General features: G+C 45.8%; 1 long non-coding RNA gene across 1 annotated transcript; it reads right to left on the bottom strand.

The window, feature by feature from the left end:
* Positions 1-25,505: 25,505 nt before the first annotated feature.
* On the bottom strand, positions 25,506-59,822 carry LOC126537966 (uncharacterized). Its single transcript, XR_011893659.1, has 3 exons — positions 59,658-59,822; positions 41,754-41,873; positions 25,506-25,698 (listed from the first exon to the last, which is right to left on the bottom strand). It is a non-coding gene; the product is annotated as an uncharacterized lncRNA (long non-coding RNA).
* Between the last annotated feature and the right edge of the window lie 12,267 nt (positions 59,823-72,089).

Here is a 72,089-nt window from a genome sequence, read left to right as displayed (position 1 = left end):
AAATGCAGATGTTCGTCTTCGTCTTCGTTTGAGCCATATGTCCGATAAGCACCTGTTGTACCGCAACAATGATATCCCGCTATTATTTCTTCCAACTCAGAAGCTTTCTGGTTGAGGCAGAACCAAATGTAGATAGAAGCAGTCATACTCGCAATCCGTGTTTTATAATTTCGCAATAGTGCGGTGCATTATACTTTCCAACACCCTTGCTGATTGGCCTAAAAAACTCAAATAGCGACTCTTGTTCATGAACAACGTAATAATACTTCATTCAAATAACATAATAACATTCAAAAGTAAGATCAGTGCACCATAGACATGGTTGTCATCTTTTGGCACTGGTACAAGGTTGCCCATGCTCTTTTCAATGCCAGTGGTCCGTGAGCTACGGGCGCGGGTTTTGTGCCACCTCCTTCGAGAGATGGCGCCACGCTGCATGACCAGGCCGGCAACGTCCCAAGCAATCTCCAACCAATCTGCTCTGCCGGTAGTCACTTTATGCTTAGATCTAGTCTGTATTACGTGAGCCAGCATTCCTTTAAACGTCCTTTGTTTTACCCACACCCTCTCTTTTTATCTCTTAGATACAATTCCATCTACCTACCCTTCGTACTGTTGTGCAGCTTATGCAGTTATTTTGCAGCGACTTCAGGGATAATGGCAGCAGCCGATAGGGTATTCCTGGCACTCGCAGAGAGCTCCAGAAGGCATTGTGGCGACGAATGAAAGGGTTTAAACAAGTTCATCTCATCGCCTTTCTTCTATGCCACGCTGCTACCACGTGAATACGTTGCAAATCAGACCCCCCCCCCCCGACAAAGCGTGCCAGACCGCAGAAGCAGCCGCAATCGAAAGGTGGCAAAGGAAGCTTCCCTTTATTAAGTAAGCATGGAAACAGGAGCCAATGACACGCATGCGCCTGCAGGAATGCTGTATGCATGTGCAAATTTGCGCTAGCAGTTTGTTAGACGCGATAGAAGCTATTCAGGGCCATTCAATCCTTCTCATGACACTATGACCGTGAAGCTCCTTCTCAAGCAGCCCAGACGCGCAATTACGGTTTCACTGGGCGTGGCCCATTATAAAGTGAGTAATTGCGCATAAGGAGGAGCGGCGGAAGCTAGACTGCGCCATGGTGGCGCCAACTCGACAGCCGTCACGAAAAACTTGGAGCATGGCGAAGTGGCGTTTTTTGGCCATCTCTTATGTTGTACCTTCGTGTACCAGCATGAAGCCGTCATAGGTTGCAAGTGAGCTTCACAAAAAAACTTTTGAAGTGAAAAACTGGCGCGAATGGGAAGAGATGTATCGCGACCAGGGTTCGCTTGTTTGTGTGGGTGCTCATCTCGACAGGGGGTTCTACAGAGATTTTCAAAGGTATCTGGGGGCACTTTTGCCCCACCCAATGTTTGGGCGAAATAGTAAGCATGCACTGCTGATCTGGGAGTGAGACGAGCGCGGCTACCGGTTACCTACGGGTAAGGCAGAACAAAATAGGCACCGGGTACCCATTCGATAAAAAATTTTGCAGAAGCTAGCTGTCCATATAGGAGTAAGCATTTGCCAATTTCTCATCTCCACGCAGCCTGGTGTCATTATCAATTTTACCAAACTCGATCCGACAAGTACAATTCTTATCAGACGTTGTCAACCTTATCGCACATGATCGTTTCCTTATCAACCCTTATCGGAATTGATGAAACTCTTAACACCTCTCGGTCGTTATCTAGCTTATCGCAGTTCATCCGGTCCTTATCAATTCTTATCTGTCTGCAACTATCTTATCGAACATGATGCGACCCTCATCAACCCTTATCGGCTGTTATTAAACTTATCGGAATTGCTCACACATAATAAGCGCTTGCCGCACTTTTGCGTGTTCGGCATCCGTGTGAAATCATTATCAACCGTGATGAAAGATATATAACTTCACATCGCTCCTTATCCTCCTAATAAGCTAATTGACTGCTTATATGTATGTCGCGCGACGCGAAGCGCATGACTACTCCTGACGGATCGGTGACATTTCTGTCGTTAGGGGGCGCCCCAATGAAAGCTGTATTACGCGACCAGTGAAATGCATCATGGATGTGGCGCGTTTGGCACATTATTTTCGCAAAACCGCAATTTTCGCGATGTCTACAAAGCTCCAAGTCGAATCTACATTATGTCTTTGCCATGAACTTTATTCTAGGATTGCTAGATATTTCAACAAAGCCTTCGTAGGAACTGTTCTCGTTTGACATTTGCTTTGTACCGCCGGTACAACGCATTCATGTGGTTAACATATATTCACGTTCTGCAAGAATGGGTGTTTAGCCCAGTGGGTATGACACTCGGCTCCTGAGCGTGAGGTCGTAGGCTCAAAACTCGCCACTGCCTACGTTTCTTTTCTTTTTAAAATACTCCTTTCGAATTTATTCCGTTATCCTGGATGAAGTGCATCGTGTTACGTGAAGAACAGACCAACGGACAGGTTTGCTGGGTGATTCGTCTTAGAATGCTTACGCATTACAATTATGCTGAAACTCCACCAGAGTCATCTAGGCAAACATTGGGCCATTTGCTCATGTCCGTGCACACCACGCGACATATGCTGTTTACCGCGATTGAAGAAGCAGTAGACGGTTATAAAACGCGTGCTTTAATAACGCGACAGCCTAAAGGGCCTGGGTCGCAGAATATCCTGTGAGCGAAATATGCCGTATGTATTTTGATATATGTATGTACATGCGGTATCTGCGGACTATATTGCCACACCATTACATCGCTAAAGTTGATCATGCCTTGGCTTACATCGGAATATTGAGAATGACAGCCAACAAAGAAGTGTCACGAAACAAAACATCAACAGCACATGCCTTTTATGCTAAATTTTCTCAGGCTGAAATAATAATAGTGGCAAACGAGAACAGAAACCTGAAAATGATGTAAATATTTTGTCCCGGCTGTGCACTATCTCCGACATTGTCCCGCGCAAGAGGTTCCACTTCTACTAGGAAGCTCGCCTTCGTTCATTGTCTTCTCCGCCAACGTTTTTCAGCACATGAAGGTTACATCAGCTGCAGTTGCCGGGAAACGTGAGAATCTATCAGGGATCTTCGAATGATATCGCGTTTCACTCACAAAGGTGAAGCTTCAGCGTTCTCCAAATTTTAACGCGATAGCGTTAAGGACCCCATGTCGCAGAATATAAGGCGTTGGCGTCCCATTTCCCTAGTCCGGTGTTCAGCGTCAACCGCCTTTCTCGCGACAGTTATTCCGAACCACCCATACCCAACCACTCCTATATCACCGAAGTTGCTCATGCCTTAAACTACATTCTTTATAAAGTTAGTCCTCAACATTTTGATAATGACAGCCCACAAACCAATGTCATGAAAAAGGACAAAACACTGACAGCGCATACCTTTTGCACTAGGTCTTCTCAGACTGAAATATTAAAAGTGCGAACTTGGTTAAAACACGTGTGCGCGCTAGTTGGTTAAAATTCATGACATAGTGTATAAGCGTGACTTAACGAGGACGTAGAAAGAGACAGCGCTTCACTTTCAACTTGAAAGTGAAGCGTTGCAAGTGAAATGCTGTTGCTGTGTATCGGTTTATTTCTACGTCCTCGTTCAGTCGCGCTTATACACTGTATCGTGGAAAAGTGCGAAACAATAAGAGGAGATGGGCCAACGCAAGAGGTCGCGTTTCTACCCGAAAGCTTTCCTTCGTGCACAGTGTTCGTCGCTAGCGTTTCCCGGTAGACATTACGGTTACTTAAGCTGCAATTGCCGGGAAGCGTGAAAAGCAGCCAGGGATCATTGAATGCTATCGCGTTGCACTCTTTAAGGCCAAGCATAAGCGTCCTCCAAATTTTTGGTTTCTAATCTATTTTGGCTCTTGATCCGACCAGCATAAACGCTTATCCGCCCTTATGGGTTGTTACGAACCTAGTTGGAGGCAATCGAACCATTAGTGGTTATTACAACCTTATCGGCTTCCATCCGGCCCTTATCAACCCTTATCGGTCGTTATCAAACTTACGAGAATTTGTCCGACCCTCATCAATTCTAATCTGTTCTTACAACTTTATTGAACGTGACCCAACCCTTATCAATTGTTATCAACTTTATCCGAGTCGATGCCACCCATATCAACCCTTATCGAATGATACCAACCTTATCAGAACCTATGCGACCCTTATCAACCCTCATATGTCCTTATTACCTTTATCGGGTATGATCCAGCCCTTATGAACCCTTATTCGGGTAACCTTATGAGAAATGGTCCGACCCTCATGAACGCTTTTGGTCTTTATGGTCTCGTATTGGTCCTAGAGCAAACAACAGCATTTGAAGTTGTCCAAGTGATCGAGATCGCCATACAGCTTTAATCAGGCCTTCCCTAAGTCTTGCGCGAACTCTCCGTGGCGCCGTGTTGACAATTGGAGAAAATTAGTTATGGGAAAGGTTATGATGGCAAATGTTTCTTGGCAAATATTACATTAACGAAAATAGCTATATTTGCTCATTTTATCATTTATGCAGACAGTTACTAATTTCATGTGTAAAACAGCGATGCACAACCGGTTTAGGTGTTGTTCGAGTACAAAGCGTGCAGGGTGCTTGCTTATTTTATCGAAGAATGACAGGCAACGCACACTTCTTACTTATTGTAAATAAGGGAACGAGTTATACCCGACGCATATGCCGATATCGATGTCTGCACGTTATTCTCTGTGTTTTGCGAGGTGCGCGCACGTTCTAAAGGTTTGTTGAGAAATTAAGTTGTGAAAACGAATTTAAGTTTACAGAAGATTGGGCCTTTCACATCGCTGGAATGTAGGGAAAAGTTCAGAGTGTGTGCTTTTATTGCAAGCAAAGAAGGCGTCATTGAAGCGCTCGGAAGGACCAGCTTCGTCTTCAATTGGTCTGTGAGTCTGCAAGGCCGCTCAAGTCCACGGTCTCTTTTTGTTTTGTTTTGTGACGAAAACGATGAGGTAAGCGTGTATGAGGCCAAATTAAGGTAGCTGATAACAATAGTATCCGCTACAACGCCTTGTGTAAAATAAACTCTGTGCTGCTTGTTACGAACATTAGACCACCATGGAGGGCCATAATTCTTTATTCAAACCAACAAATCTTTTTTTAATTCTTTCCAGATATATAGCCAGTGCTCACTTTATTTTTTACAGCGGAGGTGGGGGAAAGTATTCTATTCGGTGGTGTCATTTCATGTTTCCTTTATTGATGTCGCAATATTGATTGAAATTATAGATCGTTTAATGAAATCAATAGAGTTAGCCTCAGGCATGTGCCAATACTTATGCGCATGACTAAGACTGCAAATCATGTTTAACCCTGTTGCCTATAGGTTTATAATGTTTTTATAGATGTGAAATAAATATTCTGAAAGTAATAACAAATGCTTATGATTTCTTAACCATGCAGCAGTTCTTGGGGAGTGCAAATACAAAGGAGGAACATGCACATATACGTGCAGCAAGACTGTGCATCCTTATGGAAGATGCAGCAAGGGTTACATATGCTGCCTACCAATCTAGTAACGAGTCTGCAACAAGAACTTGTCGGGCACTGGTGTTGTTCTCTTTTTTTTTTTTTTGGTAACGGCTTGTTCTATCAGACCTGACAATAAAAGTAAAATAAAATGCTATACATTTCCCAGTAATGGTACATTATGCTTCTCAATAATTCGCATTTTAAGAATTATTCCAATTAAGGAGAAAATAGCGACAATAAATCCATAAATGACTAAGCTATATACGTCCCATTTTTTGTTGGCCATAATACGGGACCCGAAAGGCAGGCTTCTCTTCCATTAACAGAGTAGTGCGTCAATTATCGCACGCCCGCACGCGCACACACGCACGCACGCACGCAGGCGCGCGCGCACGCGCACACGCACACACGCACAAACAGTCACAGACGAATACACGCACTCACGTATTATACGTAACTCAGTCGTAAATACCTACACGACGCACTGTAACTGTTAAATTTAATTAAAATTGGGAATGTGATATCTTTGAGCACAGACACGCTAGAAAAATTATTCCAACTCATACTGTGTAAAAACTGGACTGCCTCTGGCTTTTCGATGCAATCAAACACACTTACTGCAGTCAACAAAAAATTAATTCTTGAATTTTAGATAATTGTGCTGCTGAGAACGATAATTATCATCTCACTTTGTGACCCTCTGGCCATATAACCTATCTGCACAGGTGGTCTTCGCACGCTTTCCAGTACCTAACTTTAAGAAAACCAGAAAAATTAATTTTGAACGCCTGGTATAGAGCCTAATTCGCACTACACGTACTGCACTGTTTCGCTCTTTCTAAAATGATAACACGCATGGGCAAGTAATCAACCCAGGTGAACTGTGGAATTTCTGATTTATTGGTTTCGAACGTAATTCATGACGCCTGAGCACGTTCATAAGCACTCTAAATGCAGAAAAATCATGCCAAGGAATATATAGTTTTGAATCGTCTCGCGCATGAATTGGACAACCCAACCTGCGGTCTTGGCGCGCCCTTAACTCTAGGAGATATAATACGGACTAAGGTCGATTGTCGTGTTTGCCTAATGGTTGTGAGCTGCGCCTGTTCTTAGTTAATCCATGTGTTTATGAGGAGTACATTACTCTCAGTGCGAAACTCGAGCGGCGTTAAATTGGACAATATAATGATTTCGCATTCACAACTCATAAGAAGTGCTTAGGTGTCCTCGGATTTTTTCCGCTTGCCATTCCTTCCTTCAATTAATTGCGACAGGCAGTCTGCACTATGATAATATAATAAGTTGAATTTTGAAATATATAGTAAAGTACGTTATTGTTAACTTAAACATAAAACCGCGGTTCTCAAAAATAGGTATGTTTTAAATTCATAATCTGCTTAAATTCAATACAGTCAACCTGCCCACAGCGTCACCACGATTATAGCCGAGTGAAACCGGACTCATACTGCACTTGGCGAGCACAATACTTGTCCGTGTTCACTTTAAATCAACACATGGATGAAGTACGGGGTCACATGGATGGCAAAAGATTGCAGCGCTGACGTCGAAGGAAATGCGAGAATTAGAGAACTTGTTCGTGTTAACATTATTTTACTCATCACTCATAAAAGTTCACGCAGAAAGAAAGCGTTTGAGAAGCTGGGCTATTTTTAATGCGCCAGAATTACGAAATATAATTATTTAAAATACGTTTTATAATGCACTGTTTCAAGAATACTCCGTCTTGCGCATTACGATATATACAACGAGCGCAAAAACAAATGCACTCTACTTTGTAAAATATAGGTTCCTGTCCGTCTGAGCTCAACACAAACCGAAAGCGATGGCCGCTGGCTGAGACTTCTTTGAGACGTGTGCCTATAATTGGGCCAACCACTCACAGTAACTTATAGGCACTTTCCGGCACAAACTGTGCAGACAGCAGGCATAATGACGACCATAAGCGTGCATTTACTTACGTTTAGCGCCGTTTTCACCACTGCAGTGCGCCAGCAAGACTGCAAGCACTTCTGTTGCTAAACTGGCATGCTACCTTTCTTTAGAAGTAGAGGGTGAATGAGAAAGGTAGTGGGAGCATGTGCTCAAATTAAAAATATTACGTATCGAGCGTACTGTTCAATGGTGATCGCCGTTTACTTCCTAAAGAGAGTGAAACCTAACTAAAAGCCGGAGATGTTAATCATTGTGGCGTGTAATGATTTTACGCCTGGGCGAACGTGACCGAAATAATTGGAATTGAACTCTAGAATACAGGCAAATAAACCGGATCGTGTATAGTCAAGCTGTAAAAAGTTTGAGTATGTATGGACAATAGTTCTGTTGAATACCTTTTAGAGGGATGTCAAAAAATCTGGCAGCACCAAGTCATCCCGTCTTAATGAGACCAGCATAAGTTAGGCTGGTAATAAATATGAACGAAAACAGTATTACTTCTGTCCTATGTAGAGCTGCCAACGAGCACTGGGAGCAGCTCTATTGAAAGCATGTCAGCGTATCACTGAGAAAACTGTCCCTGCTTCCTGCAATGTCGCGTGTGGCTTTTTTTTAAACATATCCTTAGACTTATCAATTCGTGCGTGAAACTCAATAAAAGTGAATAGGAATAAAAATTCTGCTTGTAGCGAGCTAGTGTTGTCCAAACAAAGGCAAATTAGTAAATGATGTTGACAAGTAAGAAGTCCTATGTCGTTGCATGACAGTTATAATACACATATCTACTTGTAAATATGCACCAACGTTGGATCTCTTTAAAATGGCATATCTCATAATGACACCGCGGAATGTATCCTGGCCCGTCGCGGAGTGGGGGATTAGAGAGAGAGAAGGGAAGACGGAAAGGCAGGGAGGCTAACCAGACTGAGTTGAGTAGCTCAGCGGATACGAGACCACGCTGTGAGCTTTCGACCTTCATTGCGTCAGAAAATGCCAACACGGGTTGAACTTTGGCACATGCTGATGGGCCACCTGGAAATTCTATGAAGACCGTGACAGGACGACGACTCCATGACGACGATGGTATAACTATAATCGAATAATGAAGCTGGAATAACAGTCATAGACTAGTGTTGACGCATCACAACGACGCTATGAAAATGAATGCACGCTGAAAATGACGAAGGCCACTCAATGAAGAGACGCCACAACAATAATGGCAAAGTCACGCATGAATGACATCATGATTAGGACAGAATCGAAAGGAATGACGTAGAGGAGCTAGGGAGGTGGTATGACGCCGATGGCATGACCAAAATGGGAGTGGCATTTTTAAGATGGTGCCGATATTGCGATGACAGCATAGCAATAACGGCATGATGACAATGCAATGACGTAGAAGATGACCTTATTGAGAGATCTGCGCATTGCGCGTAGAAGCAGCAGTGCTATAAATAAGCGCTCTCTAAAGCAAATCAACCTTTGTTTGTGGCGACAGACAAAGAATACTTTGTGCTAAGGCTATTTCTCTGTAAATAATGTGGGGGTGCAATAATAAGCAACGAATATTTGGCCACACTCATCTAAGGATGAATGGCGACGGTGATGTGCTTGAAATGGAATGAAGATAGCGACACAATGTGTTGCCACTGTCGAAATGAATAATGTATGAGGCATGTAATGCAGCAGGCTCCCTGTTTCGTGTTTCCCTAACAACACTTGGTGCCACCTGGCACCGTCGCCGCGAAGCCTGCACGCCTCCTTCGTAATGCATGGAGCATTGGTGCGTGCGAACGCTTAGAAATGCGTTATGCAGCAACCAGGCTCATCTCTCCGGGCTTCTAGCTGTACACACTGCGCAGTCTTGTGGCCCTGTCGATGTCCGTACACCTGTCCAGCGGTCTCAGCCTTTGTGCCTCCTAGAAGAATTTCGTTTATCTTTCGGTGTGGGGCAGTCTTCACTGGGCCGGACACCGGCTGTTGCACATCGCATCGATACTGGCCCGCCACCATCATTGCAGCAATATGCGTACCGTGTATCTCATACAGAACGTTGTGTAATCAGCGAACAAGTCAATGAAATATGCTTCGCCGCGAGGTGATACGACCTTGCTACAGTCCATAGACATCCCCTGTCGTCCTAGGTATGAACAAAGATGGTTCTGTGCGGTATTGTGTGACATCCCCTGTCGTCCTAGTTATGAAGAAAGGTGGTTATGTGCGGTTACCACCGCGGCCTGAAAAAGATCACTCGCAAGGACGCCTACCCTCTCCCGCGCGTAGACTACGCGATTGACAGACTACAAGGCGCAGAATTCTTTTCATCTGTAGATTTGCGCCCAGGGTATTGGCAAGTACTCATGGCCAACGCCGATAAGCCGAATACAGCTTTTCTCACACCCGACGGCTTATACGAATTTAACGTAATGCCTTTCTGACTTTGTAATGCGCCCGAAACGTCTGAGCGTATGATGGACAAAGTTATGTGTGGATTGAAGATGCATGCGGGCTTGTGCTATCTTGACGACATTGTTGTTTTTGCTCCTGACTCACCACGCACCTTCAATAGATCCAGTCTGTTTTAAAGTGTTTAACAAACGCGGGGATACAACTAAACCTCTAGAAGTGCCGATTTTCTGCTCACCAGTTCACAATTCCAGGTTACCTCGTATCAAAGGATGGAATTCTCTCCGATCCAGCCAAATTTTGGGCCGTCAATGAATTCCGTAAGGCAACGCCAGCCAAATTATTGCGCAGTTCAATCAGTCTTTGTTCCTAGTTCCGACGCTTCATTCGCAATTTTACCATCAACATATAGTCCCTGACGAGCTACTTGAAGCAATGGGCCCCTCACCTCCTGGTCCTCCGAGTGCGACGAGGCCTTCACGAAGCTCCGTCGTTCGCCAATTTTTCACCATTACGACCCTACATCGCTTACCGAGGTGCACATAAGTGCAGGTGATGTTAGCCTCGGTACTGTGCTTGTCCAGCGCAAACAAGAGTTTCTTGAATAGGTCATGGCTCATGCACGTCGTACGCTTACGAAAGCTGAGACCAATTACAGTGTCACAGAAAAAAACAATGATTGGCCATCGTCTGGGCTCTCACCAATTTAATGCGTTATTTGAACGGCTGTTTATTGAATGTAGCCACAAACAGCCGTGCAGTATGTTGGCTGCCGTCCTTGACAGATCCATCAAAGCCGTCTTGCCCGATGGGCACTTCGCCTGCAGGACTACGATATCCGCGTGCTCTATTGCGGCGGCCGCCAGCACTCTGACGCCGACCACTTCTCGCGCTCTCCCTTGCCGGACGACAATGGCCGCTGCTCCGTATCCCAGCTTGCCGATTCTTCAATCGACCTTCTAGCCACCTCTTCCGAACAACATAAGAACCACTGGATCGCCTCGCTTATAAACTTGCTCCTTGATCCATTGGCACAACCAACCACTCGCGCCTTGTGCCGTCGAGCCCACCATTTAGCCGTTCAGGACGACCTACTCCACCGATGCGGTATAACAGCCTATGGCCGCCAGTGGTTGCTAGTAGTAACCGGCAGTCTGCGTTCTGAATTGTGCGCGTCATTGCACTCTGACCCCCAGTGTGCACATTCGGGAGTATTCAGAACTTACCAGAGGATTTGACAGCGGTGCTACTGGCGCGGTATTTACAGCTACGTGCCGAAGTTTGCTCGCTCGTGTGCCGATTGTCAACGTCGAAAATCTTCACCACGCCTCTCGCCAGCCGGTCTGCAACCGTTACCTTGCCCTACCCGGCCGTTCGGGCGCGTCAGTATTAATTTGTATGGGCCACTTCCCCTTACATCTGCTGGTAACCGCTGGGCCATCGTGGCCAGCGATACGCCGCGATACGCATCGCGACACACCGAAACTGCCGCTCTCCCTGCAGCTTCAGCGTGCGATGTTGCCTCCTTTCTGCTTCATTGATTCATACTGCGTCATAGTCCACCACACGCGTTGCTACGCGATTCCGGACGTGTCTTCCTGTCGAAAGTCGTCGAAGCCACCCCCAAAGTGTGCCGGGTTGTGCACCGCACAAATACTTGTTACCATCCGCAGACGAATGGCCTCACAGAACGTTTTAGCCGTAGGCTTGGTGCCATGCTGGCAATGTACGTAACCTCCGACCACACAAATTGGTATGCCATTCGGCCCTTCGCAACCTACACCCAGAATACTGCCATTCAGAACACCACTGGCTTTTCACCATTTTCCTTATTTTATGGTCCGCACCAACCGCACACAATCGACAAAATTTTGCGACTACAAGCACTCATTCAGATAGCGTGCACAGTTTTCCTCGCAAAAATATGGAAGTTCGCATAACAAAAATACTAAATTCTGACTGTTTCCTGCAAAACAGTGGGGCCACTGTATTATTACAGTGAAATGTCCGTAAAAGTTAGAACGGGGAGCATTTCCGCATATTAATGACAGCTTTTTCCGTACTTTTGAAATGCGACATACTTCGCGTATTTTTACCTGCAATTCCTCTGTATAATGACGGAAATCCTCCGTATAGTGCCGGAAATTTTTTACAGTGTAGCGGTAGAAATTAGCAAGAAAAGGTTTGAGGAAGAAAGAGAGGATTAGGAAAATTTGTACAAAAATGCTAGAAAAAAAAGTATGTATGCCCGATTAGATCAATCTGGCTAGGTGACCATGTCAGCACCTCGTTTCAATGGAGATACCAATAAATAATCATCATCATTAGCATCGTATCCTGCTACTTGTCTTTCGATGTGACATCTGCGCGGCGTATCATCAATATGTACAAAATTTACGTACATTGCAGTTGCATTTTATTCCACCAAGCGTCCCGACATATCACACTTGCATATAAAGCAGTAAAAAGTAGATAGAGAAGTCTTGAGGAAGAAAAAGCAGATTACGAAGATATATGAGAATTGGGATAATGGAAAGCATGTATCGCACACCTGATTAAATCAAGCATGCTAGGGCAGTTTGTCAGCGCCTCGTTTAAAAGGGTATGCCAGTAATTATCATCATCATTACAATCGTATACGCTACTTGTCTCGCGATGTGAGACGCATGCCGCGTAGCGTTAATACGTGCGCACTTTGTATTGCAGTTGCATTATATTACACCAGATGGCACGCCATGTACCAGTTGCGTAGGAAGCTGCATAAGTTGGAAGTTTTCGGAAAGAAAAAGAAGATTAAGAAGGTGTTTACAGAAATGCTGGAACAAAATTCATATATAGCATATTTGATGTAACCAAACGAGCTAGGTAAATGTTTTTCACCTTTTCGTTTCAAAGGAACCCAATGAATCATCGTCATCGTCAGCAACAGCAACGTCGTTTCGTGCCATTTGTCACGCGATGTGACATCCACGCTGCGTATCGCCGATACGTTCAAATTTATATCACAGTTGCGTTGTATTCCACCAAGTGTCTCGACACGTAACACTTGTATGTAGTAGTTGCATGCTGCATGTAGCTGCAGCTGGTTAACTCAAGCAGCCTACGCCACTATTTGTCACCGCCCCGTTTCACAGCGAATGCCAATCACTCATCATCATCAACAACAACAACAACAGCACCGTCTCGTGCCACGGGTCAAGGGGCAGGTGCGCCGCATAGTCTGGATAGCTGCGTTTACTCATGGGTACACGTTATGGCGTCTCCTCCCAAGGAACGAAACGCTGTTGAAAAAGTGAATCGTAGAGCTACGCGTGCGGCTGCAACTAGGCAACGTGGGCATTGGCAACCGCTGTGCAGCATGAGCCACAGCTCACCGTCGCTTCCGGGCGGACACTTCAGATCGTTCTCCTGAAAACGCCACGAACAGGTTTCATCGCGACGACCCTCTAATAAAAGCTGCGGAAAATGGAGCTCCTATTCAGCCGCTCCTCCAGCTCACGCTGCAAGTGTGCTGCGTGTGCCATGCAGTCCTGTGACTTTCTTTGAAAACGCGCTGTGCATAGGCCGCTCACCAAGCTGGAACTTGTTTTCCGCTCATAGGCAAATGTGAACGTCTTCATCAAGGTGTCGTAAGTGGTCAGAAACTGATATCAAGCATTAAAGTGGGGAACAGACCGAAAGAAGGCTACCAGTTTAAAAGACTGACTAAATGATGACACTGCTGCTCGTCACAATATCATAAAATTCGGTAAAAATGCGTACTTGGACAAACTCGCTGGAGTTGAGCTAATGCCAAGTTATGCACAGCGTTTTCAAAGCGTTGCTGTCTGGAATGACGGCGAGTGACCACCGCACTTAGTACGGCTCGGGGGTCTTGAGGCGCTATAATTCAAAGCTATTCGAAACAGTTTTTTTTTTTTCATGTCTTCGATCAGCCTCCCACGATTCTTCAAACATTTCTGCGGCCACCCCAACTTGCCAGCCTCTCATGCGACGTCGTAAAAGCCGTGAGCATCCTCATCGGCTGTGACTTACTATGCACGACTGGACGGAAGAAAAGGAAAATACATATTTCTAATTCTACGCTTTTTACGCCGTTCGGCGTCCGCCATTGGTCGAATGTTCTCAGGCTGCGCCCACTTCTCCTGCCTGTAATGTGGCACCGCAAAACAGCTAAAGCTCACCACGCCGAATCAACGTGTATGCAGTAACAGCGCTATTATTGTGTCGAACAAATGAGAACTTATTTCCAGAACAATCGATGATTGCCCTGTTCCGGCAGGCATAGAAGATCGCTGCCCGCCGATGTAAATGTAAATATAAATGTAAATATAAATTGCCCTGCTCCGGTAGCTACTCGGAGCTACCGGAAAGAATGAATTTATTTGCTTACTGAGGACGAGGACTTACGGAGCCGCCATCTGTCGGAAGCACCTCCCTTGCGTAGTTTGAGGGACAACGCGGCGCGCTCCTAGTAGGTTTGGCTTACGGCGCTCAATAAAAACACAACGCAGCAGCCCTCCTGGACATTTCTGTAAGTACTCTCAAAACGAGGGAAGTTTTTTACTGTCGAAATAATGATCTTGGGCAAACTGAAAGCACAGAGTATTTTACAGACGCTATCTCTCCACCGAATACGTACAGTGAACGCCACTGTGCATGTACGCCGCGCTGGAGTCTCCCGAACCGGCTTCTTGCGTGAAAGCTAGGCAAACGCTGAGAGCAAACTTTGTGAAATATGTTCCTATAGTGGGCTGTCTCTGTAACGAAATGAAGCAGTAGATAATGAACCCTGAATGCAGCGATCGCACGGGTTCGCAATGACTGACTGCACGTCTGCATGCATATTCAAGCACAGCGTTTCGCTTTCGCGGCGTGCGCGTTTTCGCACCGGACCGTCAGCTTTGGGCCACAGAATATGAGTGTTTGACAGTACACAAGCAACCATTGTGACGCTGACCCTATCAGAACTGTTCAAAAGTAAAGTGATTAAAGAGACTTCAACGCCTACGGCGACTGTGATGTGCCGTCGCGACGATTCAATCTTTTTCTTTTTCTTCTAAATTCTTGGACGTTTCTATAATATTTCTCAAGTTGTGTCGCACTGTATGCGTATCGGTCTTCTCAGCGTGCGCTTCTCCGCTGCTTCTTTTTCGCAATCCACTTTTTTAAGTGCTTCTTAACGCTCCCTTTCCATTCCAGTGAACTTGCCAGTATCTGGCATCAAGTTCATAGACCAAACCGTACTGACATAGCCGGGCAGTGTGCGCGAGCGCGGGACACAGTGAGTGTTTTCTGCTATTCACCGAACACCGCAGTCCCGGCGCCGTAGCAAACTCTTCCTCGCTACTTGCTCCATACCCGAGTTGTAGCCGATAGCTGTCTGCCGGTTCTAAGTTTCGCGAGCCAAGCTTCACGCAGGTTCTTGTCCTGCGGCTACTTGTGAATAAGGCTGACACCGGGCTCCTTTGGGTACGTGCGGCACTGCGGCATCGAGCAGTAACCTACCATGCTTCACGCCTCCAAATGCAGCCACTACCTATTATAGTGCTTTGAGCTGTCAAGCAGAGGCCCAAGGCTGGAAAGCCTCAGCACTTAATCAGAACCACAGCGGAGGTGGGACTTTAAACTATCGTTTTCAGGTCGCTTCGGCGCTTCTGAAGCAGCCGACGCGGCCGCTATGTCCACGTAATCCCTCGCGGCACGACACACCGACAGTGGCGCCAGCTTTTCCAGTGGCGGAGCTCGCCCCCAATGATAAAAAAGGTGGCGTTGCAGTATATCGTTCTCGATCCTTTGTGACACTTATACGTCATCGCTATGCGAACTCTTCTTCGCTGAGGGTCCGTCCTAGCGGCATTCCCCTGTGAAAATGGCCTTGACCTTTATGTTTCCTGTATGTTTCCTTCTTGTGCCCTATGTGACCTTTAAGTTTCCTTGTCCTTTATGTGAACTTCAGGAAACATCCTTCATGTGTACTCCATCTTTACTCTTCCTTTCGTACGACTCGAGGAAGCAAACTTAATCATTCCTGTAGGACGTGTTATTTGTGTTTACGGCAGGATGTTACCAGTGAGTTCACTCTATGTTTCCTGGCTGTGCACTTCCTCAAGTGCACATCTAGGTAACATAGAGTGCACACAGTGATTATCAGTTAACATGGGCTACAGATAGTTCATCTACCCGTAAGACGTATTAATTACTAGTGTTTCCAGGTAAAAAGAATGAGGGTGGGGCGGGCTCGGCGTTTTCTGACCTCGGTTTTGTTATAGCTTTCTTCTATTATACTCTACGAAAATGATACACTAAGGTTCGCTCAATAACAATTGCAGAACCTGCGGTCGCTACGAGAAATCTCGTGTGATTTCTCTGTCGACATTAGAAGGGGTAGAAGTACAGCAGCGCGGATTCTGTAAATGCTTGCTTGGGGGCGCAACTGAATAATTTAGAACTGTCAGTTGGCTGAGTAGTGAACGTTTTATACGGATCATGGCCGTATTTGTTTGTTTGCGCGTACATGCAAGCAGTACAGTTATCTCACTTCAGCTGAAGCTCTAGCCGCCGTAGCAGACGAGCCATCACCACGTGTGTCGTCTTTATTCCTTAGGCTACGAGGATATATGGTTCGACCGATTCAAAATGAGGTCACATATTCTCTAAAACACGACACTTGGTACCATAACGAGCGTGTACATGGGCGGTGATCACGAATTTCTGCTCGGCGGGTCTAGTAGCAGCTCGTGTAGGCGGTTCACCATTACAAGCAGACGGAGCTTAAATACCTGCATATGCTTTATAAAAAATAATACAGCACACCCAGGCACTTTGAACTCAATAAATGGTGTTTAAATACCGGCCTTCCCTCCAGCTACGACTTCCTCTACGTAACAAAATTTAATCTCGAAGGCCGTGCTTTTACACACTGCGTTCTCCACAGGCAAACGAATATTTCGGATGCTACATTCACTGGATAACCGCAGTGCAGCGCTGTCGCAGCTTGACGTGTGTTTTCAGACATTACAGCAGCCTATGACAACGTAGACCACAGCATTTTGTGGGATATTTTATTTTTATTTTTGTAGTCATACTGTAGGCCCGGAGGCTGTTAGAGGGGTGGGGTACAGAATATAAAATGAAAATTACATAACTTACATTACACAATGCACGCAAATTATACATCAAATACTGTCTTTTTTAGCATACATTCATAAACACCGGGAAACTAGTAACAGCACAAATATGCATTTCCGTAGCTTACCTGTGTAATGTATATCGATGTGTCGTGGGCAGCGCGAGTGACCACGCCACTGCTGTGCTCGACAATTGAGTAGATATTCGCTTGTGTGAGAATATTCTTTTCATAGATACAGTTTAATTTGAAGACCATCTTCGCGAGAACCTGTCTGCATTGTTTGTCGTCTTGGATGTACTTGCGTAGTTGTATTTCATGTTGGCCGGGAAATATAGGGCGATATTGCAACACCCAAGTTTCTTTCTTATTCGAGACATATATATAAATCAGACATTGGCTTTTATTATTATTTGCATCTGCAGAGCACGAAGTCAGCTCTTGCGATCACAGTTTAAGATTGTGGGTTGCAGCACTGCGTAATAAGGTGTGCTATATTGAAGCGATGCTTTCCATTCGATGTTTGCCACTATTACACGCACCGTTCACGTGCGGCTGTTACAGTTAAGGCGGGCGGAGTGTCAGTCAGACTACTGAGGAGAAGGAATAGAAGTTTTGTGCCTGACTGCATGGGCAGATGACAACAGCACTGTCTGTTTTAAACAAGTTAGTGTTAGGCTTCAGTGTTGCCCTGATGCTTTGTTTTTCACTACTTTTCGACTTTTGAAAGTTTCTTAGTGGTGTGCATGCGGGCAAACTGTTCTTGCCTATACAAACCTTACTGCATAAGTGAAAAGTTTGGCCTTTGCTTGCTTTTATTTCAGGTGCCCTGCAAGCTCTCACCGAGCACCACATTTCAAGCGAGCAGACGTGGTATATCGAACTAACAAGCAGATGGTCCATTAAAGTACTTGTGGTTCCAGAGAAACCTTTGCAAAGTGCATTTGTGAGAAAACCATATGTAGAGCAACAGCAATGCTGCAGTGAGAAAGGTACAAGCGGTACTGCAAGAGCTATATTGTACTAAAATTATTATTATAGAACAATCTTGCGTGAATTTCTGTCCAGGCAGAGTTCCAGTCAGCATGCTGCCTATTTAGGAAACAGCTATCTTATAATAAAAACCAGTGCAAAACGTCAAAGCTCACAAAATGTGCATAAATATGTATTCACAGGGAACTCTTCATCTATACATGTCTACGTAAGATACAGGGTTTTATCAATAGGGCCTCATAAATGTGAGAAACATGAAGGAGGTATGAAAGCAGTGGCCAAATTTCAGTATGTAGGAAACATAAAGCACGGTAGCATAAAGCATACATAAAGGACGGAAAAATGCAGCAAACATAAATCGAATGGCCAAATTTCAACATGTAGGAAACCTAAAGGATGTTTCCTCGCTTGACGTCAAGGAAACATACAGTAAACATAAAGGACATGCTCATTTTCACAAGGGTTCCTGACCTTCCGATGTATGCCGCCGCGATTTTTGACCAGCCACCGAGAGCTAAGCGTGGGGAAGCGAGCCAATCGCAGAAGCCGGCACTGCATTCATCATTCTCCTATTCGCAACTTTCACAGACGGTGGCGTAGACGTGCGGCGGCGGCCAGAAACAATCGAAAGATAATACTCGCCGCTGGCTGCCACCCGTTCGTGTCGCGTATTAGCGTTGCCTACGCTTTTCCTTCACTTTTGGTAGACATTTTAACGCGTTCAGAGCTCCCGTGGTATCCTGTAGGACACTTAACATGCTCAGAATTAGCAAACGTAGAAGTAACCGCATTTGCTGCGTGCCGCAATGCAAAAGTTATTCGGTAGGTGATGTGAGCCTTCGCTTATTCCCACCGACTGCGTCCATGAAGAAATCAATCAACCAATTATTCAAATCTTTATTTCCACAGACAGTTGGGTGTCCGTTAGGCGAAAAGTGGTAATAACACCACTTGAAGATATTAACGGCCCACTTATATGACAGCGTGAAAAAATTATTATTAGACTGCGGATCAGCAAAGCTGTCACAGAAGCGATGAAGGTTTGCAGTGCGCACTTCATGTCGGAGGACATTTTTTTTTAATACGACATGTGAGTGACGATCCCGAGCACTTGAAATCGCCAATAGACGCACCTCCATAAAGACGCAGGCATATCACTATATTATGTGCAGGGAAAGAAATATTACACAATTTTAACTCAAATGTGTTGTAGGATGATTCATGCTGGCATTTTTGTCACTCATGCCATTGCGGCTACATTGGTGCGCAAACGTTCTACATAAAGCCTTGTACCTGCTTCAAATTTTTTTTTGTTTTCAAACAAATCATAAGAAGCCAAGAAACACTGACACCAAGGACAACGTAGGGGAAATTACTTGCGCTTAATAAATGAATTGAAAGAAACGATAAATTAATGGAACTGAAACTTGATTAAAGAAAACACCTTGCCGCAGGTGGGGAACGATCCCACAACCTTCGCATTTCGCGTGCGACGCTCTACTAATCGACCTACCGCGGCGCCGTTTCCCCGTCCACTTTCTTGAGTATTTATGTTTCCTTGTAGAACCCTGGGAGTGTTAGCCAGCGCCACCACTCACAGACCTTCGCGGCGGAGGTGGACCATCCTTTGGGCCGCAGGCGTCACGAGGGAAAGTAATTCCCCCTTCTCGTTGGTTCTCGAACACACTGCTTATGTGTTCGAGCTCAGCAACGCCGGCTTGACATTCTACATTTTCAAACAGAGAGAGGAGTTTCTCATTTGTGCATTGAAGCAAAGTCACACAGGCGTAAAGGAACCTGGAGCTCCTGCTTGTGGTCGCCTGCCACTTCACTTAGATGCGCGACTGCAACGTCTGCATAGGCGCGCATCACTGCACTCCTAAGGCAACAAATCGTACTCCAACGAACGTTAAACTACTGTGCAGTGTTCGCGTAGCAAACCCTCGGCTGATTTATCTGTATTTGACAGTTTATTTTATAATTGTACCTGGGAGACTGAGGCGGGCATAGCCGCGGACCAGTAAATAGCGGCTATGTATCGTTTGATCTGTCTACGAAATGCGCGGTTGGACTGACGCAGGCTGTAAAACTACCGCAAGACTGTAGCTAGCACAGAACGCATAAAGCGCAATAAATAAATTACAAGGGTGAACGGTTATGGTATTAGCTCGCAAAAGCGCTCAGATATGGGTTTTTGTTTATTTCTTGTGTTCAACATCCAGCTTTGTTAACAGAGGCAGGGATATATACAAGAAAGTTTCGCTCACAAAATGCTGCTTGAAGGCTGCTTTTCACGCCGTCGATGTAAAGAACTTGGGTAGCGCAACACCAGGAGAGAGAGAGAGAGAAGAAACTTTATTAATGAACGGTCCGGCAGTGTTGTTATGGTGGTCTCAGGTGGCGGCTCCAAGTCCTTGGACTCGGGCGGCATCATCGGCTTGCCGGACGGCCCAGAGCTGGTCTGCCAACTCTTAACTTTTGAGAGCCGCCTCCGAGTGGCGGCGACGCCGATGGAGTAGGTCCCCGGCGGCCACCGCATCCGTGGCGGCGTCAGGAACAAGCGAGCTCGAGGCTTCCCCTACTTTGGTAACAGCCGCTATTACGGACGCGTCGCGAACGGAGGTGGTCCCATTACCGTGGTTGCCGGCACATTCCCAGAACATGTGTCGCAGCGTCACCCTCTGTCCGCAAGCTTTACACGCATCTGTTCTATATAAACCCGGGTAGCAGTGATATAGGACCGCGGGGCTAGGGTAGGTGTGTGTCTGGAGCAAGCGTAAAGTTACGGCCTCATTCCTGTTTAACTTATCGTGTGGTGGCGTGAATGTGCGTCTTTGGAGTCTGTAGCGTTAGCTGAGGTCTCTGAACGTGGTCAGGCGATCGCCCCACGCCCATTGTGGTTCTTGTTGCCGCATTTCTGGTGTAGTGTCCCGATCCGGCAGATCCGATGCCCCGTTCTTGGGGGCGGGGGCGGCGCCCACCTAATCTGCGGCGGCCCGGCGTGTGAGACCTCGAGCCGTGGCGCGGGCCGCCTCGTTGTCCGCGAGCAGGACATCGGTGTTTTCCGGGGTCCAGAGGAGGAAGACGGTAAAATTTTGGGGTTGCGAGAGCGATGACGATTCCCCGTCGTCACAAATTTGGAGTATGCGGACGGTTTCCCGCGAGACGCGACCGCTCGCGAAACCACGGATTGCCGCCTGCGAGTCGCTGATCACGATCGCAGCGCTCGGCACCGCGGCCAGTGCTAGGGTTATTCGGGCTTCTTCGGCCGCCTCAGTGTGTCCCGTGGTCACCGTGGCGCTCGCGAGGCACTTACCCGTGCTGTCTACAACCGCGATCGGGTGTGCGCTTCTCTCTCCTTCATATCGCGCAGCGTCTACGTACACCGCCTCGCCGCTATGGCCAAACTTCTTCTGGAGGTCTCTTGATCGTTTGTTGCTTCTCGCGGCGTGGTGCGTCAGGTGCATGTTTTTGGGAAGCGGCGGGATGATCAGGCGGTCGCGGACCGAGGGCGGAACCGCCATCTTTCCTCCATGCTGAGTGTGGTACGCGATGCCGAGTGACTCGAGGATGCGTTGACCTGTCTTTGAATGAGATAATCGTTCATATTGCGCAATGTCGTGCGCCTCGATTAACTCGTGAAGTAAGTTGTGAAGCCCGAGCTCTAGAAACTTGTCGGTGCTCGCGTTGAGTGGAACGCCGACCGCCCTCTTGAAAGCCTTTCGTATCATGCATTCCACCTTGTTTTTTTCGCACCCTATCCACTTCAGGTAGGGGACATCATACGTTATGCGGCTTATCGCGTACGCCTCTACGAAACGGATGGCGCAGTTTTAACGCATATCATTGCGTCTATTCGTGATGCGACGCAAGAGTCGGATCGTGTCGTCGACCGAACGACGAGGTGTAACTCCAGGATTCTAATTTTGTCTACGTGCGGTACGGGAGTGCCATCTGCCAATATAATACGTATTTTGGAGTATTTCCGTTCTTCGTCGCGCAGGGTTTTACGACCTCTCCTTGTGGGTTCGTAGATTAACAGTTCGGACTTGGTAGCCGAGCATTCGAGGCCCGTTCCACGCAAGCAATTCTGGACCGCATCTACTCCTGCCCGTAGCGTTCGCTCATCGTGACCGTCACATCCTCCCCCGGGAACCCAGAGGGTGATGTCATCCGCGTATAGACTGTGATGCAATCCTTCTACTTCTGTTAATTTCTCGGGTACACCGAGTAGAACTAAATTAAGGAGTAATGGTGATATAACGGATCCTCGCGGCGTGCCGGACAGACCCGTCTCACATTCCGGCGATTCCTGGTCGCCAACGACGATGCATGCGCGCCTGCACGTGAGGAAATTTCTAACGTAACTTTACGTTCTTTCGCCTAGTCCTAACGTTCTAATTGTTTTTTTAAGATTGCTTCGTGTTTAATGTCGTCAAAGGCCTTTTTAATATCTAGGCCGAGAATTGCCTTAGTGGAGCTGGTAGTGTCGTCTACGATCTGGTGTTTAAGCTGAGGAAATACGTTCTGTGAGGAGAGGTTACGCCGGAATCCTAGCACGGTGTGCGGGAACGCGTCACGGTCTTCGAGAAAGTCGGTCACGTGGGTGAGAACTGCGTGTTCCATGACTTTGCCGACGCAAGACGGAAGCGAAATCGGTCTGAGATTATCGACCGCAACTTTCTTGCCGGGTTTTGGAATCATGATAATGCGGGCCCGTTTCCACGCTTCGGGAAGGGAGCCCCCTGGCCAGCACTCGTTGACGTAGGTCGCGAGGCGGCAGATTGACTCGTCGTCTCGGTTGCGGAGAGTCTTGTTCGTAACCCGGTCCGTGCCGGGCGCGGTCGGGTGTTTAGTTCGAACGGGACAACCCTAATTTCTGCTTCGCTAAATTCCGCGTCCAGTTTCTCGTTTGCGACGCCGTCGTATTCGGCATGTTGGATGCTTTCGGCCTTCTTAAAATAACGGTGACGTATTGCGTCGAGAAGTTATCACCTTTGTAATCTCTTACTAGTCTACGAGTCTTGTGGTCTTGAGAGGCCCTAGTCTCCTCCGGATCTAATAAGTGTTGAAAGAGGCGCCAAGCGCTCGCCCCGGCCATCTGCCTCTCGAGGCCGTTGCACGTGTCTTCCCACTGTGCCCTGGATACCTAGAGTGCGTGTTCTTCGACGTCTCGGTCTAATTGTGCTATGCGTTTGCGCAATTTTTTTTCAAGCCGTCGAAGTAACAACTTGCAGAGAGCACCACACCGTATAAAAGTTCATAGTACGAAGCGGTCGAATTACTAGAATAGCAAAGAGAAAGCATGGTCCTTTATAACATGGTCGCGGTAAAACTGAAACCACAGCTGGTGTGGGTTTCCTTCGAACCTGCGAAGTTTGTATGCAAAAACCTTCAACAGACACGGACGTCGACGTGCACGCTTTTATGCCGCAGCACACAGGATGACCAGTGTTTAGGACTTGCTCGCCTTCAAGCAAGCACAGAATCCTGCGTTCTGCTTGCCCAATGCTAGTCATTACGCAGGCTAACGACAGCGGGCGTGTAAACTGAAGAGACATTTTAACATGACGACGCGAAACAACATGTCACTGAGCAAGACGATCGCTGCACTGCACCGACTGCTGTAGTTCTTAATCGCTCGAACAGCTATGTTGGATTTCCGGTGGCACCCCCTATAGGCCGTGAAATTTGCGAATCTACTTACATTGGGGTAGCTCGGCCTAACCGAAACGCTCTCCACATGTCCGTGTTATTCGCCTCTTGCCTGCCAATTATATAAGAACTTGTCAAAATAGGCGATGCTATTCATTATGAAAGGAAACAAAAGTGACCTCCTAAATACGAGTAGAGCGTTTTATTAGGCTCTTCAAAAAATACTGATGGTCACAACCAGATGCTTGCGTTGGCGTTTACTTAAATTTGACGTCAGCAGGTTGGAAGAAAACCACATTGGAATAGTTTTGCGGTACAGAACCATTGTTTTGATTTAAGCTGTGGGACTTTTAGTGCCACAAGCACAATCTTATTGTCCGACACGCCATTTTACTGCGCTTCCGATTATATTGGCCGCCTGGGATTTTTTGACTGCGCCTAAATGCTCGTTTACATAACACGAGCATTGTCGCGTTTCACCCTTATGTAAATGCGGCCGGCGCGACCGGGATTGAACCCGCGACCTTGAACTCCATTGGTATTAAAATTTGAAACTCCCTTCACGTCGAAATTAAACTTGTTCGCAAATTTAAGTTCTCTTGTGAACCACATATCTTAAATCAGTCATGTACAAACTAAACTTGCATTCAGAATACTAAGTCTACGTCATTCGTACCCTATTTTTAGCACGGTAATACTTGTATACTGAGAAGCCTCGTGGTTTCGAATGTGTATGGCACCTTGTAGTTTCTTTGTATGGTTGACATTGTCTTGTTAGTCATTTCTATCATTCCTTTTCACGCATATATCACTACATGTATTTGCAGAGATCACGAATTATATTAATTGGGGTTTATATTTTCCATGTTTAAAAAAGTTACGCTGTTATGTTTATGCACACCTATGTCGTACCTCTACACTACACCTTGGTTACAAGCCTATCTACATAAATTCGCGCATTAGGCTGGATTGGTAACTGGCCGTTTTAGGCCAGTAGTCCAAATATTTCTGTAAATATTTATCCTGTGTTGTTCGACAATAAATTCCAATTTTAATTTGAAATTCAAAGAATACTTACGCTGTTTCAGGTTCGTCATCGGTAATCGTCACCGCCCTCTTGTACACTATAGCTTTCTTCGGCGCGCTGCACGCACTACTTTCCTGTCTGGAACGCTACGCCATGCCCACCAGCGTATGCGTTCGCGCCGCTAAACTACCAGGTACACAGTATGAAAGGATCTATCTACCGATGGATACTGTTACTGCTTGGTATGTTTCACTTTTCTTCATTTAGGTTTTATTTTACTTAGCTCATTGACTGAAATTCCCGAATATTGATATTGCAGTAGTGAAGAAAGATGGACCATTACTCAGCACTGATTACATTCTCTTTCTCCAACAACTTTCCTCTCCGTAGGAACACGTATAGGCAAGGAAACCCTGCACGTTAGGAAAATTACAACACGAAGTATCACCTCCGCATATAATACAACACTGTTAAGCGAAAGTCGTAGTCGGCACCTTACTGTTAATCCGTTGTACGCTGCCTAGTTGTGGCACCTCGAGTCGCACTTTTTAAACGAAGCGACACCATGCTGTAGATTTCTATGAATAAAGGAAAGCGAAAGACGGCGAGTTATTAGTAATTATCCCTAGTAAAAGGCATCCGAACTGAATCGTGAACAACCAAACCGGGAAGCAGAGCACATAGTCATGCACACAGACAGACAATGAGGTAGTTTAATGATAGTAGCAAAAGAAATTGTGTGCGAACATCTTTTTTTTTCAAATATACATCGGTTTTAAATACGGTGTCATATGTATGATCTCCAGGTTGCGCAGAAAAGTTAGGGCTCATATCAAAGGCAAGGTTCACATTTAGTTATATTGAAAATATAGGCAACACAAAAAGCGCGAATCAAAAGTCGGCGCGGTAGAGCTGTCATGGTAAGCAGCACTTCTTCCCCCGGGAACACCTCCCGTATTCGTTCACATCTCCATCACAATTCGCCTTGCAGGTCCCTCCCTTGTAGTAGCACTTGCTCAGTTTGTCTGTGTTTGGAAGAAATAAAGAAACAATTGACCGAAGCTCACGACACCATTGGGTAGGCAGTACTTCTACGACATCATAGCCAAATAAAAGCAATATAGTTGTTCTTCTACACATATTTGTTTCATGGACACAGTTATGGCAGTGATGGGGATTATTTGGAAATAATAAGGATTATTAATAAAGAAATGAAGCAGTAAACTCGTGGGGACTGACTGTGACGATGGACAAACACATGAACATAAGACGGAATTCCGCCATCTTGCGATAACGGCAAAATGGCAGCCGTATTCTGTAAAGTCATATAACTTTTTTTGATAAACAGTACCACATCGTCACGAATGATCCATGAAGTAATAAATAATCTGTTGGAATAACTATAGCCAATGGCTTCTTGCACAAAGTGAATAATTGCTTTCTGCTATGAGATACAGGGCAACATTTCTTGCAGAAACATTTCAGTCGATCAAAAACTCCTTTAACATGTCTTTGTTGCTAGACGGAATCGTATATCTACATGACAACTTCGTCTGAATATACAGGTGTCCCAACTAAGATTTAAGTATATGCAAGTGCCACGCAGCTGAACAGGACCAAGGTAATGTTTGTCTTCGCTAGGATATACTCAGATTATTTCTGCATTCCACCTAGTCACATATTTAGTCTTAATAAATAATCAACTTCTCAAATAATATACTTAGCACAAATGTGTCAACGAGAAAATTGCAAAGCAACATAAAAAAAAATGCTGGCTCTCCGGTAATCGGGAGTCGATGTAAGCATGAAATGGTAACCCGCAAATCAAATTGATCAGATATTATACTAGCCACTATATTAAAATGGGTGTAGTGCATTTTCTCAATGCACACCCCACCACACCGCACCACACCATAGTGTGCACTGGTCAGTGTAGGCGCTTCCGAGCTAGAAAAAGAAAACCGGTTGAATGCACGACAGGCAGCGACAGGCAGCGAAAGACGCCAGGGAAGCAGAGGGAACTGCCCAGCTGCAAAACGAAATGAGCCTGAAGGAGGCGCCATGCAGCGTGGCACCGTCTCTCCAGACGACGCATAAACAACGTCGCGGAACTTACGGACCGCTGGCCTTCCAAAAAGCACAAGGCAACTCTGTCTCAGCGCCAAACTATGAGAGTGAAGGTTATGGTGCGCTGTATCTGCCTTTTGAACGTCGCTATTGAAAATGACACATAAAACATCAGTGTACTAGACATTAATGCTTGACTGATATTGTGAACAGACATTAGGAAGAATTTGGAAGCAATATATTTTTGTAATTTGTTTAGCAAGTGACTAGCGTATGCAATGCGGTCCTGTACAAAGGGTTCGGGGTCAGAGACCCCCTGTTCTTAAGTTTTGAGTGATTGCCCAGATGATCTCGCTTTTTTTTTCTCGCAACTCGTCCAGATGTTCTCGTCTGAGTGCCTGGATAACGGCTCCAGCTTTTGGCTCAAGGCCACTTGAAGGTCGCCGACAACGGGAGCCAAAAGCATTTCATGCTTAAAATTTTCGATACAGCTTTCCGTTGCTCAGTGCGTGCTAGATAAAAGCGTTTTTCCATGCGTGAAAGAAGCCCGCGAATAGAGGCAAAGTGCCTCGAGCGGCCAGTTCCGAGGTTAAAATGATGACGACGGACCGCTACGGCATCCCGATGGCGGCATGACAACAAATGCATGATGACCATCGTATGACAGCGGCATGATGTATGATTAGAAAGGCGTGCTGATGACTTTATCATGAATCCTGCTTGACAATGGCATGATGACGACGGCAGAACGAGAACTGGACGCTGAAGCTGGAGTGACGGTGATGGCACGACCACGAAGGTAAGACAAAACAGAATGAATCGGCACTGACGATGGAGGCACGACCAAGACGATATGCCAACGACGGGATGACAAAGTATACAAGGCATCGCTTATGTGAGGAGGACGCGATCACAGCCATGACATGACAGCGGCAGCATTATCCCGATTTAATGACGGTAACATGATTATGATAGAATTACCAGCAAGAAATGACGTGATGGTTTGACTAAAGTGGTATGACGACGTTGGAGTGAGGACGATATGATGCCAGCATTAAAGTGATAACCACTGTGAAAGGGCAGCGTGATGGCAATGGCTAGATGAAAAAGGCATAAAGACGATAGTATGACGATGAAGGCATGACGAGAGTCGGATGTCGAAGTTACCATACTGTCACGAGCCTTCAGAATATTTTTGGCGTTTTAGTAAACCGCAGAGCAGAGGGCTGTTGAAAAGTGCGTCCGTCGGGGTTGGCTCGCGTGCAGGCAAGGTGTGCGATCTTCTTTGTTCTTTTGGGCTCGGCCCACTGTTGCCCTCGACCCACTACCTACATGCGGCATTATCCCCACTTCCGAACAATAGCATCGTCTGGATGCTGCAAAATAGACTTCAGCAATAAAAACAAAACAAACAAAGGAAAACAATAACAGAATGCAGGCAAAGCGAAAATATGAAAAAAAAATTGCTTGGCTAACTCAGTTATGCCTGGGTGTGCGTAGCGAGAGGTACGGTTAATCTTATTGTTTAGCTTGGTACTCGCTACGGTTACATCTTTATCGTTCAGCTTCGTACGTCTGAGTGTTTAGGTTTGGTTGTTACTTCTCGTTGAGTTATGGGTACATTAAAGACTAGATATTTTTAGAGTGTAAGGCATTTATTTTCAATGTCTTCATCTTGTTGTTTCACAATTGGCACAAAGACTTGCTCCTAAGGGCGGTGAAGCAGCAAGCAGCCGCCTGAATGGCTCCGACACAGTACTTTGAGGCCAAGGTTTGTCTCTGGTAAACCAGGTGGATAGTGGTTCCCCATTGTGTAGTCTGCATGTTAGAGCCACTGACCAGATCCAGGTTGAACTTATCTTTCAGTGGAACGTTAGGCGAGTCTGGGGTCCGGTTAAAGTCTCCTGCCCCGACAAACAGTTCCTCGGCAATTCCACGCTTGGCCATACAGGTGGCCACTACTTCAATGGTTTCCTGGATGGTGTTGCTTGGTGATACGCACAGCGCTTCAACGGCCAGACAGGTTTCTACCAGCCGGACGGCACATGCTTCACCGTTGGCAACTGCCACGGTAGGCAACGGAGTGGCGGCAATTCCTTCTTTAACGCAGACGCAGACTCCGGCATTCTCGTTAGCTTCGAGACGAGTGGCGTGAGTCACCATGCTAAAGCCAGGAATTGTGACGGTTGGAGATCCCAATGCATGCAACGCCGACTCCTCCTCTATTGTTGGAACACGGTTTCAGCGGCGCCTGCTCTGACATCATCCCAGATGGCGCGCTGACCGGCGCTGCCAGCTGCGACGGTTGCTAGGCAACGGCCCAGCTCGCGGTGTGGCCACAGCGAAACGGCGAGAATACGGTCAATGTAGCTCTCGCTACAAAATAAACGTGCCGCTGGCACAGTCAATGAACAGAGGCAAGCTCACGAATATAAATGAAAAAACAGAAACAAAGAAGGGTGAATGAGAGAAAGAAAATCATGAACACGCAGTGTACGGCTTCATGCGCAAAGCATGAACTATATCCGAGCTCGGTTGTCTTAGTGTCCAGGTCCGTGTCTGCAATGCTGTGTCCGCGACCACTTCGTAGTTGACGTCACTGACGCAGCGTAGTACTTTATACGGACCAAAATGCCGGCTCAGTAACTTTCCACAGAGGCCACGGCGGCGAATAGGGGCGCTCACCCAAAGTTGGTCTCTGGGGTTGTAGGACACGATCCTGTGGTGGCGGTGTTATACGCGAAGGTCACGTAAGGCTAGATCCGATCTCATGTTTTGTGTTGGACGTCGATGTACATGGAAATCATGTCTGCCATCATCTTATTGAGTCGCTCCGTGAGTCCATTGGTCTGTGGGCGATACGTGGTCGTTGGTGGATGCCTGGTGTTGCCTAATTCAAAAACTTCATCCATAAGCTGGATGGTGAGCGCTATCACTCACTGTTTATAATAGCTGTGTTTTCCAGTACTCACCTACGGCGCAGAAACTTGGAGGCTTACGAAAAGGGTTCTGCTTAAATTGAGGACGATGCAACGAGCTATGGAAAGAAAAATGATGGGTGTAACGTTAAGGGATAAGAAAAGAGCAGATTGGGTGAGGGAACAAACGCGAGTTAGTGACATCTTAGTTGAAATCAAGAAAAATAAGTGGGCATGGGCAGGACATGTAATGAGGAGGGAAGATAACCGATGGTCAATAAGGGTTACGGACTGGATTCCAAGGGAAGGGAAACGTAGCAGGGGGCGGCAGAAAGTTAGGTGGGCGGATGAGATTAAGAAGTTTGCAGGGACGACATGGCCACAAGTAGTACATGACAGCGGTTGTTGGAGAAGTATGGGAGAGGCCTTTGCCCTGCAGTGGGCGTAACCAGGCTGATGATGATGATGATGATGATGATGAATGAGTGCTGTCACTTTGTTATGACAGTGGAGAGAGAGAGAGAGAAAAACTTTATTGATGCTATCAAGGGGTTTAGCGGTGAGCCGTCTTGCGCTTGCTGCCTGGCTCTTCAGCACAGGTGTGCCCCTATTCCAGGGCTCCACTGAGCCTGGCCACTTCGCACGCGTGCTGCACCATTGCCCTTTGGGCGGTGAGCTCGCTGCTGGTGAGCAGGCCCTCCCATTGCTCCGCACTCGGGTTTTTATGTTTATGGAATGTGTAGTTATGCTTACATTCCCATGTTATGTGGTAAAGAGTTGGTATTTCTCCGCACCATGGGCAGGAGTTTCTGTATTGTGTCGGGTACATTTTACTTAGTATGTTTAGATTATAGAAAGTTCCGGTTTGTAGCCTTCTCCAGTCGGCTGCTTCCTGTTGTGTAAGTAGTGTGTGTGGGCATCATCATCAGCCTGGTTACGCCCACTGCAGGGCAAAGGCCTCTCCCATACTTCTCCAACAACCGCTGTCATGTACTACTTGTGGCCATGTCGTCCCTGCAAACTTCTTAATCTCATCCGCCCACCTAACTTTCTGCCGCCCCCTGCTACGTTTCCCTTCCCTTGGAATTTGATTCTCTGCCCTCTATAGTAGTTTAATATTTCCGCACACGTCGGCTCCACCGTTGTAGGGTTCTCGAGAGGCTCTATCTGTCCAGCTCGGTATGTGATCTCGCGAACTAGACTGTCTGCTCTCACGTTCCCTTCTATCCCGCTATGGGCCGGTATCCAGAAAAGTTTGTGTTTCACTTTATTTCCGAGGGTTCCTGCTCCGAGGAAGATTCGCAGAGCCTCTTTACAGACTCTCCCCTGCATGTAATGCCTGCATGCAGCTTTGGAGTCTGTTAATATGGTTAGTGATCTGTTACTTCGGTAGCCTTCGGTCGCTGCAAGCGCTATGGCGACCTCTTCCCCCTCCGCTACCGTGCAATTCCTTATGGTTGCGCAGCTGATTGTCTCTCCCATGTAGTCTACTACAGCCGTAGCTACTCTGTGTGTTCTAGTATGCTTGTCCCACGGGTATAGCCCTGCATCCGTGTACACCGTGTTTTCCTGCGTCGCCAGGTGGCCTTCCACGTAATCTGCCCTTGCCTGCCTTCTGGCTGCGTGTAGGTTCGCATCCATGTTGCGTGGAATTGGACTTATTCTGAGGGTTTGTCTGACGTTGTCTGGGATGTCTGCCTCTCGATCAATTGCCCCTTTCGTATCGTATCCTAGTCTCTTTAGGAGCATTCTTCCTGTAGCCGACTGCCAAAGTCTCGCTATTTGTGTGTTTAGTTGCGCTTCTGCCAGCTCGCTGAACGTGTTGTGTATTCCTAGCTGCAGTAGCTTGTCGTTTGAAGTATTCCTCGGTAGGTGTAGTGCCGTTTTGTACGCCTTCCTTTGTATGGTTTCTGCTTGTTCTCTTTCTGAAAGCACCGTGACGCAGCACGATGTGGTGGATGAAGAACTGCGCTACCTCTGAAGCCGTGGCTCGTAGGATCACCTGAGTCTCAGCATAACGTGTTAAATAATCCGTCGCGACGATCACGCATTTGTTGCCGTCGGCAGAAAGTGGAAACGGTCCGAGAATGCCCATGCCGACTTGATCGAAAGACGTGTGACGTGCTTCGATTGGCTGAAAGAAGCCAGCCGGTTTAACGGAAGGTGTCTTTCGGCGCTGGCAATCACAACGGCCCTTAACGTACTACTTGACGTTTGCCGAAAGCCCGGGCCAATATTACATTTCGCTTACTCTAGCGAGTGTTCGTGAGAAGCCTAAATGTCCAAATGTGGGTTCGTCATGGCAAGCGAAGAGGATGTCATGTCGCATGTCTCTTGGGACAACGAGGAGGTAAGCACGGCTGTTCGAACGGGCATCTTCTTATACAGCACGTTGTTTGGTTGACAGAAGGATGTCAACGAGCGGGTCAGATGGCGTTGTATGGCTGCGCCGCGGCCCTCTAAATGATCTATGATTGGTCGAATCTCAGCGTCGTCACACTGCCGTCTGATCAAGCCCGACAAACCAATGGCGCCCAGGAAGCCGTCATCGTCCTCTGTTTCCTGACTGCCAGGATCAATGGTTGTGCGGGACAGTGTATCAGCATCTTTGTGCTTACCGCCACACTTATAAAAGATAGCGACGTCAAATTTCTGTAGTCGCAAGCTCGACCGTGCCAGTCGTCCTGAAGGGCCGCGCATGCTTGCCTTGCCAACCAACAGAGGTGGTCCATCACTCTTTGAAGGGACGATCATATAGGTAGGGGCGAAACTTGATAATCGCCCACACGACTGCGAGGCACTCTTTCTGCGTAGTCGAATAATTCACCTCGGCGCGGGACAGTGAGCGGCTGGCACAGGCTATAACAATCTCCGCTCCATCATGACGCTGGACGAGCACTGCGCCAAGGTCAATGATAGTTGCGTCGGTACGCACCTCTCTATCGGTCTCATCGTGGAACCGGGTTGTTGACTATAGGCGCTGTCGTAATTCAGTAAAAGCGGCCTGTTGCTCATAATGCGCGTATCGTCCCTTGTAAGGCGAGTCAAAGGCTCCGCTATCTTCGAAAAGCCCTTAATAAACTGGCGATAGAGGTGCACAAATCCAGGATGCGCCGGACGGCCTTCTTCTCTGCAGAAGCTGGAAATGTGGCCTCAGAAGCAAGCTTGTCTGGATCGGGTCGGACCCCTTTGGCGCTTACTAAATGCCCGAGGAACTTGAGCTCTTCGGAAGAATATATGACGATGGAACCACCGCGACGGGATCCCGCCGGCGGTAGGACAAGTGCATGGCGACGATGGTATGACAGCGTCATGAAGACTGAGGGAAGACGACCAAAGTATGATCAGAGTGGCTGACGCATAGTACCAAGAAATCTGTATGACGACGAGTTCGATGACGTAGATGGAGTAACCATGATGGGAATACCACGACGTATAACGACACCGGAGGAAGAAGCCGGAATTACGACTGTAGCATGACCAGGATGGAATGACGACAATTTTATGACAGAGCATGCATGATATTGTCTATGTGAGGAGCACGCAATAAAGATAATGGCACGACAATGGTGGCATAATCACGACTGAATTACGACCACCTCATTACGATAGAATGATGAAAAGTAATGACATCGATGGCTCAGAGAAGGTGGCTTGACGATGCCGGCATGTCGATACTGATGTTATGGCTATAGCTAAAAGAGAGCGCGACAGCAATGATACGACAATAATGGAACGACGACGATAGCATGATTAGAGTTGGACGTCGACGTTACAATGATGGCGATGGAGCAACCAGGGTGGAATCCCGACGACGGCTGACAACGAATACAGGACGATTATGCAGTGATGACGATAGCATGACAACGGCATGAAGACAAAGGGATCATGACGGGTGTATAGCGAATATAGCGTGATGATGACTGCACCGTGAAACCTGCATGACGACTACGGTATGAGAAGAGTCGCATGACGAAGTTGCAGTGACGATGATGGCCCGACTGTGACGGCATTACTAGGATGGTCTAACAATGGAGGCACGATAGCGACAGCATGACAACGATGATATGACAAGGATGGCATAATCACGATGAAATGACGAGAGTAGGATTACAACAGAAGGACGAAGAACGATTTAGGTTTATGAAACGGCGAAGGTAGTATGAGGACGACGGCGTCACAATTGGATGACGATACAGAAACGATGACAATGATAAAATCAAAGCGTGATGACTATGGCATGTCGACGACTGTGTAACGACCATGCCGTGATGATGACGGCATGACAAACGTCCAACGAAAAAATTCATCGACGATTACGGTACTAATGCAAAATTCTAGCGCATCTCTACAATGTTTGATTTTCCCATACCGATGTTTTGTATTATAATTATGAAGATACATGGTTTATATTAGGAATAGAACGCTGCGAGTAGCATAGCCAGTCTGTGTCGTGCGGCACATTGCAAACGGAGCAAAGCATGGCGTCACTACCTCGCTAATTAGGAGATCGCGAGAGCCTGCGCGTGGGTGACGCGTGGGCGAGATTTACAGCAGCCGCTGCAGACAGACCACCGCTCATGTAGCCCTTTGTTTCTATTCCGGCGACGTGCGGCACCCTGGCGTCACATCGCAGCCATCGTTGCCGCACAGTCCTTCTTACGCAGCACTACGCTTTTCTTCTCGAGCTTTCGTTCCACCAATGACAAGAGCGGATCTTCGTGCTGGGGAAATCGTTCCGGCAGTGTCAGTGGCCGCAATACCCAAGGGAGCGTCTCGATCTCTATTCGTACCCATTCGCCATCGCCCCTTGCAGGAGCAGTGATACCCATCATACTCTCTGGTACTGCAGACTTATCTCAGCAGCTGATGCCGCGGACGAGTGTAACCCTCCCTACCACACGTCATCCTGGCCCCTCCTCGGAAACGCAGATGAGCCGCGGCTGCGGATGCAGTGGCCGCCAGCAACTCAGTGCATGCACAGGCCATCTACCCTGCATTCCTGCTCCGCTTTCCGCCTCATACTTTCGCTGTAGCCTCCACTTTCCTGCTCGCGCGCTCTTCTTTCATCCCCCACTGCGCTCCGCGTTCGCGTTCATCTTTCGTTGTTGTCGTTCGCTCGGTTACGTGGTACGACGCTGAGGCACCCCGACGCTCAATGCAGGGACGGGCGCCTAAGAGTTGCGCTTAAAAGCTGGAATGACCGCGGTGAAACAGCCACGGCCCGCCACAACGATGAGCCCATACCTCGTGGCCGAAGCTATTAATCGACTTCGGTCGCTGCGTCGGGCTAGAAGGCGTGACGACGACGGCTTGACGTGAGTAAAATATCACGAACTTCAAATGACGACAAGGGAACAGTCATCGCGGCATCACGATCAGGAGTACATTACCTACGGTTCAAGCAGGTAGATAACATGGGACATTGGATTGGCGTAAGAGCTTAGATAGATAGATAGATAGATAGATAGATAGATAGATAGATAGATAGATAGATAGATAGATAGATAGATAGATAGATAGATAGATAGATAGATTAGATTGATAGATAGATAGATAGATAGATAGATAGATAGATAGATAGATAGATAGATAGATAGATAGATGGATAGATAGATAGATAGATAGATGGATAGATAGATAGATAGATAGATAGATAGATAGATAGATAGATAGATAGATAGATAGATAGATAGATAGATAGATAGATAGATAGATAGATAGATAGATAGATAGATAGATAGATAGATAGATAGATAGATAGATAGATAGATAGATAGATAGGCAGGCTCGAAACAGCTGAAGTAGCCAAACAACAATATTCTCATTACTTGCCACATTGTGATCGAAGTACTGCATATATGTAGAGAGAGGACAATTCATTGAGGAAACACAGAGAGATTGGCCTGAACCAATATCATCTAACCTGTCACTCTACTTATGCAGGAGAGAAAGATAAGCAAAGGAGGGACATTAAGATTGGTCCTGAGGATATGAAGTATAAAATACGAAAATACAAGTACATATATTTGTGTCCAAAGGGCCTGTTCAGAGTCATCAATATAGGCCAGTGTCAAAGTCACAACTGGCACATATAATGCTGTCTTACAAAATGGTGCACAAATATTGCATGAGATGATAAATGGGGCGGAACATCAAGTGCAGCCCAATGATCTTTGTGCAGCCGATGACTCAAAATGCCCTAGTCTCCTTGCAACGGCGAATGCCGTAGTCTATTACCCGTCGGTTAATGAACTTGAGACACTAAGAAAATTAATTAAATGTTAGCATTATTGCTCTTTCACTGCTCTGCTCAAAGAGTGTTTCAGTCGAGTGGGTGCTAAATATTAGCGCCAATGATATGCGACTGGGACTGTACAGAAAAATCTGTTTACTTGAGCACTAAAAGCATAGTTAAACGATATGGCGGAATCAGTTCTGAAGCATATGACAGCGATGCTCGCTTTAGAAATTTTCAGGGAACCTTTACCAAATCTTGAGGAAACTTATAATTTTTTAAAGCTACGTACTATAGCAAGGGATGCATGTCTAAAAACCAGCGGTGGCCAAAACAGATCCCTCAGGGTCATACGCGCGACCTGTCTTACTGAAATATTTGGCACCTTAGCTTTGCGAAAACGAAGTCTGGTTCGATTATGTGCTGTAGCCAGCAGACCTTATAGTGTCACCTCATGCTCAAAGTAATATTTAAGAGTCAGTAAACGGTGCTTCCGAAGAGAGATGCCAGTTTCAGAAAGATGTTTTTAACATTTTCGATCTATATTAATATTTGTTTGTCGGCTTTCCATTGAAAGTAAAGCAGCTGCTGCTTTCACTGACCTCCTTGTAGTTCCAAAGAGCACTGAATCTCGCAGCAGCTATACCATAACTATATAGTCGCAGTTTACTGGCTTCACCAAGAATAGGTCGCGAGGCTGGTGGTCGCTCTGTGCCTTATCTTGCAATAACACGTAACGCCACTGCACTCCGCTAAAATAGATCCACGTTTCATTAAGAATGTTTCCCAAGCATAAATTATTACCCGTGAACCTAAAATTTGGGATACCAGAAATTATCAAAATGTAGTTCATTCCCATTTTATATTGTTAGGAGGTTGGCATGAGCTGGCCTAACAGGCTGTAAAAAAAACGAGGACGCGTAAGCGCTTCTTATGATTTGCGAATGTCCAACTGAACGCCCCTGAGCGGTCCTTCAAGTTTTGCGCTTGCCATAGCGGTACGTCCTGCTCGAGCCAGCGAGCAGCAGCAGCAGCAGCCTGGGGTGCCTACGCCGCATGCTACGGACGCGGCGATGCCCATCGGGCCACGGGTGGTGGTGATGCCATCTCCCCTTACGCAACACCCGGCGCGCTACTGAAGCAGCAGGTTCCCCTTTCGGCCGCTCTACTCCGTCGACGCGCGCTTATGCCGCGGCGTAGAAGCCAATTGGAACTCCGTCGAATCGCGCTTGTTACGTCGGGCGCTGCTAATGGGGATCTATGTGCTGTATTGCTGCTGCTACAGGCGCCGCCGCGTTTTTCGCTCAATGGGCAATATTACGCGTTAGCATCAATAAATTCAACTCCAATACATGGTCATTTTTCACGAGCTGTCATAATGAAGACCAGCATAGTATATAGAATGACCTTGTAAAAATCCTTGTTGTGGTTTGCACATTGCTTCAGATGCGCGGGAATTAGTAGAGGTTGGGAATTAGGGTGGACACACTAAACGAAAGCCTAGGCTCACAGTTGCTACCCTGCGAGAATATTCAGTATAAACGTTATAGGAGAGCAGATATCTTTGTTTGGGACATATGGACGCTGCAATATTTAGCTGTCATGGCGTTGTTAACGTGGCGAAATTTTTTGATGGTAGTTCGCTTTTTTTATGTATTTTTACAATGTGTATATACGCTTCAACACCCGATTCGTTTCATTACGCCTAACGCCACCAACGATTGATAACGTGGATCATGTTTGACGCCAAGAATATCGTTTTTATCGTCGTATGGCTATGCTCTGATTGCAGCACCATCGTAGCATACAACTCTGAAATTTGCCACGTCCCGCTAAAGAACTGCTCGCGGGCCGCATTTGTCCCGTGGTTCGTATATTTTGCATCCTTCATTCAAAGTCTGGGAGACCTAAAAAACTGTGGCATGCATACTAAAAGCTTGCTAAAAGGATTACGAGGCTCGGAAGTCAGAATAAAACAAGTCAGTGCATTTGTTCATGGCATTCTCCCAAAAATACGAAGCGAGATTGAGGCAGCCAGCACGCGCCATATTTTGAGATTCGTACTCCAGTGCGCGCTCCGAAGTATAGCGCACTTATTTTCGTGAAATTAACAAAAAGCTGGAAAAAGTCCAAGGACGCAGGCTTTCCTTCCAGCTATAGTTGAATGTGCAATAATGGCTCTTTCACGTGCCGGGAAAGAGAGTCTGCGAATAATGTAACCTTCCTACTGTAAATATATGCGCTCAGGAACACAAAGACTGTTGTACGCGACGGTGGTTCGGTACTTGAAAGCGCAAAACTGGCGAGAAAGCTCGAGATCATGGCCTAATAATCGAGTTCTATCCGTGATCCATTCCGTGGCAATTGGCTCAGCCGAGTGTGACTTATTTCAGGCAATAGCTCAAGAGTTGCCAGGATTTACGAGGTGGCTGGAAGTGTCCTTGAAGGCCGCCCTTAAGCATCCCGAATGGCACTATTCCAATTGTTCCGGCTGTATTCCACACTTTGGCACCACAGAAGAAAACCCGGTTCTTCAGTCTGACCTATATAGTTAGGTTTATTACGGAACCTTAAGCTCACAGAAGTGTACAAAAATTAAAGCTAAATTCTGGGGTTCTACGTGACAAATCCAGTATATGATTACGAGGCATGCTGCAGTGGGGAACTCCACAATGATTTCGACCACCTGGGGTTCCTTACCCTGCACCGAATGCACGGTACGCGGGCGTTTTTGCGTTTACCCCACACCGAAATGCGGCCACTGTAGCCGGCATTTGGTCCCGCTCCACAGGGAAAGGGAAACAAAATTGGCGTCTGCCATGGGCAAATAAAAAAAAAAAAAAAAACTTCGACAAAGGTAATCGAACTGAAACCCCAGATATTCAAGTCACGGGCCTTGTTTTAGTCGCAAAAGGACTCTCAGATTATAGAGAACATTTTATGACGCGTCTTCTGAAGTTAAGATTGCCGTTGAGGTAGGAATATTGAAGACTGTGCGGTACATCCGGGAAAGTGGGCGTGCATTTAGAAAAAAAAATTGCCTACGTTTGAATTCCTCGCAAGAAAAAGAAGTTCATCATCATCATCATCATCATCATCATCATCGGCCTGTTCAATGTCCACTGCTGGGCGAAGGCCTCTCCCTTCGATCTCCAATTACCCCTGTCCTGCGCCAACCGACTCCAACTAGGGTCCACGAATTTCTTAATTTCATCGCTCCACCTAGCCTTCTGTCGTCCTCGATTGCGCTTTCTTTCTCTTGGTACCCATTCTGTAAACCTCATGGTCCAACGGTTATCTAACCGGTGCATTACATGACCTGCCCAGCTGCATTTCTTTCTCCTGATGTCGATTAGAATATCGTTGATACCCATTTGCTCTCTGATCCAAACCACTTTCTTTCTGTCTCTTAACGTTATGCCTAGCAATCTTCGTTCCATCGGTCTTTGCGCAGTCCTTAAGCTGTTCTCAAACTTGTTTGTCAGTCTCCAAGTCCCTGCCCCATATGTAAGCGCTGGTAAAATGCACTGATTGTACGCCTTCCTTTTCAATGATAATCGTAAGCTTCCAGTCAGGAGCTGACAATATCTTCCGTATGCGATCCAACCCATTGTTATTCTTCTGTGAATTTCTTTCTCATGGTCAGATATCCCTGTGGTTAGTTGGCCTAGTTAAATGTACTACTTCGCAGACTCTACGGGGTGACTTGCGATCATGTACTGTTGTTTCCTTGCCCGGTTATCCATCATTATCTTTGTCTTCTGCATAATAATCTCCAACTCCACTCTTACACTCTCTCTGTTTAGGTGGTCAATCATTTGTTGTAACTCGTCTGCATTGTTGCTGAATACAACAATGTCATAGGCAAACCGAAGGTTGCTGAGATATTCGCCATCGATCTTTACTCCTAGGCCGATGAGATCCCAAACAATGTCTGATAATTCTTCATTGTCCTGCTAAGCTAGCCTCACTCGATAGGGTTCGAGTGTTAAACGTTGCAAGGGTCAGTTTTTATTGGCGGCATTCTTAGCACCCTCTGCTGCGTTATAGGTGTGGCCGACGCCTTGGTCAGGTGCTCCGCAGCTGATGGGGATTGAGGGCCATTGGGTAATTGAGTAAGCCATTTGGGAGGGGGTGGCCGAATACTGCACCATGGAGCCCAATTCCTTATATGGTGAGGGAGTGTCTTGTCGAAGTTTTGTGGGCCTTCTTAATTTGCTTGTACCTGGATTAGTATAGCCCCACTCGCTCTCGGCATCATTTTACCGATGACAGGCGTCACACAAGCCTGCAGAAGTTGGGATGAAAGTGTTTAGATCGTAATTGATCTTATGCAAACGCCAGGATTGTGTAACAAAAAAATTTAAGAACAGGGAAGACTGAATTAGTACCTGTTTTGCGCTGCGAAGAAGGGAAAATAAATGTCTGGGGGGGGGGGGGGGGGGTGAGAGAAAAGAATAACATGTAGCCGAAAAAATAAGGGAGAAGAACGAAGGTCGGGTCTGTAGCAGTACTCTATCCTTGAGTTTTTCAGTTTTTATTTTTACCTTGGAAGGTTACAACAGATATTGAATATTAGCTTATGTAATTGAACATATAAGCTAAGCTCCCCAATTGACCCGGTCCTGTGTTTTCAGAAGGAGTTGTATGGAGGCAGCTTTCACAATCTTTTATCTCTTGAACACACGTACCTTCCGGCACCGTCAGGTTTGTTTATCTTTGTTTGGTAACATAATGACGTTCTATTAGATCACCTGTGATATGTTTTAGCAGAAGCACTATTCACTCATTCCGTAGTTTTTCATGAAGCTTATTTACGCGTATCATCGCTTACAGTAGTTCGCTCTGCACCGTACATCGTACTGTCTTTCGTACATTTCAAAGTTGAACACCGATCATTCTCCAGTCCCTCGATCGTTGAATGAATGCTTGCTTCTTTTCATAGCGCCCTTTAATTTTTGTGCACTCGTTGTGTACACATAGAATTTTATACAAAATGTACCATTGATCTCAAACATTCTTAACTGCCGTGCAAAATTTAGCAGAGTCTAGTAAATGTGGTCTTACATTCCTAACGGCCCACATGCCCAATTCAAGGCCATAACCAGGGAAACGGTAAGGGGATGCTGACACCTCCCAATATTACCACACCAGTGATAACACATTTACCACAACTCACACGTATTTTATTACCTGCATATTGGAAAATATATAATAGGTTTATACAATGATGTCTTAGTGCTGACCTCGTTTTCCTTGAAATCAATAGGGAATATTTCAGAATGACAGCCCCGATCCACACAGAATCCCTCCCTAAAGAAATCCCTAGCTAAGGTGTAGGCGCAGCTTTTGTGACCACGAAATGTGGCTGCACTAAAAGCACAACGATAGTGGCTAACACAGTCGGCGATCACTGAAATCTGATTGTGCGGATGAAGCGCGCCGTCTTTTATACATTAGTCATCGAAGGTTCAAGAGTAATCACTGGTGCCCATCTGTCTTCCAGAAAGTACTACTGAATTGGTGTCGCGCATAAAATTACATCATACAAGGTGCCGTGACAACAGACAGCGAATAGAACCATCGATAACACATCGAGAAACTTCCGATACATGCAGGCGCTTCCTGCGCAGAGCGATGGCATGTAACATTTGTTAGCCGGTTAAAGGCGGTCTACCGAGAAAGATAAAGAAGCAGACGTGTCAATATTATTGAGCTTGCAATATTTACTGCAAATTTGATTTTTACAAATAAATAATAAATAAGGCGTCTTAACATTTACCGGATAGAGCCAACCAGACGTAATTCAGCATCTAGTGGTAATTCTGGTAAATAGAGCAGTAATCACGGTTCTTACCTATTTTGCAGCAGGATTTAAAACCAGAGCAGCCAGGATAGGGTAGGTAAAGCGTCTTCGGGCAGTTTGTGTGATACACGCACCCATAACCTTTTTGGTCACACACAGAAGGTTCCCGCGCTGCAAATAATTTAGTTGCAGAAAGGATTACTCCAAAGAATCGTGTAAGTTTACTGTGCACTTTTAATGGGGATGGGACAGTGCCTGAACATGGATTCAACACAGAAATTTTGCAGCCGAACACTTTTGCTTATTATTTACTCTTCAGGCCACTACATTATTCGGCGAGTTGCTCATGCACAGCTTAGGAGTAAGCACTTTTGGTCTGAAAGATCCTGCCCACGCATTATTTAAATATGACAAAGCACAGATCGTTGCCATCAATTGTGCACGTTTATCGTTTACACCTCGTAATATTATACGACTGACAGAAACACTCCTAAGTCCTTCCTGTAAAAAAACCTTTTTTTTCAACAGATGTGCGCAGAAAGCATTAAAACAACTGTAGGAAAACTATTCTAAGCTGCTTTACAACCTACAACAATATACAACACACCTACATCGCTGGCAAATGGTTATTTACACTGCTTCACAGGCATTCAGCCTTTTATATTCCAAGTCTTATTATGTTTCTCTAATCCAGGGTACCCCTGCTTCGTATTCGGTTATACTTTACAGCGCTCGACATGAACTTATCAATCACTTATCAAGCTTAAACTTCTGCCTAACGTAACTGAAATCATTGTCATCATTACATGCATGCAAGAATTGTAAGGCTCCGAATTGGCCATACAGCCACTACTTTGAAAAACATTTATTAGAGAAAAGTTTACATCTTTGCTCTCGTAGCTTGCAGTACTGCCTAAAGTGGCACATTACAACAAGCAACATTAGAAAATATCAAATCTCGGCCATTATTTCCGTTTTACGTTTTCTTTGATGAATAACCTTCAACATGAAATGTATTGCAAAGTTATAAATATGCAGCGCTTCCCTTACGAACTCGATAAAGCAGCTTGTGCAGGAAAGCACAAGGCCATTTGACGGGTTTCGAGGTTTATGACACCTTGTTCAGCGGCGCGTACTTCAAAGTGGCCATCATGTAGTGCCGAAAATAATAAATGGAACCAGTGAAAACCGTGAAGTTGAAGCACCCGATTGCCTTTACATGTTTCAAAAAATTAAAGATCATCATCATACAATGAACGCAGTTCTGTATAGTCCAAATGAGAGTCATCATGATCCACAAGTGCCAGACAGCTATTATTAGAAGGTCGTACATCAGCATGACAAGACGCAAGAACAATTGATGCTGCAGGTTGCGCAGTGGAGGTGTACGTCTTCATTGCACATGCTATTTTAGAAGCGATGTTTAAAAGCTAGTGTAACGTGGAATCAAAACGACATGTTCGCGAGCTGTCCTAACGCCCTCGTCAGTGCACGGATGAATAAAGCTGTCCATCACAAAATGACAGAATAAATCACGTTGACTTAGGGCGAGGTATTGCAGGTACGTTTGATGTAAAATGAAAAAAAAAGGTAAAGACAGAAACAGGCATCTTAGATTTTAGCATCAAGAAATGTTATGCCTTATATACACCGCGTCTCCCGCAACGCATTAAGCATTATAGTGAAGGGTGCAATAAACGGTCGGGTTGAAGGGTGGACCTCCAGCTGTGGAGATCTGAGGCCCGTCCCATGCAGTCTTAACTTCCTTCAACTAGGTGGCGAGGGATTCAGTATAGACGAAGTAGTCCACTTCTGTGTTTATTAGAGCCATTAACGTTTCACCTTAGAGAAGCACGCCGGGGTCTGTGGATCTTGCTCTTGCATTGCAGTTAGCTCGCGGTGTCAGATCATGGCTGCGTCGAATATTCATGCTCTTGCTAAGTCATGCCGTTAGGCTTTCTTTATTTGGTGTTTTTTTAGAGCGCAGCTCCTAGGCACCTGTTCCTGCCGCAAGCGTCGGTGGTGCCGTAACCGAGCGAACAAGCACAGCGAACGATCCAAGCGAACGCGGCGCGCAGCGGCGGGGAAGCGGATAGGATGCAGCGGAACCACGAGGCGGAAAGCGGAGGAGGATATCACGAAAACGTGAGAAAAAAAGCGTAGTGTGGCGATGATGGCTATGAGATGGCACTAGAGTAGCGCGCGGCCTTTGGGAGGTCTGTCAGCGGCGGCTGCTTTGAATCCCGCCCACGCGTTACCCACCCATTGGCCCTCGCCATCTCAACCTCAACGAGGCAATCACGTCGCGAATCGTTTTATTTGCAACGTGCCGGACGAGACAGATTTTCCGAGCCAGCCAATACCTCGAGAAACGAAAACATGCATAGAGCTGCGATATAATTTCGCACTAGGGAGTATCGTAATCACCGGTACATTTTTTTTCTTCGAAATTGTGTCACTGCTACGTGGTTGAGATTATTCTTTCACTGTCTCCGTCATCGGGAGGGGACTTTCAGCATTTTGACGAATAGCAATGAACCGCAAATCGATCGAGTGCTACTTTGTTTTTCAGATAAGGGCTAACGCACCAGCCACGCGCTGGGCCAGTATACGGTGGACCCTTGGGTAACTGCATAGGTCGACAGGCAGGCATGCGGGCGGCTGCAGCTGCAGGAGATGGACATCTACGTGAAGTGTTAATTGGCAACCATGTCATATTTCTCAATCTTGCTGTCTGGGATAGTCCGACGTGATTCATGGAAAAAAGATGGCTTCTTGGGCGGTTGCCACGTGGGAGTTCGTGCTTCGTGGGCAAACTTACTTTCATCAGCTTAATATCATTGACTAGGCCGACGTGGATTTTGTCTTCACGCTTTGGTTAGGCTGATGGCTAGGTGCGCACGTCTGGAGCATGAACGCAGAAGCTCCACCAACAAATGTCATTTTGTAGCCACGGCGACGTAGCAGACTGCGCCAAAACTTTCAGTCACGAATCTCACTTTATATGGAGCTTGTGCCCAGACAATCAAGTAACCTTGAAAGCACGATAATAGGTGCGAGCACAGCCGTCGGTTATCGAATTCTTGTCTACATATCAGGTGTTTCGGTTACTTATCCGCTATCAATAGGATAGCAATTGCATGGGTACTATAGGCACATTTCTGCCGTCGGTGTCGCCGTGAGTTTCGGTATAAAGTTCAAGGCTGCTGGACATGATGGCATGTAGACATTGAGATGAGGATTCCGAAGTATTGGCGCTGGTTTAAGGACGAAGGAGTCATGCGAAATACATGATGACCATTTGAGGTAGATGATTGCATGTCGACGATGGCGCGCCGACCACGACCTGACCAGAGTCAGAAGACGAAGGCAGGATGACAACAATGGGATGACCGCTACAGCGCCACGACGACAGTTTGACAACTAACGTCTTAAATGAACGAGAAGGCATGTCAGCGCCTTTATTAACACGGCACAGTGGCAACGATGTAATGACAGAGGATGATGAAGGCGGTATGCCGATTGCGGAACGGTGAGAATGAGATGACGATTGTGAAATTAAAATGGTGGTATGATGACGGCCGCATGATAACAAGCCGGCGACGAGTCTTTGACCAAGATGGCGTGACGACGACTGTAGCGTGAATACTGCATGGCGTGATGACCATGGCTGATCAAAACAGGATAACGAAGCTAGAATGGCAGCGATGGAACGTCCACGACACCATGACGATGACCATATGGGCACGAAGATATTACCACGACTGTCTGATGACAACGCAATGATAAATACAGCCTTATAACTGAAGCATAATTACCATTGAAGACCAGCTTGATTGCGATAGAAAAGCTAAGATGTGACGTTGATTGAACGCCGAAGACTGTATGACGACAATGTCATGACGACGATGGTATAACGACCACCATGTGACGACGTCTGGTTAACGCCGACAGCATCGCGAACGCCAGATTGCCAAGTTCAAGCGACGAAAACAGAATGACCATGATGGCATCAGACCGACGTATATAACTAATGTATTACGACGACTGATTGTGTGAGCTATGATGACTATGGCATAACAACGGCATGAGAGCAATAAGGTGGCTACGAGAGCAGGGCGAGGACTTTATGACGGTCAATCTAAGGCGTCAATATTGGGATCACGACGGCGTGACGAGAATCTGGTGACAAAGCAGGAAGCACAACGATAAAACGACCACGATGGTATGACAATGATGTCAGAAACAATTGCGTGATGACTTTATAACAACGATGGCGTAACGAGAGCCAAAAGACAAAGCTTGACTAGCGACCGCGTAATGACCACAATGGTATCCCGACAATGCGCACCTTTAGCTCCGCAAGCTATCGGGTAAGAGGGGTGATTTGAACGGCGTAAAACGCGTGACAACGCCGGCATGACGCCAGTAAGGTGACGAAGCTGAAATTAACATAATGTATAGACCATGACGGCATCACAAGCACTTACCTAGTAGCCAGTGCTGGAAAGTGACTTTGCCCCTAGGATTGGCGCAAAAGGATAGATAGATAGATAGATAGATAGATAGATAGATAGATAGATAGATAGATAGATAGATAGATAGATAGATAGATAGATAGATAGATAGATAGATAGATAGATAGATAGATAGATAGATAGATAGATAGATAGATAGATAGATAGATAGATAGATAGATAGATAGATAGATAGATAGATAGATAGATAGATAGATAGATAGATAGATAGATAGATAGATAGATAGATAGATAGCACATGACGCGCGTCGACGATTTTATAGTCCTTAGAATTAATGCAGAACCTCATGGCGACCGTGATTCCGACGGCAGAAATGCGCCTGGTGTGTTCACCACAAAATACAACGGGGGTGTTCGCCTAGCAGCACTAGCACTAGGTTGTAGCGGTAGGCTGAAACAGGCGGGTGCTATAGCGAAACGGGGAAGCAAGCAATTCTCGTCCTCTTATTCTCTTTCACCAGCACTATGGCCACTACCAAGTGCCTTCAGTACTGATCATATAATTGTTATCGCAATAATAGGGTCACCGAAAATAGGTAATCAATGCACGAATGTCGGTATAGTAAAGTTTTGTTTGCTCCCGTTCTCAACCTCGCACCTCCAAAGAGCACTGCATATCGATGCATCTCTAGCTATGCTATAATGTTGCAGCTTACTCGCGTCACCAAGAAAGGGTCACGAAATTTCTATTCGCCCTGTTTCTCGCAGATTCGTGGATCCCCTCATTGGTCCAACATGGAAGCAAGGAGAAAAAAAACTCTTATCGCTCGTGTCTTCTCACGTCGTTTATGAAATATTTTGTTCTCCTGCTCGTTATTTTCCAATGACATGAAATGCTGGTTGACTCTGATAAAAAATTTCGCCGTTTCTTGAATAATACTTCAAGGACAGAGAACTTTTTCATCGACGAATGAAAATCGTCGGTCGCTAGAAATTACTAGTAACAACGTAAAGCCCATTCAAGTTTTTAAGTATTTATACAGTCATACCATAAGAAGGCAACCAACACTGACACCAAGGGCAACATAGGGGAAATTACTTGTGCTTCATAAATCCAATAACGAAGCGATTAAGTAATGGAACTGAAAGTGGATAAAAAAAACAACTTGACGGAGGTGGGAACGATCCCACAACCTTCGCATTTTGTTGGCTTCCTATGGTATGAGGAATAAAAATCGGGTCCCTCGGTTAACCCTCCTCGTTTATATATATATGTATATATATATATATATATATATATATATATATATATATATATATATATATATATATATATATATACTACCAATAAAAATTGCAGCAGAACTCATCTCGCGATGATTGTCGATAGTAATGAGTATAGCAGTGGAGCAATCCAGCGACACACCATATTCTTGAAGTCGCGTTAATTTAAGACGTGTAGTGGTAATTCTGGGACTTTCGCTGGTTGGACTGTGTTTATCGCCCGTGAGCATGGAAGCATGTTGACGGCTCAATGACGTCGACGCAGTGACGATGGAATGAGGAAGGAAACATATCGGTTGAACACAAAGGAGTATAAAAATACGGCATGAATGACAATGACCGCTCGATTCGTAGATTATGATGATGGTATAACGACGACGACGCGACGTCCACATCATGAGGACATAGTCGTCGTCATCTATATATGACGACAATGGGGTGATGACAACTGCATGAAACCAACTGGATGAAGGAGCGGATATGACGACGACGGCACAACCAAGACCTCATGACGCTGCTTGTATCATTGCAGATGCATGATAGCGTCTTTGTGACGGCGACGAAATGACGACCATCGCTTGACAACTGTGGCACAATAACGCATCAATGATGACGGCATGATTCTGATAGAATGATGAACAAGAAATGACGTCGATGGATCGACGACAGTGATATGACGAGGACGGCATGACGATGATGGCTTGGCGACAACGGTATGACTACGATAGCAGACGAGAGTCGGATATCCAAGTTACAATGAGGACCATGGAATTACCGCGACAGCATTTCGACGATAGTACACAACGAATGCGATGACGTTGATGACGATGACGGTATGACCGTGATGCATTGGTGTTGATAGCATGACAACGGTATCAGGACTTTGGGAAGACGACGACTGTATGATGGAAATGGCACAACAATTACTGTGTGACGACGTTATCGTTACGACAATGGCATGACGAGAATCGGATAACGACACTAGAGTAGCGATGATTGCCCGACAATAACCACGATACAACGACGGTCTGGCATTGAAGGTGTAATCGCTACTTTCTGACGATGACGGCTAACTAGGGCGGATTATCACGGTAGAATGACGACGCTGTGATTACAAAACAATGACGAATAATGACGTCTACTAAATGACGAAAGCGGTAGGCGACAACGCCATCACGACAACGGGATGACCTCACTGAAGTAATAAGAACGATAAAGCTACAGCATCATGGCGACGGCTGACAGCGACTGTGGGACGACAATGGCATGATGAACACCTCATGACAAAAATCGGAAGACAAAGCTAGAATGACGGCATTCCACAACCACGACAGCATCAAGAGCGTGAAAACATACCTATAGTCGTATCCAACTCAAGCCTGCAGTGAAGGCCCGCCAACGCCCTCGTATACGCCAGCCACTGTTCCTCCGCGAGGCTGCAAGTAGTTCGTACTTCAAACTTTCCCTGTTACCTAAATAAGGTGTTAACCACAAAAATGAAATTATAAGCGCGTAATTTACCTTTGTACGTTGTCATTCATCAATTATAGCGGAAACGTGAAAGCCTAATTCTTTATTGAGCTGAAATAAAACGCTTGCTTCGCTGCAACTACTTATCTTCAAGTTTGACTTCAATTGACAGTGTAGTTTCATGAGTAAAATTGGGCCAGTAGTGAAATTAACTGTTACGCGGACGTTTGAAGAGTTAAATACTCAGATTCCATACTTTGTCCATGTATGTTTCACACCTCGTCGCTTCCGCCAATGAAAAGACTCTTGAAGAACAGCAGACGCTCCGGAGTTATCAAGTACGACGACATTTTGAAATGGTCGCACGACGACGACTTTGTTTGCTTCCGTGATTGGCTGGTGGAGTAACAACCCCGCGTGGTTTGTGTGCCTTGGTTGCCAACTGCTGTTCTTAAAGTTATATCCTACTATAGTAGCACAAGTTATTACACAACTTGGACCACTAGGTCGGAGTAGAAGGTTTGACGACGACAGAATGACGAGAGTCAGATTGCGAAGCGTGAGTGACGACAACTGAACGACCAAGGTTGCATCACAATGGTAAGGCGACTACGAATGCATGACTAATGTATCACGACTATGGCATCGTGACGACGGCACACGAATGTCGGAGATGCCGTGGTGGCTTAGTGGCTATGGTATCGAACTGCTAAATACGAGGTCGCGGAATAAATTCCGGCCGTGGCTGCCACTAAAAGCCGCGTGAGGGCCTTTAGGCGCAGCCATGCTTATTTATCGTGATGGTATTACCACTGCGCCGGTGGAGCTGGTCTGAGTGGAAGAGCCATCCGTGTATATGTGGGCTCAGTCAAAGTCGAAAGTGCGCAAACAACGCAGAGCTACTTGCTTCCAGGCCAGGGTAGGCAGGTCGGTCTTATTTCTTATCCCTGGAACTGAAAGACGCACTTGAGGTTGTTTTAAACACCACAAAGCTGAGGCTGAACGTGCTGAGGGTGTGAAGCAGGATGGTAAGGAGGCACGATGGATAAGGACGCCTGTGGTCGTCGTTCTCGAAGGCAGGCAAGAGAGCTTGACTGCACCCGTGAAACATGACAAACATGGGCCCTAAGCGTGTCGGTGCTAATGTAAGTCATGATCGGATGGTCGTGAGCTATTATAATAGTTCCTGCTGTTGAGGTGCTCCGCAGAAGGCCTAGGCAAACACGTAGTACTTGTACTTGCACGCTCTGAAGTTCTCGAACATTTCACTTGCATGTTTTAGCAAGTACGGGAGAGATATAGCGTAGGAATCCGATAAAAAGTGCTCGATATAGCTAGCAGGCAACCCACTGACAATCCCCATGTTTTGCCGGCGATGAACTTGAAGACGTGAACAATAGATGTGAGCTTCATCTTCAAGTAGACAACCTGAGGGCTCTAAGATAAGTCCCGATAAACAATGATGCCCCAAAACCGATGATTTCTTTTTGAGGACATAAACTTACCATTGATGCATACTGGGTAATGAGTCATCGCTTTTCGCGTAAAAACGATAACGCACATTTTTCCATTGAGATGGTAAGGCATTTTGTGTGAAGATAGTCAGATGCTGTGTTGCTGATTTCTGTAGCCTTGCGCGAACCTGCAGGCGAGTGACCGCTGATCACCAGATGCAGATGTAGTCGGCGTAGAATGAGACTCTCACTGTTTCTGATAGGGATTCGGCCAGCCCAAGAAGCGCGAGGTTGAAAAGAATAGGGCTTAGAACACCGCCTTGGGGAACACCTCGGCATGTGTAGCGGTCGATAGTCGGACCACCTTCCGTACGTACGAACAAGCACCTTTGTGCCAAGTAGCTTCTGAGCGATCAATATACTCGCCCTCCTAGTTCAATTGTCAAAAGTGTGTCTAGAATGGTTTGAGGGAAACGTTGTCGTATGCGCCTTTCACGGCAAGAAAGAGTGTTACCGAAAATTGCTTCCAAGATTATTGCTTTTCTACGTATGATACTAGATCGGTGACACTGTCAATCGGTGCACGACCTCGTCGAAATCCCATCATAGAGTCAGGATAAATTTTGTGGTGTTCAAAGTACCATTCGAGACGCATGAGGATCATACGTTCCATGAGCTTCCTGACGAAGCTGGCCAGAGCTATAGGCCGATACAATGCCAGTTAGAGCGGTGACTTTCCTGCTTTTAGAAGCGGTATCAGGCGGCTGCGTTTCCATTCCTGTGGGACGACACTATCTTGCCATGAACTATTAGAAATGCTGAGGAGTTCCCTTTGTGCTTCTGGACCTAGGTGGCGCAAAGCAGTATATGTTATGCCAGTGGGCCCTGGTGAAGACGAACACCTACAGGGCGCCATAGCAGCTTCTAACTCTTCCATAGAGAATGGAGCGTCCATATTTGTTTGTATCTGGTAGCCATGTCAGGGACTAAAACTGTGCCGCCGGCGACTTTCACACAACATTCCTCTGCAACGTCTACTCTTGGCGGTTTTGGTAGAGAGCAAGGGCGTTAAAAGGGCGTCGTTGCTGGAGACTTGAGCGAAGACCCCGTAGGGTACGCCACACACGGGACAATCGCTTCCGGGGGTCCAGTGACTCTCCAATGCATTTCCATCTTTGATCCGCTAGCCTATCCATTCGGCATTTCATCTTCTTTTGCATGCGCCGAGCTTCTCTGAGGTCAAGAATTGACTTCGTGCGCCTGTACCTCTTTTCAGCTCGGCGACGTAGTGCACGTAGCGTTTCCAATTCAATGTCATTCTCTGTATGCTTTGATAAATGTGTGAAGCAGCGTGTACAATCTTGCACTGCGTCAGCAATTATGTCTTTTAATCTGCGTACGATATTGTTCTTGCATGTGTCTTCTACACGATCTTGAAAGACTGACCAGCTGATTTCGTGAGATAGAACTGGTAATGCGGCATCTAGCCCATCGATTCTCACATAGGTCGGAATATGATCCATCCAATGGGTTTTAATATCAGTGATCCAGTTCACGCTCTAAGTCAGGCAGCCTGAGACCTCAGTCAAATCAAGGCAGCTGCTGTACGTTGTTCCTCGCAGAAATGGCGGGCTTCCGTCGTTTAGAAGACACAGCTTGTGGCCTGATGCAAAGGATATTATTGACCTGCCCCTCAAATTTATCCTGGAGCTTCCCCATATATGGTGGGGAGCGTTGAAGTCCCGTGGTATTATCCAAGGACCGGGAGTAGCAGCCATAATATCTTCTAGTCTTTTGCTGTCAAACTGACTTGTTGGGGAAAGGTAGACGCCAATAAGAGTAAAAGGCAGCTTCTTCTTTTTCACCGTCGTGTGGCGCTACGAGCTGGGAAAAATACGTAAGGGCCTTGTGAATGCAAACCAGAACCTTACTACTACGGACACATGTGCTTGAAACAAAAGGTTCCTATCTTGATCGTCTTATGGAGGCTGATAAGTTCGGTTCACAGATGACCAGTGTAAGAAAGTGGTTTTCAAAGACGAACTGTCGAAAATCCACAATACGTGACCTGAGGCCTCTAGCATTCCATTGGAATATGAAGGCACTTCTCACATCATTCCGGAACGATCGCTGTTGTCGATGAGCCATGGTCCTGCTGTAGAAGTTCTCATGCACTAGACTTCTGTTCTTCTGGAATCTTGGTCCGCCCGCTGGAACCGGATTGATGGCATCCAGCACTTGCAACGCACTTCGAGCTGTTGGTGTCTGTGGTTTGCCCAGAAGAACACGAATAGCACTCACCAGAGAGCCGATCACAACAATTTGTTGATCTTGGTAAAAGTCTGATTTTGCTGTAAAAGTCTGATTTCGCTCAGTAGGGGCATGTAGCCTCGGGAATGCAGGCCAAGTGTCCGCATCCACGCTGGTCGATGCACCTTTGTCCTTTCAGCTGACTGCGTTTGGCCTGGACAGAAGAGTGGATGGTAATGGACGTGGGTGGCGTTGTGCTGAGGCTTTGGAGGCTCCTGATCGACGTCAGCGACGTGATCGTCGTCGCATTTCCTTTCGAATCAAAGGGCATTCTTTCGGGGGGGCACCGTAAGGGCCCCTGTAGTTTGTGCACTTCAGCGCACTTGCCTCGCACGTATTAGTGATGTGGGGCCCAGTGCAATGAGAACAGAGGGTAGTATTATTGCTACTATTATTACTCACAAGGCCAAGTTTCATGCACTTACGGCACTGCAGCGGTTTTGGTATAAAGGGGGCAAACTGCGTGTCGGAAGGGGCCCACTATTACGTGCGGTGGGAGAGATTCGCCCTTAAATATGATCTTAACACACCGTGACGTGCCCAGACGAAACGCGTTTGTGATAACGGTGTTTTCTGCAGCTCGCCTAATTAAGATCGACAGATAGGAGTAGACAATGGTCTCGTCAGCATTGTAAACTACGCCAATACTGACTTGTTTGCCCAGCGGAATACGAGGGCGGACTTTCATGCCGTAACGTTCTGTTGCTTTGCGCAAAGAATCCAATGCAGCCACGTGTTCTACATCAATCGCTAGCACGTTCTTACGGGTCGTCACTCTGATATCTTTGATTACATTCGGAACCAGCGCCTCTAGATGTGACGACGCGGCTTGCCTGTTGAGGCGTCTGAGGTTGTCAGTGGCGAGAACTGGCGCAAACAGGATGGTGAGCACCTCCGTATTCCGCGAAGATCTCACGGTGGACTCACTCAGATTCAATGATGCGCTGAGAAACCTTCGCTTTACTTTACGACTCCGCACCAGATCGAAGGTTTCGTCACAAGAATCTTCACTGCTGACACAGTACTGCATGGTGTCGTGGCTGTCAGTGTCGCTTTCGGTGCCGTTGCGCTTCCTGGAGGCAGAAACCGCTGGCACTGCCGAGTCCGGCGGACGCGCGTGAGACTCCATCTCCATCGCAGTTAAGGAGTAAACAGCAGTTGACTGACAAAGTCTAAGAAATTCACAAAACGAGTAGAGCTGCAAGACTCAGCGTTGTCCCTCAAAGGCACTTCGTCTTCTCCACACGTGAACAAAACTTCATAAATGGCCGTTAGCCTCTAGATCCTGTGCACGAGTGCGTTTATGTAGGTCTAATACTCACAGCACACCAGATTCATGAGAAGAAAGTTTATAGAATAAAAAATGGCAACACACTTCTGCAATCATGCAGAATCACAAACCAGTTGCCATTAAAGCTATTTCTTTCGACCTCCTATAATAAGAATTTTAGTGGCCTGTTACTAAGTCACGTAGTATAAAGCGTTGCCCTATATCGAGATTTCGTTGGAAGTCCAGATACGTGTAACGCCTTCGAGCACTGGATAACAAATTTTTAGAAAGGCTGGAATTGGTGCACAATCATGTTAGTTCGCCAGAACATTGGACATAGTGCCCCCTTTTTTCTTGAGGAGATCTGTATACAGTTCTGCCCGGGCAGCGGCTTAAATTGTTTTTCTGTTTCGTGAAATGCAGCTAAAACGCTCCGGGTCACATTCATACGGAATCTACTAGAAGATTATATACTTTTTTCATATTTTCGGAGAATGTGTAGCTAAGCATATTTATTGGCTTATTTGTGATTTACTGGTTTGTGACTAATTTATGTTCATTTATGATTTGTGATATCACAAATTTCATGCTTTCATGTTTGTGAACGTTTATTTAAACACAACAAAGGTGGCTAGGATCTCCATGTTGTATATATCGGAGACTTCTAACACGTTGAAGAATGACGACCAACGAGCAGTGTTAGCTCATATCAGCACTGCTTGTCTCTACTGTGGTTATATTTCAGATAGGTTTCTTGTATAAAATTTCGTGGGTTCGTTTGTGCCTCACTTCGTCCTGGTGTGCTTAGCGCTGTAACTTCTGTCTTTTTTTCTCACGGAAGTTCTTGAAGAAGATTTCAATTTCAGTACAGTCAAGAACCTTCAGAAATATAACCTCCTACCCAACAATAGACAGTTTTAGTTTAGCGCACGCAACTTATAGCGTACCCTATACGTTATAGTGTAGCGTACGCTAAGCAGCGCACGTTTTTACAGTTTTATTTGGCCGGCGATATCTTCGGATCTCAAAGGCCATATGCCGTGCCGTCATTGCGGCTACTTCCCGACTGTAGCGATAAGTGGCGCTGACATCTCGAATGTTTTAGAAAGGTGTAATGGTTCCAGGACTTACTTATGTAAATGCGGTTGTTTGCTTTAAATCAGGGGTACAATAAGGCCTCGACGGGAACCAAAGATCAGTGGGTCGCCTCGCATTGGGCGCTCACGGGAAGACTACAAATGAAGCTGTGCAGGGTGATATGCGCTGGACTAGTTTTGAAGTGAGGGAAGCTCGCAGTAAAATTGAGTATGAAGAACGGCTCAGGAATATGGAAGAAAGTTAATGGGCTGGGAGAGTGTTCAGATATCTCTGCAGGAAAAACATTGATTCACAGTGGAGGAAAAGAACTAGGAAGCTTACCAGCAAGTATGCGGCCTGTAGGGTGGGCAACACAGCAACAAAGATGGTCAAGCGGAAAGTCAGAGAGGCTGAAATAATCTCACGGGTGGCGGCAGTGGAAACGAAGCCTGCCATGAGTAACTACTTAAGAGGAGAAAAACAAAATCAGGAATGAGACCATTTATGATAACTCAAAGGGAAGCTCATTACTTTTCGAAGCGAGATCGGGATGCCTTAGAACACACACCTATAGAGCGAGATATAAGAAGGAAGAAGAAGTATGTGCTTGCTGCGATAAAGCTAGGGAAACGACGGAGTATGTTTTATTAGAGTGTGAAGACGTCTACCCAGTGGTAGATTTAGGCACCACTGGCCTCCTTGAAACCCTTGTGTTCAGCGCGGGCAGTGGTAAAGCAAACATTAGTAATGTTGGCATTAGTAAGAGGCGATCGGAGGATTGCTGGAAGAAAAGTAGGGAAACGACGAAAGACGGAGACGTGCAAAAGCACAGTTCGCACTAGGCGATCATAAAATTTGGGTGTTGTAGTTCATAGTGCTTTTGTTTTCTTTTTTGTTGTTTAACCTGGGTAGGACGTTAGGCAGTATAATAGCAAGAGCTTGGTAGCGCGACCCTCCGCCGCATTCGAGAGGGGACGCTCATAACTTCCATCCATCCATCTTAGAGGAGATTGGAGGATTGGTGGAATAAAAATAGGGGAATGGCAAAATACCGAGACGTACAAAAGCACTGTTCGAAATAAGGAATGAGAAAATTTGGGTGTGGTAGTTCATAGTGTTTCGTTTTCCTTTTTTATTGTTTAACCGAAAATTAAATTATGGGGTTTTACGTGCCAAAACCACTTTCTGATTATGAGGCATGCCGTGGTGGGGGACTCCGGAAATTTCGACTACCTGGGGTTCTTTAACGTGCACCTAAATCTAAGTACACGGGTGTTTTCGCATTTCGTTCCCATCGAAATGCGGCCGCCGTGGCCGGGATTATTGTTTAACCTATGTAGGGCAGTAAGCAGTATAATAGCAAGAGCTCGGTGGCGCAACCCACCGCCCTCATAACGCTCATAACATCCATCCATCCATTTCTTTCGTTAGGCTTCGACTCGTTCGAAACGAGAAGCGATCTCGAAAACACCACGAGGTTATCCATAATACTCTAAGCGGCCTGAGACTAAGCGAAAGCCGTTTACACAATCATTTGCTACAAACGAAGTCCTTTTTACAAAAGCACCGCCAAATTCATTTCGAAGCGGGCAGCCAGGACCGCCGCCATGTTTCATGCCCACTCCGCAAACCACGCAAAAACGCTAATGCTAACTCGTTTGCGTTGCGTATGCCCGCTATACCCGCTATTTCCTTTAGCGTTCAGCGCATGCGCAGTGACGACCCGCTATTTTTTAGCGTACGCAATTGTATAGCGTACGCTATACTAAAACTGTCTAATAAGTATGTCTTCCAAAGTGGAATGAATATCCACATAATCTGCGTTAGTTAAGATTCGTCATATTGCTATTGTGAATAGACCAAAATGTACCCGGTGTAATTTAGATACTACAAATTTTCATCACCCTTCACTTCAGTTACACAGGTCATGCTTTTTTTTAAGCTATAGTTGTAGGAAATCGGAGGCACTGCAGTTGACATATTAAGTAGTGTTTTATTAAATAGAGATCACTTAGTAGAAATAAGTTACTATAAATTCAGCTTTCCTTGCAGTAAATACCTTGTGCATCAGGGTGGATCTGAGAATGTACATTCTTTTTCGTACTTTACATGAATTTTAGTGTTGCGACTCCGGAAGTTCTCGATATTGTGTTTCAGGCAGAAGATACAGTGTTTCGATCGCCTCTGACCGCATGTGTTCTATGACTCCTGTTGTAAAGAACTAGTAAATTAACTTTCGAAGTGACTGTCTCGTTACCAACTAAGCTTGAATTAAAAAAAATGTATGTTGCTTTCGCTCTAAATAATAAATCAGTAAGCCTTGACCATAAGGTAACATTTCAGTCACAAGAACTGTAATAGCCTTTCAGTAGACGTTCTCGATTTCCACGAATACAACCATAGACACGCATCACATAAGTTTGAAAAAACGCAAAAAAAAACACAAATATTTGTAGTTGTTACTGCTGCTTACTAATTTTTGGGATTGCCACAACTAAATCTTATAATACAAGTTAGGTATGGGCGAATGTTCAAAGCTTCAAATACAAATAAATATTACAGTATATCTATTGGTATAAATGTTTAACAATTTTCGCTATAAATTAAATATTCGTATTAGAAAGTTAAATATTTTTGAATGTCCAAGAAAGATATTTCGCAACACAGACTATTAAAATCAGGTGACCCTTCACCGTTTGATAAACAAAGTATCTTAAGTTATGAAAGCTGAAACTACTAGACAAGCTTTAGAATAAATATCGGAAGAAACCGTTTAATCTAAGCTTTTTCTTCCCTTTTGCGCCTGCAGCATACATGTCGACTTATATTTTTACTCGTAATCTGTAATTTTGTGTTTCATGCACACTCGTCATGCCAGTTTTGTTTTTACGCTACAGCCAGTGAGACTCTGTTTGCAGCGGGCTTTTTTAGATGCGTCTTAGGCACACGGATCTTTAAATAGCTTCACTTTTTCCTTTGCCCGAAATTCTCATCTTTCTTAAGCACGAATTATGTAGTACGTAACCTTACTGTGTGCCTTTTCCTTTTAATTGAAAAGGTTTCCCTGCAGCAAACAATTGGGGACATGTGATGCACGAAAATTATATGCCGATGTATTTATGTTAAGAATGCCTGCTTACTGTATCGGACACGTGTACAGATTATATCAGCGCAGATGCGCATCGGTGATGCGCAGTGTGTACAGCGCGCTGCAGTCATGTCTTTGTAAGCCACTCTCTCAATAAAGCTTGGTTCTTTCCTGCACTGACTATGCTGCTGTAAGCGTCGTCTCCCAGTGGCACGTTACAAGGTGTCAGAAGTTGCTCCGCTGTTACACGTTACACCAAGCTCGTTACACCATATCAAAGCTCTAAAGATTTTGAAAACCTGTTTATGCAGACCTTTAGTGATCTTGAGTGTGAGAGCCCTTGACTATTATTTATAATTAGCTGTCTTATCTTCGCTAGTGCGCACAAGCGTGGTACCTAATTATAGCGAACTAAATATTCCAGCTGCGAATATATGCGTCGGCGTTTGAATATTCTACATGCGATTCGATATTCAATACTCATCACTACTATTCGACGTATATTAGAATAATAATATTCACACAACTCAAATAGAAACAGGTCTTTAACTCGCAGACCAACAATCATGATCATCCTTATTAACAGGCTATGTCTAAGTCTCCTGCAGGAAGAAGGCCTCTCCCAGCGATCTCAGCGGTACCCTTGTTTAACAACTCAATACTCGTAAGCGCAGGTCCAAGGCGGGACAAAGGAAAAACAGAAGCACAGGACAAGCGCTTGTCCGCTGCGTCTGTGTCCTTCTTTTGTCCCGTTTTGGAAGTGCACATACCAGTATTCAGTTGTTAAGCATGAACCAACTTGCCCAGCAATATATTTTGTTGAGTACCACTGTCTTGCACATGGTGATTACAACTTGCACCTGCCAATATCCTCATTTCTTCATTCCACCCAAGTTTCTGCCGTTGTCGACTGTGCTACTGTTACCTTGGCACCCATTCTATAATGCCCCGCTGGTTATCTGCCCTACGCATTACGTAGCCTGCCCTATTCAATTTTTTCTCCTAATGTTAACTAGAATGTCGGGTATACTCGTTTGCTCCGTGATTCATACCACTCTCTTCTTGTCTTTTAAAGGTACGCCTAACATTTTTCCTTCCGTCGTTTTTTGCGTGGCCATTAGCTTGTACTCGAGCTTCTATATTAACCTCCAAGTTTTGCCCCATATATTTCCACAGGTAGAATACAATATTTGTGCACTTTTCTTTTCAACGACAGTGGTAATCTCCCAGTCAGGAATTTTCAATGCCGTAAAAATGGGTTGTAGAAGAAAATAATTTTAGCACATTTACATCACGGACTTATGTCTAGCCAATAGCGTCAACAGAGTTCCGAAGCGAAGCAAATGCTTTTCTCTCACGTAATTACTTTTCGTTGTGTTTAATCATCGTGAAGGTGACGGTGAAATCTTATTGTGAAAACACGCAATATATATTTGTCTGGATGCCTGTCTACTCAAACAAACAAAAAAGAAATATTCGCTCAAAGATTTAGAAGTTAATAAAACATACGAATAACATACTTACCAATAACGACCGAAATTATGCAAGAGGCGGCTAATACTGCTCTGTAAAAATAATGGTTCGGCCGATCTTGCTTCATCTCGAAAGTCTAGTGGATAACGTTAGACAATTTTTGAATTTGCAACGAGAATGTTCGAGCTGTTTTTATCCTCTTCGCAGCCAACACTTCAAGTAACGTATTACATTGCCATAACAATGCACGCAAACCAGCTGGTGCACTGAATATTGCCTTTCGGTGTCTACGCAGCTGGCTGTAGTCATCGGTTTAGGATGGTAACGTGTTTTTTTCCTGATACTGACCTGTTCCCTTGTTCATAGATGCGTTATAAGTACGTTTGTGTGCTGCGACATCAAAAGATTTTGGGGCATGACCTAAAAAGTACATGCGTATGTATTGTAAACATATCTATGATACCGCGGCGCATGCCTGTTTAAGTCAGAACTTGAAAGTTAGCGTAGTTACACCAGCTCATGAACATTGCCGTTTCATTTGCAGATCATAAGATATAGCATAGGTATAGCAGCACAGCAGCCAGCCTCATAAATGAATTACGTGCAACAAACAATAGATCATTGACGTAATATTTACGTGTTGTTTAGAACTTTCCATGGAGCTGAAATTTCAAGTTTGTGCTACCGCAACGCTAAATGACTCACTACAGAAATTCCATCTTGGAAAAAGAAACAATTGGAAGGATTTTTCTTAAAGATCCAAAAAGTAAGAGTGCTATATTAGATATCTTTATATGACGACAGGCCACATGCGTTAGCTGCAAGTAAAGCCTACAAACCGTCAGTCAACATGGTGTCTAAAAATAATCAGTAAATGCCCATTGTACTTCTCGTGGTCAAATTCATCAGTTCGTGCACGTGTTCTTACACGCTTCAGTAAAACTTCATTTGGGCCTAGTTGGTACATAATTCTGAACTTAACGTTACAGCGCAAACTCCTAAGACGAACCACAAAAAAGAAAGACAGGACACACACTGGCACTGACTAACAACTTTTTTTCCTACGTCGTCGATGCATACATATACCTAAGCCACACAACCCCGCAGGCACAGAGAATACATTACTGACATCTGCCAACTTATCGCAAACGCAAACGTAGGAATTCAAATTCTGATAGGTGCAGGGACAAAGATGTATCACTGATGAAATTATTGCCTTGTCTTTTATAGTGGTATGCCTCTTGGCAAGCCGCGCATGCTCATTCTTGCTTTTGCCACGAATTAATGTCCGATCAAGTCGCGCCTCACAATTGCTGCAAGAGTTTATATGGGCAACAAGGTGCGCTCCTCTATCTACATTTTAGTTTACTTTTTGTGCATGCTCCCTGAGTCGCTCATTGACGCAACGCCCTGTCTCGCCAACGTATGTCTTACCACATGAGAGTGGAATGCCATAAACCCCGCCGACAGCGTACGACACGTATGAGGCACCATGCCGAATTTGGCATCCTCCTCTGTTCTCTTCGCAGGTGCGAAGACATCTTTGTCCCTGCACCCATCAGAATTTGAAGTCCTACGTTTGCGTTTGCGATAAGGTGGCAGATGTCAGTAATGTATTCTCTGCGCCTGCGCGGTTGTGTGGCCTAGGTATATATATGCATCGACGACGCAGGAAAAAAAGTTGTTAGTCAGCGCCAGTGTGTCTCCTGTCTTTCTCTTTTGTGGTTCGTCTTAGGTGTTTGCGCTGTAACGTAAAGTTCAGACTTACAAGGTTGCTGGCTGCAGTTAGCACATGTGCTAATATTCTGCGGATGCCTCACTGCAAATAAATAAATTATAGCAGCATGTTCAATCGACTGAATACATCCTACATGTTAAAGCGTTTGCCTGACAAATAAAAAAACCTTTCCAAAGGCCACCTGATGTAGATCCCTAATATATTCTTTACATGGGAGCCCTCAGTCAAGACGACCTTCGTAATTCCATTGCTAGTGTTGCTCCCATGGTAGCTTGTTGGTCTTTTTTGCTCGTGAGGGAGTGCTACGCATTGAGGTTGGCAGAAATTCCAGATGTACAACAGCTGAACAAGCGTGGTCTCTTTCTGCAACGTGCAGGGCAATTAGCTCAATTAAAGTTCGTCTGTCTTTAGGATCCCTAGTACCAGTGGCTCCTTCTGGCCGAATATGTCGCTGGCGGTACCAATCAATTATGCTGAAGGGGCGTCAAGGCCTCCATACCACTAAAATTTCATACCGGTTTGTTTGCTCCGTGCCCATGGCTTTATGTTATGAGCAAATCTTCTTGGGGATAGTTTGATGCCAGCTGTTTTACTTCTTGACAGTTTCTGTACCTGTGCGCTATATATTGTGAATCTATTCCAAACCACCTGGTTTTTCATTTTTATTTTCTTTGCGGAATTTGTTTCAGCGCTGGTCAATATTAGACAGTATGTCCCCACTGAACGAATGGGTGTGCCTGGCCAAGAAACGTTGTAGACATATCTGCCAAAAGAAGCCTTTCTCGACAACTACTGCGGTGCTTGCATCATCCTTGGCAATTGAAATGTAGATGTACTGTGCGGTTCAAGCTACGCTACGCATTTAATTTCAGCGTGAGATAAGAGAGTATTATTGGAAATCTTAATCAAACATCAGGTACACCACCGGTCATAAGACAGGTCAGTCAAAAGTGATTCCGTTTCAAAAGATTAGTGTTCGGTGTTACATATGCTACTTGTAGCTGTGCGTCCGTGTTCTGTAGCGTCTCAAAACAGCAAAGCCATTCTTGGTGCGTTTCCTACCACTTCCACAGTGCCCGTAAATACGGTGACGAGGCACGGCGTTGACTATTCACGCTCAACAAAGAAGCTTCCTTCGAGGTGACAGCAACCGCCACGTGCTGTGCAAGCGGTAACGACGTTGGTACATCTGACCTTCTCGAAAAGCCCAGTAATTGCGGTAACGAGCCAACGTCTATGACTTCCGTCGAAACAATGTCGGCCCCCACTTCCCGACCACCCCCTGGTTGCGCCATGTGCGGAACGGAAGCTGCAACGTCGTAGGTGGAGTCCAGCAAGGTGGTGCCACCATGGGCGGAGTTCTGTAAATAGTTTGTCCCCATTGAATGGCCGGGACAATTTCGTCGAATTTCTTTGTGTAGGGACCTAGGGAAAAGAAGTATATTAAGAAACCTGTTTAGATCTGTCTGAAAGTTATTACAGGAATCGGAATACTTGCTTCAATAGGTAGATAAGCCTGTTCTTTTCGCTCATTGTCTTGAGATCCACTCATTCCTATGCCTGAAATGTTATTGACGTGAAAGCTACACCCAGCCATAATACTATCTAGAGAGGCAAAGTGCTTTGCACATACAATAAAAATTATAATGGGCGACCTCTGTAATATATCATGCCTATACAGATGCTGTTGGTTCCTTGACACTGTCATTGTATAATAATGAAGTTGAAGTGTGCTGCAGGGTTTCGGTAAATGTCACTGTATTCCCTTTGTCTGTGTGGAATGAAGATTGCCCGAACGTCGCTTTTGCCTCTCGGTTCATTAAATGAAGAAGACCCATGCTTTGGCATTGCGGCCTGCTCCCCTTGAGACCAGAGCTCGCGCTTGGCTAGGGCTTCTCAGCACTACACATTGCTACGCGTCCCTATGTAATTAATAAATTCCATTACAATTGCCTAAAATTTAACTCCAGTATGTGAACATGTATATTCCGCCAAATTTCTTTTTTTTTCCAATTCCGCCAAAGCGAAAGGCACCAAACGCAAAACTTTCCTATGCAACATAGGAGCGCTTCCCCATTCTCTCATGAAGAGCTGCAACTTTAGCACTCTCGGAGGTTTCTGTCGTCTCAGCTGCATAATTCTGAAAGAGCGAATGCGCTTGGACCGCGTTTCAACGCGACCAAGGTATTTCTTGCGTGAAGAGAGTCATAGTTGAAGTAACGTAATATTCCGCAACTCTGACGACACAAAATTGGAATTGCTTAGAAGATGGCGGCGTTTGAAAAAAAAAGAAAAAGAATGAAGATGAAGAAGAAGTTCCATATCAGGGGCTCTCAAGCAGGTGCACGTCCTCAACATAGAAGAGGCATCGGCGAACGATTGCCTCTATTAGGTGAAGAAAGTAGACTGTGATCACCGGCTACCCGTGGATGGACATCCACGAGATCCCAGGCAAAATGCGAGCGCAGCTGTCCCGGCAATGTTTTGTTGACGTTCCGAACGAGTCGGTGCTACGGCTTCTGCTACTCTCGGTCCATGCGCTGCAAGTTGATCCTTGTTACAGGGTCTACAAAGTTTATGCATGACATCTTTGGCAAAAAGGGGTCCGAGTGCATCGGGGTCTCTGTTTTATAGATCGAGCAACTTAAACTCCTTTGTGAGCAAGCATAGAATGCTGAAGTTCAAGGGTCCCTGTCCAATGGATAACCGTATGTTCATTACAGCGCCTGAAAGGAACGTTATAGCTAGCAAGAAGGCGACCGCGGTGCGATTTGCATTTCACCGTCATAAGGCACTCGTCGATCTGAATCACATTGCATACACCTCCCATCAGTGTCTGTGCTGAATGCTTGCCAGCGCCTCCTTCCTATTGTAATTCGGCGAATCAGTGCATGTGGTGTTCCTCATCTTGAACCCTTTCGGAACCATCGCTCTGGTTCTCCTCAACTGTAGTCCATTCACCAAGGCCTACTCGAGACGGATCATTTCCCTTCGAGAAAGTTTCGCATTCGGATGTCAACCTACATATATGCAAGCAGAAAATGAGCTAGTCCATTGCTGCGCTCGCTCAGCGTATTGGTTCCGCGGAGCTGAGAGACTTGTTTTCATCGTCTGTAGCATTTACAGTTCGGTCTCCTACCCTTAGCACACCGGCGATGGTAAGCGACCACTTATCCGCCGCATGCTGCCTTGCTGGCATTGAAACCTAGATATTTGCAGATATCGTCACCGCTGTAGCTTTAGCACAGAATGCGGTGCACTCGTGCAGCTGTGCACCCTAACTAGAACAACACGGTAAAAAGCGGTAAATGGCGCTAGTGGCATTGATAACTTATGCGCAATGCATTTAAACCGCACGCTGCACAGCAGACAAGGCAAGCCGAAACATGGGCACGTCGTGGTCAGCTCCATCGATGACCCGTGTGAACATCATCAAGTGCAACAAATACCGAGATGACAGAAAGAAAGGGTGAGAACGAGAAGTTTCCTGCGGAACAGAAACGGTGAATTGTTGCCTTCGCTCCCACCCATGAGTCCTCGCGTGAACGAGTAGAACCGTGTAGCTTGTCAGTTTTTGTGGGTCCCACTACAAAAGTGTTTTAGTATACCTTGAAACTACGGCCATTATACTATGTGAAGAGTGTTCGTTATTTGACTCCAAAAACATGAATCAAAAAGAGACGCACGAGCAGCGACGCAGTAATGTTCAGTGGATGGCTGACTCTTTGCCTAGTGCACTTAGCAAGGCACTCGTAAAGAAGCAATTTTCGCGTAGCAATTTACGAGTGGCGCCTCCATAGACGCTCACGATGCGTAAAGGCATAAGAAAATTGGTAAATAAGATATGATCCGTATGCTAAAATGTGGTCACCGTAGACACCGTAGAAACGTTACCACACGTTTGTTTGCTGACCAGCACGTCTCAAAACATCCCTTCCGTGCCCCCCGTCAAAAAAGGAGGAAATATGTATAATAATGCGAAAACAATATATGCCCCATTGAGAGAAAATGCGTCATAATGAGCGTGACCGGAAAGATGTTTCCGGAAAGGTGCGACGGCGCACACTAAATATATCTAATTCCAGATAGGAGTAAATAGCTCGTCGCTCTAATAGATTCCCGAATGAGAGTTCAAAATACACCATGCATATGGAGCTTTATTTAACTCCATCTCTCACAAGAGTTGTAATGGTCTCCAAATATGAGTAAATGTTAGTTCATCTCTCTCAGACATTTTGCGTAAGTTCCAACTGAAGTGAATATTACTTCATTTACTGGAAGGGGATTTCAAGTATACTAAATGAAGTGAGTATTTCTTCATTTCTTGAAGGCGTTTGAAGTTTTCAAATTGGAGTGAATATTACTTCTGTATTTAAACCGTTTTATGGGTTTCGTAGGGAGGAAATATTAGCTCGTCAACTTGCCCACGACCGACTTTTTGCTTCGCAAGAATCCTAAAAGTCCCGTTATGACAGTCGACACAGAAGTATACACTTTACGCCTGGCTCTTTGGTTCTCCTATGGACGCCACTGCCGCCACTTTGGCCTATAAGAGAAGCTCCTGCCACGTTACACCGAGCCGTACAAGGTGCTGCGTCAACTCGGCGACGTCAATAACGAAATTATACCCCTGGGCCCTGCTTCCGCCACCTCGCTACCAAGTGATACTGTTCACGTCTCCCGGCTGAAGGCCTATTATCCTTCTAGCTCCTCCCCTCCCCAGCAAGCGCCAGTACAGCGCTTTCGCCATCGGAGGGTGATCTTACGGACAGAACGATACAGGGAAGAACGCGAGGTTTGGCAGAGCGATGAAATCGACGATGAGGTCGCTTGCTTGTGGGCAGGATCAGATGTCTTACGTTGCCCTAACTTTGTTTATAAATACCTTCAAAATATATTCTTCGCCTACATCTCGCCTCCGTCACAAAATTTTGCAACGTTAATATACAGCGAGCGAAACGACCTGCTGGATTCTGTATACGCTGCTGCCAAGTAAGCGTCATATTCCCTATTACGACAGTAATAGAGACACCATCCAAGTACACGACACATTTTTTAGCGCGAAGACAATGGCAAGATATTCGTGCTCAGTTATAGTGCAACTTTTGATCTACGGGTGTTACATTGTGACTTGCAAACCCAACCAGCCGCAACTCACCCTCGAATTCCTGTAGGAAAAGAACGCCTAGACCGTAACTGCTTTAGCGCCTGTTTGTAGCACAACCGACTTGTTTAAGTAGGAGAGTTTTACAGCTGTGGTCTCAGCTATTGCACTGGTCAGTGTTCTAAACGCATAGTCCTGAGATTCACCCCAACTACATTTTATGACTTTGCAGACTAGTTTAATAAGTGGAACCATGAGCTCTGCGCAGCGTGATATGAAAGAACGGAATAACGCAATCATTCCTAGAAAACGCTGCAAGCTCTCGAAGTCGTGTGGACGGGAGTATTCTGCAATGGCGCGACGCTTGGCGTCATTAGGACGAAGCTGACCGTGGTTAACAATAAAACAGGGCAAGTATGCTCTTTAGCACGCTAATTGGACTTTTCTGGGATTCGCGGTAAGCCCCGCTTATTGCTTTTTCTGAAGAACGATGGCAAGGTGTTTTAGGTGTTCCTCAAGATTGCGCGAAAAAATGACATCATCCATGTATGACATTGCGAATCTGTACCGCACTTCATCAAGAACAATATCCATTAGGCGTTGGAAAGAACGAGGCCCCTTCTTCAAATCAAATGGCATGCGGGCTCATTCGAAGAGTCCTTTACAGTAAATGAACGCTGTTTTTTGGATGTAAGCATGTTCCATTTCAATTTGCAGGAATTTCCGAGAGCAATGAAGTGTAGTGAACACCCTTGCACTTCCCAGACTTGAATTGACTCAGTTGAGGAAAAGGGGTAAGCATCCCGAACAGTGCGTCGTTTAGGCGTCGATAGTCTACGTGTAAGCGAGCTGTGCCATCTTTTTTAGGCGTTTTAACGAGACGAGAATCTCAAGGGCTTCGTGACGGTCTCACCATACTGGTGTCAATTACTACTGCAAGCAACGCCCAGGAGCGCCCGCTTGTGAACACTCAGTGGCCTTGGATTGCAGCTCCAATGTTGTGCCTTTCCTGCATCGATGCGGTGACGCAGAAAAGGAGTCAATGGGGATAGCAATAGGGGCTTGTTGGTACGTCATATCTTATTTTGTTATAGCCCAAGCTTGACAAGGACAACAGAAGGCACATCTGACACACACAGCGCTAACTTTCAACAACATATTTATTTCTCGTTCTCGTTGCTATATATTCGCTATATCACTATATCACTATCACTATATCACTATCGCTATATCGCTATATCACTATATTTCGGTTCGAGGGTATAGATATGGCTATGATAACGAGAAATAAATATGTTGTTGAAAGTCAGCGCTGTGTGTGTCAGATGGGCCTTTTGTTGTCCTTGTGAAGCTTGCGCTATAACAAAATAGGATACGCAGAAAAGGAGGGCAGCCGGGCTTTTACGTGAACATGTCTGCGAACGGCTCCAGCGTGCGCACGAACTGCCATTTATGAGCATTCTCAAAAGTACACTTCTTGACAGTTTCCAGTATCTTAGGTGGCAAAGCAGAGTTAAAGAGGAACGTGGCTGGGTTCGGCGCTATACACAGAAAGAGAAGCCGGAGCAAGGTGACACAAGTCAAAAGTGCAAGTAACTCGGAAACCGTCGTTTGCCAAATCCAAAACTATGTTTTCACGTGCGGTAAAGTCCCGGCCCAGTAGCATGGGTACTGCCAACCCCGTGCAATGAATAAAATGCTGTAGACATCTCTTGCTCATGAGAGAGTTGAGACGCATCGCAGCTCATGTTGTTATTTATGTTCCGTTAGCAGCCCTCAAGTGCGTATAACATTACGTGCGTTGTCCTTTACGCGTCGGGCACAAGTGAAAGAAATGTCAGCTTCAATGATAGAGATGATGTCACCAGTGTCTAGAAGTGTGGATACCTCCGTGCCTAAAACATGTAGCTTAATATATGGTGCATTCTATGTGGCAAACAGAATGTCAGCCCCCGCCACGGAAGTAGGCGGTCCGGCATAGTAAAACGGCACTGTCCCAGTATTTGTCTTTGTCGAGGCACAGGCTGGCTCGTGGGCAACGTCGGCATGTGGGGGCGGAGCGTAGTGTTGCTCCAATAAGAATGTCCGCGTCATTTGGCATGGGAAGCCTGCAAGTTCCTCAACGAAGGAAAATGAATGGCTAAATAGATATGCCCCGAAGCGAGGGTGGCACCATCGCAAAACATGTAAGACCATTCTCGTCTCGGTGGCGCTGGCAGAAAGAGTTCCTGCGCGGCCCAAGCATATTCTCGCAGACCCTCGTCGGGTAACACAGGTAATAAGTTTATTTAGCCTCAGAATCTCTATTTCGTTTTTATTTTTTGTGAGCCTTGTGCGTTGCCAGATGAAATATAAGGATCGCCAAAATAATATGTCAGTCGCCCACACATTTCTGGGAAATGAAGAACCAAGAAAACATTTACGCGAACAAATTCCTACTATTATTACTGAACGTGTACGGCAAGATTTCCTGCCGTCATCTTGGCGAAAGCCTATAACGTGCTATATCGCAAAAACACTTCACGGCAAGAAAATAAATTTCTATTGGACATTGTTTAGCAGTTTGAGTGGGCGCAGCTGGTACGCCTGCAGATGTGGATTTGAAAACGAGCCTACGGGAAGCAGCGCATGCACTCTTCGACCCAACAGCCTGTACTATACTTCTTTTTAAGCAATAGCGACACTCCATCGCGCTGACCACGCTCTTAGGAGCAACTGTATATATTTCCGTACTGCTGTTCTGCCCGCACCTGACCTTGCGTCTGCTCCATTGTGTTGTGCATTCCCACCCTCTGTTGCTTTCTCCTTTGCATGCTGACCTACCGTACAAACTTTTACTCACCCGCACCATGGCCATTACTCTGTGTCATGTGACACAGGGTAATATTATATTATACAGAAGAGCTTAAAAAGTGAGCTCTACGATGTGACTGCTGATATTCTTCATTATCGTCATCATCAGCCTATTTTAGCCAGCGATCGCCAGTTACCTCTGTCCTGTGCCAACTGATTCCAACTTGCGTCAGCGAATTATTTCCTAATTTCATCACTCCGTCTAGTTTTCTGCCGTCGGCTACTGTGCTTCCCTTCTCTCAGCACCCATTCTGTAACTGGTCCACCATGTAATCCTACGTATTACATGGCTTGAACAGCATCCTTTTTTTTCTCGTCATGCCAATTAGAATATCAGCTATCCCCGTTTGCTCTCTAACCCACTCCGCTCTCTTCCTGACTATAAACGTTACCGCTTGCATTCTTCGTTCCATCGCTCTTTGCGTGATCCTTAACTTGTTCTCGAGCTTCATCGTCAACCTCAAAGTTCCTGTCCTATATGCTAGCACCGGTGGAATCCATTTATTGTACACATTGCTTTTCAATGATAGTGGTTAGCGTCCAGTAAGTATCATGCAATGTCTACCCTATGAACTACAACCCAAGTTTATTCCTCTGCAAATTTCCTTCTCATGATCAGGATCCCGTGTGAGTAATTGACCTAAATAAACAGTATTCTTAGCAACACCTAACATATTTTTCTTCATTTTACGTTTTAAGCGTGAAATGCTTTCAGCTGCCGTTGTCAGCTACCTACAAGGCACTTCGGGCCAGAATCCACAGCCGTTATGCGGGCATTCAAGTGGAGAACGGGGCGAGAACGAAACTAGATTATATGGGCACCCTTGGGAGAACAAAACGAGATCATGTAGGCAACTAGTGTAAACATTTAAAAATGCAGTATCTGGCCCCCAACATTTGGTACAAGACCGCATTTCAGAGGCTTGTTATGGCCCAAACATGTTAGGAAAATATTGCTTCCTATAACTTCTTAATGTTTGTTCACAATATCACTCAAGTGTAACTTCTAGTACGCTGAAGTTTAGTTTGTCATTTGAAATAGTGAAGTTCGAAAAGCAGATACAAGGCACCATGCAAGTGACTGTAATTTTTTGGTGCTGAGACAAGGATGCCTGTGCTCGTTTCAGTACCAGCGGCCTGATTTCCGCAGCGCTGGTTGAGCGCCACCTCAAGAGACTGCGCCACGCTGCGCGACCAGGCTGGCGCGGTCCACCGCTTCGCGGATAGTTGTTCGGCAGAGACGAGCCTTGCAACAAGGTTCATTTCAAAACACGTTCATCATCATCATTATCATCAGCCTGGTTACGCCCACTGCAGTGCGAAGGCTTCTCGCACACTTCTCCAACTAACCCGGTCATATCCTAATCGTGGCCGTGTTGTCCCTGCAAACTTCTTAATCTCAACCGCCCACCTAACTTTCTGCCGCCCCCTGCTGCGCTTCCCTGCCCTTGGAATCGAGTCCGTAACCCTTAATGACCATCGGTTATCTTCCCTCCTCATTACATGTCCTACCCATGCCCATTTCTTTTTCTTGATTTCAACTAAGATGTCATTAACTCGCGTTTGTTCTCTCACCCAATCTGCTCTTTTCTGATCCCTTCACGTTACACCCATCATTTTTCATTCGATAGCTCGTTGCGTCGTCTTCAGTTTAAGTGGAAGTCTTTTCGTAAGCCTCCAGGTTTATGCCCCGTACGTGAGTACTGGTTACAGATGTTATACACTTTTCTCTTGAGGGATAATGGCAACCTGCTGTTCATGATCCGAGAATCCCTCTCAAATGCATCCTAGCCCATTTTTATTATTCTGATTATTTCAGTCACATGATCCGGGTCCGCGGTCACTACCTACGCGTGAACTTTAGGCCTGTTCGAAATTTCGGCACCCTTTAATGATTGCGTCAACTGCAAAGCAACTCTTGCACATGAGCTGATTAAACGCGTCGTCAGCATTGCCCTTAAGCACGTGCCCGACATTTTCAGCTTCTGTCATGTCGTGATCGGCTTTACGACAAAGTTCCAGCACGTCCTGGATATACGAGACAGGACTCCGCGGGGGATTGGACCCGGGAGGTCAGTTCCTGCTTTGCGTCAATTTTACGGCCGAATGATTTGCCAAACAACTCTGTCAATTTCTCTTTGCAATGGTCCCAGCTGGTTAGCTCCTCTTCGTGGTTTTCGTACCACACCTTTGCCGTGCCTCTTAAGCAGAACAACAAGTTAGCTATCACAAGCGTAGGGTCCCATCTGTTGATTCCACTCACGCTTTCGTACATGACCACCCACTCTTCAACGTCGGCGCCATCGGTCCCGCAGAAAGTTCCAGGATCCTTGGGTTGCACAACGACAACCGCGGGTGACAGCGAGGTAGTTGGCGACGGAGAAGTTGGGGGCGGCAACGACGTTGATCCCGCATGCTCACCGTCATTCATGGTGCGGACGGTAATGCCACGTCCACTGCGGAGCTCCGTTTCCAGCCGTGGTACCCCGCACCTCTCACCAATATGTTACAGGGATGTTGCCAGTCTCGGAAAACTATATTTGCAACATATATATACAGGATGAGTAAGAATAGTTAAGATGGCTGAGCACCAACAACACGCAGTAGCCAGCGTCTCCGATCTTCTTCTTTCTCTCTCTTCTTTCATATATATATATATATATATATTGATAAGGCTACTCAGTGACCAATGGCCACGGCAGAAGTAAGATGTAAAATGTGACGCGCGTCCCGATATCGCTGTCTCTTTCTTTCCTGATTGAGTATGTATAACGACGGCCTCGCAACT

The sequence above is a fragment of the Dermacentor andersoni genome, chromosome 4 (assembly GCF_023375885.2).
Source record: "Dermacentor andersoni chromosome 4, qqDerAnde1_hic_scaffold, whole genome shotgun sequence".
Classification (NCBI taxonomy): domain Eukaryota; kingdom Metazoa; phylum Arthropoda; class Arachnida; order Ixodida; family Ixodidae; genus Dermacentor; species Dermacentor andersoni.
Note: the sequence above shows the minus strand (reverse complement) of the source record. Positions and strands in the feature narration are given on the sequence as shown.